Below are 71,915 nucleotides of genomic sequence, written 5' to 3' on the forward strand. Positions count from 1 at the left end.
TAGAACCCAGATGCAGATGGAGAGGACAAGACCATGTGGCAGAAACACATACAGACAGCTTACCTGAACAAGGAGGAGCTAATGGCCACTAGACTGATAGCTGGGAAGCCAGCATGGGTCTGACTCAGGCCCCCCTGAATATGGGTCTCAGCCAGAAGGACTGAGCAGTCTAAGGGACCTCAGACAGTGGAGCCAAGATGTATCCCTAGTGCACAAAAGGACCTTGTGAACACATCCCCCATGGAGTGATAACTGCCTTAACCTAGAGACAGGAGAGAAGCCCTAGTCCCTACTTCACATGACCTGTCAGAACTACATGACCCCAACTGGATGGAATTCCCCTACATATGGAATTGGGGTGGGGGGATGGGAGGGGAGGGTGGTTAGGGTGCATGTTAGAGGACAGAGAGGGTAAAAGGGAGGGAGGGAGGAAGAGGGAACTGGAATCGACATGTAAAATAATAAATTTAAAAAAAATGCTTTGACTCCAAAATTTAAGTTGAAGGACAAGTTACTGGGGAAAAGGATTTCTATTTTTGTTTCCACAGAAAATGAAAAGATGTGGATTCCTTCCAGACTAATGTGGTTTGATCAAGCCAGACTGCCTAAAACAGAGTACCAGGTGATCCTACATTCAAAACAACTGGACAAAGCAGCCTTGCAGACTACAGTCAGGATTTCTGCATCTTCTTAGATTCCCCCATGACAGCGTCCCTTACCAGCAGGAAGTAGTTTGGAAAGAACGATGCCCAAATTCCCAAATATTGTCTATAAATGTTTGTTTTCATTTAAATGGACTTGGTTATATAAAATAAATAAAAAAATAAAAATAAAGAATTGCCATGATCATGGTGTCTCTTCACAGCAATAGATACCTTAATTAAGGCACTGTCATATAATACCTTCTTAAAGCCTGATGCATAGAAATAATAGGACTAAGAGGTAAGCTGTGAGATGGAAGGTAGAATCCAAGGCGTATCCAAAACAGAATCACTGGTGGTGATGTTATGTCAGATAATTCCAAACCAAGTCTTGGAACATATTTCACCTGTGTTTGCAACATCACAAGACTTAATTTACTGCTTTGCATATTGGGGTCTGAAGGAAGAGAAATTATCATGCTCATGTTTGTATTCAGGATTGCATGGTCTATTGCAATCTGTGTGTCTTTCAGCTAAAGTAACCCTCTGTCTTAGTCACTATTCTATTGCAGTGAAGAGGCACCATGATCTAGGCACCTCTTATTGGGGTTTCAGAGGTTAGTCCATTATCAATCATCATGGCAGGGATCATGGCGGCAGGCACACAGACATGGTGCTGGAGAAGTGATTGAGGGTTATACATCCTGATCCATAGGCAGAGAGAAAGATGCTAAGCCTGGTATGGATTTTTGATGTCACTCCCAGTGTCATACTTCCTCCAACAAGGCCACACCTCCTAATCTTTGTAACTTTAAAACAGTTCTACTCCCTGGTAACAAAGCATTTGAACATGAGTCTATAGAGGCCATTATTATTCAAAGCACCACACCCTCACACAACATACAACTGATTTAAAACTATCCCACAAGCACTTCTAAAATTCCAGAAAACACAAGAAAAATATCAGAACTGACTCTACGATTTCCCATCACTTTTAAGACAGTACAATTAGTTTAAAATTCAAATTGATGTGAATGACTCTTTGAAATTTGGATTCATTTTTTATTCACTTTGGTTAACAATTACCATAATAAACGTGTATTCTGTGTGTCAAATTATTAAGTGATAATTTCTGAATCTATAGTGATCATCAAGACACATAAAATGTTCTTTTATATTGCCTCACTCTGGAAACCTACCTTTTAGGTATTTATCATATTTATAATAAACATACATAAAGATAAGAAGGAAGAATCTTGCATTGACTCTTTGGAATTCACTTCTCTGCACCATGGGCTGCTGTGAGAACAGGGAGGGAGAGTTGCATGTGAGAAGACTGTGACTTGACTGTACTTGGTAGCTGAACAGATGGTGGGACAAGATCAAGAAAGGATAAAAGTGATTCTTGAGCTCCACACTGGAATGATGTTGAGATGAGTGACACTTCAGAAATGGATGTCTGGAGAGGTGTTGACATGGTGGTGGTCTTTTAAGATGCCTTGCTTGCTGTGTTTTCAAGTAAAAGATTCTCCAAAACTTTGATTCTTTGTCCTGGACTCAGGACATGCTGGATTTTAATTCTCAGGCTCTAGGTAGAAGTTGGTGTTATTAGCTTCACCCCTCTGCTGTGTGAGAATGATTGTCTGTCTTGCTATGGAAGAGGTGGCTATGAACCAGCCAGGATAGGAGACTGACTGAAAGGCAGATGTGGAGCCCTCTTTGCTGTGGTAGAAGAGAAAGGCTTTCTGTACTTTGTTCTCATTGTACATATTCATGATGTCCACATTCTAGGATAAGAAACAGGCTTGTCAATGAGGATGACCAGGGAGAGGGGGCTACAGTAACTGCACACACTGAGTGCATGTCATGGGACTAACTGCTAAGCCCAATAGGAGGGACATGGCTTAGGGTTACAGGCAAATGAAAAGATAGAAAGCTATCAAAACAGGCACCCACTAGTTTCCAAATAGCCTGGCTTTTTCCCAGAGTCCCATGATACAAGGGGTCCTGATTTTTTAAGACATTGTATTCCCTGAAAGGGAATAGGGTAGGGATGGAAGGCTTCTGGTACGCAATCATGTACAATTTTGGGCCAGCCACCCTGAATATCCAACTATACATAACAATTTCCATCATTGGCAAGGGATGAAACTTTTAACTATATTTCTTTTAGCACACAGATATGAAATATATACTATGAAAACTCCAGGTTAGCAATCCTTTGCTTAAGTGTTGCATATTAGCATCTCTGGGGGTGTCTACAAGGGAGTTACTCAGGACTAAGGATGGAGAAGCCACTGTTCCTTCACTTTTCAGAAACAATTTCATGATTTGTTTGATGTTCTGCTTTTCACTTAAATCCTGTTCTTTGGGTATTAAAAAAAAAAATGCTGTATCTACTTAGTAGCATTGTAACTTATTTGGGGACCAGCTAGGTGAGGGTTCCTTCCTTACTCTGAAGAGAGAAAACTAGCAGGGATATTGTGGATATCATTTTTATTCTGTAACCTGGTAAGCTATCTTAAATAAAGGTCTATCTAATATACCTCCCTCACCTGCTGCATTTACTCACCTTAAGCTGCAAAGTAGGTGTTCCCTGGATTTCAGCACAGAAGAGGCAGAGACTTTTACTCTCGATCCCGAGAAGAACTAGATTACCTTTTGCAGGGTCTTGGAATTCTGTGTCTCTACATGCTATCAAGCTAAGAATGACTGGAAACACAAGAACAATGGGGACGATGTCAGGCTCCAAAAGCTATTTAGTCTTTTGACCAACCCTGTGAATCCTCCAAATCATCGTCATCATATCCCCATCAAAGTTCCCCTCATTAGCTATGTGATTATTGGCTGTTTCCTGAGACCAATTTCCTTTTATTCTTGATACCAGAACCTCAGTTGTCACCTGGACACATTGCTTCCCAAAAATTAAAAAAAAAAAAAAAAAAAAAAAAAAAAAAGATATTTTATTACCTACTACTGTTACCGCTAAATATAGTCATGATATATGAATAGTAATATTTGTAGCATTTCTAAAATTGTTCCTTAATAGACTAGACTCACCTGGGAATACTTCATTTGTCACATCTTCTCACCTACATCAAATAATTAACTGATAACTAAACTTGAAGTTGGTGAAGCAGAAAGCCAATATCCTTGGCCTCTGGTGGCATCATGGAACCCAGCCTGTCCTGGCCCACTGGTTTTACATATGAAAGAAATAAACCGCTATCTATTTAAATTTTCATTGTATGAGTTTTCTATCAGTCTTTATTAAATTTAATTATCTGTTATGAATAATTTTTTCCTGCCGACCTGGGCCCAGAGCCGCGCCAGCCCCAAATAACACACGGAGACTCTATATTTGATATAATGTTGTTGGCCAGGTACTAATTTATATCGGCTAGCTCTGTCTTAATGATTAACCAATTTCTATTAATCTAAGTATTTCCATGTGGTCTCATCTTACCGGAGAGAGGGACTGGCATTCTGCTTTCTCCAGTCTCTCCATGTTGACTCCTCCCTACTACTTCCTCGAATCCTCCTTGTCTCTTAGTCCTGCCTATCTTGCTTTCCTATTGGCCAATAGTGTTTTATTCATTAACCAGTATGAGAAACATATTTACAGAATGACATCTCCCATCAATTATCCAATAATTTAGAAAGAGATTCCCAAGAGTTTGGGCGTCCTGTATCTATTTCTTAGCAGAGGACAGGAAACAAAACTATTCAACAGCTATTTATTAACTACCCACCTAAGACAAAGCTCTATGTATACACTGGAGATTTGACTTAGGGCAAGATATAAAATACTCCCTTCTAAGTCTCATATATTGAAGCTTGCACATTTCCTGTTGACACTATTGAGACATAATCAGAGTATGAGGGTCCTACCTTTATCAATGGATTAATCCATTAATGAGTTTACAATTGAATGAGTTATTAGATGCAGGACCTAATTGGTCACTGGTGATGTTCCTTTAAAGCAAGAAGGTTGGAACCTCCTCGCCCCAACTTCCTGTCTACCATAAGGAGAACAGCCCTTTTCCCACTATACCATTTGTCTGTCTTGACACAGACCTAAAAAAGCAATGGAACCAACAGAAGGCTCTGAAAACCCTGAACATATTATACCAAATCAGCCTCTAAGTATTATTTCTGGTGGTGGTGAGGGTAGGCTATCATAATAATGAAAAGCTGACCAACACAAAGGGCAAAGGAATAGAATCTGGGAATGAAGAGGAAGTTTTATTATTGAGACTAGGGATATGATGTGAGAGGTCTCTCTGTGGTGGACAAGGTTAAGAGGAGAATTATATAAAACATGGAAGTTTTAAAAGAAGTGAGACAGGCTGAGTGGATTTCCTTTTGATGAGAAGAAGAAACATTTCACCACTATTAGAAAAGAAGATGTCAAGAGAGAAGAGTGAGTAAGTTTGATAGTGGCAAGATGGGAGAGTTTGAATCTATAGATATGAGTAGATGCTAGTTGGAATTTAAAGGAACACCATTCTAAAAAGAAACTTAGTGACAGTGGGACACAAGTCTTTCCTATTTGAAGACACTTTAGTGAGGGAAGATGTTGGCTCTTGCACTGTCATTTTTATGTATATATTTTCCTTTGTAGCAGGGGGACAATCTTTTTCTCTTTTCCTTTCCTCTGAAGATCAGATTGGTGACCAGGTAAGGAATGGCAAAGACTTATGCAGGCTCATGTCCATTCACCGAGAACCTGATGGCTCTTCAAGAGTAACAGTACCCTCTCATGTCACTTACCAGGCTTGACATTGTTGCTAGCAGGTACTGCTGTTAAAGAATTCCCTGTTAGGACCCACACCATCTGCTGGGAGTCATAGATCCTGTAGGTACTGGGATATATCTGTCCTGACAGATGACAGAAAAGCACAAGACACAGGTGTGGGTATAATTAGCTTTAAGGTTTGGGCTCCATTTCATTCTAATAATGATGAAATGTAAATTTCTGTGATAGATATTGTTTTGAGAAAAAAAACATGAAAACAAGGGAAGGGAAATAGGGTAAGACTGGTTTATTATAAATCAAGACACAGAAAAGAACAAAATACATTCCTGGTTGCAAGAGTGTTCAGCATTTGCCAGTTTTTCTGGAGTTATCTTTTCCTAATTTATAAAGTCTCTGCACAACAACAACAACCAAAACTACTTAAACCAGTCATCAGTATGTGCATAATTTCTTTCTTTATCATCTTAATCAAAATGAGCAAGAAATTCTTTTTAACATAATCCTTTATTGATTCTTTGAAATTTCACATCACGCACCCCAATCCCACTCTCCTCCCATGCCTCCACATTCACCACTTACCCCTGCAGCATTTCTCCCCCCAAAGTTAATTCAAATCAAAACAAGCTAAAAACTCAGCTCTATCTTCTGTCCAACACCTTCTTCATTCATCCTAGTGGCATTGGTAGCTACAATGTGTCACACTTTTGTCTAATCAGCCCCACCCAGAAAATGTTCATTACAATGAATCATTGGTCTGTTTTAAGACTTCAGGCCTCTGGCACACCATCATCACAGGGCCCTTATTGAAACTCCTTTCAGATACCTGTTTTCCTGAGTCATGGAGATCTTGTGGTTATGGTTCCACCAGACTAGTCCTACATGGATGTCCAGGGTCTAGGCCACATCTTATGGCCATGTTGGCTCTGAGAGCCATGCCTCAACTAGTGTCAGGCATATCTGAGTGATCTGCACAGCCACATGGGCTATGGTGTCATCTGGGTCCATGGTCAAACAGCAGCCAGGGTCTGGGCTGATGATCCATGGCTCACGTTACCACAGGGGGTCATAGGAACTATGTATGTTGAAACCCGAGGGCTGTGCAAAGCCAGCCCTGCCCCCTCATTGGCCCTGGGATAGCTGACCCTGCCTCTTGTTGGACACTGCATCAGGAGAGCTGATATCTCCCCATCACCACAGACAAGGGAGAGTTTGCCCCAATGGCATGGACCATCACCTGAGGGGGCATGAACCATGGCCAGGCACAACCAGCTCAGCTACCACCCAGAACCACAACCAGCCTTTGGTTGGCCCACCCTAACATCTGCCCCATCTATGACTTGCTGGAATGAGCAAAGGAACAAGCAATTCTAAATTCAACTATTAAGACAAGAACTAAGAGCCTTGAGATTTCAATATGTAAGTTTCTGAGTATTTCAGCCAGAGTAAATAGATTTTTGGTTAAGAAAGTGAGACAGGCCCCTTCAACTCTGTTGTGACACATTGTTTATGATTTAATAAAGCTTGCCTGGGGATCAGAATGCAAAGCTAGCCATACTAGCTAGCCACAGAAGTCAAGCAGTGGTGGTACACACTTTTAACCCCAGGACTCAGAAGACAGAGACAGTTGGATCTCTGTGAGTTCAAGACCACCCAGGGTAACAGAGCTCACGCCTTTAATCCTAGCACTAGAGAGTTACATAAGGAAGAAGCAAAGGGTCTCTTGTGACATTTAATGTCCAGTCACAGAGAAGACAAGATCTCCATTTCAGACTTGGTAGAAGTAAGAGCTACTGGCTGGCCGCTTTACTTTTCTTATCTATAGCTTGAAACTCAATATCTGTCTCTGGGTTTTTATTATTCATACTAACAAATTGGTACCCAACGTAAAGGCACAAATTCATGAAAAAGCTGCTTGCCTATGGCTTTGAAGCCACCAGGCCCAGGCCAGAGCTGCAGAGTGTGTGTGTGTGGGGGGGGGGAGGCTGGAAGGAAGAAATAATCCCACTGCAGGCCCTGCCTGGCCAACTAGGTTTTCTTTTGTTTTCTCCTCAAGTCTTTGATTTCTTTTCTCTCAGTGCATTGTGGGCTTTCCCTGGACCTCCTGGACTCTCTGGATCCCCTTCGCAGGATGATGTCAAACTAGGTAGCTGCTCTGAAACCTAAGCAGGCTTCTGCTATTCTATGCAACAGCAGACATCTTCATACTTCACCATCATCTGAATCGCCATCAATGGCATATTGGGTGAGACAATTATAAATTCTTAAAGGAAGGAATTATTTAAAAGAGTTTATTTTTCTCACGTTAAAAAATTGGAAACACTATTACAATGGAGAGAATCAGGTCTCTGTATGATTACACAATGGATGGTTTAAAAATGGTACAAGTAAATGAAGGGCTAATCAACTTAACCAGGATTGACATGCTGTTAATTATCATTTTGATAATCTTTGTTGTCAGTTTGATAATTCTAAAAAACTTGGTTGATATGAGTGCCAAGCTGTAGGCCTTAGAAAAACTTATTAAAACACATCATGGAGATATTCAAATCCAGACAGAGGAATTCACTGGAGAACCAATTTCAACATTGCATTATAAGATTAAAGAGGAACAGTTTAAGGTCTTAAGAAAATCAACCTTAATATATCCAGTAACCTTACAGGAAGTGCCAAATGATAGAGGTTCTGTAAGAGTTAATTGGATGCCTATGACAATGTTAGATTAAGAGAAATTTCAAAGAAGCTGTAGTCTCTTATGACATGCATTCATCATTTGTGAAGCAGATGTTAAATATGTGGTCAGTTTGTAATAGCATTATCCAGACTGGATAGATTTGGTTAAAGCTATTGTAGAGCCTGACCCACAATTACAATGTATTACCTGGTTCAGAGAAGAAGCTAAGACTATGGAATAATGGGCTAAAGCTGGAGATAAGGATATCGCCCAAGAACAACTTCTTGGAAAAGGAGATTATGCTACTTTAGAAAGCAATGTCTACATAGTGACCACCTCTTGACTTTATGTCATGCAGCAGCTTTGAATGCCTGGGACATAATAGGTGAAGTAGAAAAAAAAAGTAAATCATTTACTAAAGTTATACAGGGCCCAAAGGAAACCTTCATGGATTTCTTACAAAGATTGACATCAGCAATATATAGATTGCTACCAGATTCAGAAGATAAACAAATAACAATTGAATCTCTGACTTTTGAAAATGCTAATTTTTAATGAAATGGGGTAACTAGGCTTTTAAAAAGCAAGGTCATCACCTTTGGAATGAGTCCAAGATGCAATTAATGTTGAAACTCATGACCATGATGATGCATGGGTAGGAGAGTGATTTAAAAAGGTTTGAAGTAAAATCAAGTGCTTTAATTGTGATAAACAATGTCACCTTAAAAGATATTGTAAATGGCATTCCTAAAAAAAAAATGCTTTTTCTAAGTATAATACAAAAAGAACACCCCTCCCTTCTGGATTATGTAGAAGGTATGGCAAGGCAGGCACTAGACTAATGAACGTAGATCAACAAGAGATTAGTAGATCAACAAAAGATATTCAAGGCAATAAGGCAATCCTTTGCCACTGGGAAACTATGTCAAATATGGTTCAGTCATTTCCTGTCACCATGGAAACTCCTTCCCAGAGTAACTAAAGAACCTAATGCCTATTGGGGAAAAAAACATATTTCTCTGGATGGTAGAAGAGCTTAGAAGCTAAACCAAAAACTTCAGGAGAAATCATAAATCAAAACTGATAAAGATTAGAAAACTCCCCAAAGTTAGGGTTGGGGAAGAGTTTTGTTTTTGCCTTTTCAGAAAAATAAACAAACATCTCAAAGAATATAAAGACCTTTGGACAAATAAGCATCCAAAGATGAAGGAAGAACAACCCAGAAAAAAATTACTAAGAAAAAAATAATAATCTGACCTAATGTGATCTCTGAAGTCTCCAAAAAGATGGAACCCCACAATGATGATTCCATCAGGATTGTAACAATGCCACTAAGCTGAAAAACACCACCTAAAGATCAGCTTTGGACTACAACCTGCTCAGGACAATTTCAAGGTGGCCAGCTGATGATCCAGCCCCACAGACACTGCTCAGAACAATTTCAAAGAGGCTAGCTAAGAGGATCCAGCCACTTATACTGCTCTAGCCAGGACTTCAGACAAGCCCTGCACTTTCCCAATATGCAGAGTCTGAACAATAAATTATATAGCTACCTCTCCCAAGATTTGACAATTAATCCAAAATTTTCTTTTCAGGATCCCCTAAAGATGATGTGGACCCCAGGCAGCAGGTAGTAACTTTAAAAACATGATCTCCATCTCCAAGAGGTGGGGTATGTGGTTTTCAGTCATTCAATAAGTTATGGATATTTGTCATTGTTAGGGAGATTGGTTACACGTTGTTATTGGTAATAGTCAGAAAAAACAGCTAAACAAAGGAGATTAGATTCAAGGTTTTTGGTTTGAAAAGAAAAAGGGGGATGTAGATATGGTAGAATAAAAGGGTAGATTATTGAATCTACTCTGAAAAGAAAAAAGGATACATATATATATATATATATATATATATATATATGATAAAAAGGTAGATTAGTAGCAACTACTATTTTTAAATATTTTACATTGGATTGCACTTTTGCATATTGCATACAAATTTTGGATATTGATACAAATTTGAGATTAATTTTGTTAAAACATACTGTACATATGTTTCTAATCTTGTTCAAGGTATTGTACCTATACAGCCCATTTAACAATGTATTGCAAATTTCTAGTTCTTGAAAGTTATTATTACAAACTATATAGAATAATAAGGAAATGCAGGTTAGTAATTAGCCACCTATTACAATCGAACTTGTAGTCATATTAGCATGTTATCAATGTCAAACAGACACATTTTAGACAGTCTTCAAAAACTTCACAATCTACAGAATATGGCATCTAAGATGTTTTAATAACATATGTACTTTTTTATGACAATGAGACATGTCTGCTCCTGGCAGCACCAATCTGATTCAAAAAGGATAATGGGCATCAAAGAAATTCTACATGAAGTTAACTTTCTTTGATAAAAGTACATCATTGGGTAAGAAGTGTCCTTGTCTCAACTGCTGACACTGTGCTGTCCAAATTGGACAAACAGGACACAAAAGAGAGTGACTGCCAAACCTGGCCAAGACAAAGCGGGACAGTTCTTCAAAAATCCTGCTTCACAAAAAAAAATTCTGTCAAATATGCTAGGTATATAGGTCAAAGATGGATGAACCCACATTGCAGAAGAAACTTGGCAGCCAGCTGTTTCTGTCATTTCTCACACATTTTGGAAGCTATTTGCTCATACTTCCTGCTTCCTCAGTTAATATTATTTCTTTCTCGGGTGTCTGAAGGAGTTGAAGACTAGATAGTTATAGTTTTCTTTGTTTTCCAGACTCAGAAAACAAACTCACTGTAAAAGGTATAAACTGTAAAAGTTTGAGAGACATTACAAGATAATGCAATTTGATAATGCAAACTAGAATAGAAAGTTAAATTAGGTACAAAACTTTGGATTCGTCCAGATAAAATACATAATGGAGTATTTTCTTTTAATTTTTCAAATGCAAATGGACTAGACACTGTTGATGTACTTATTGCCTGTATATATTATATATAGTTATTATACTTACTGTATATAGTTTTCTTATGTAGTCTTCCTCTTTGTATTGACAAAAAAGGGGAATTATAGTGGTATATTGTTTATGATTTAATAAAGGTTGCCTAAAGATTAGAATGCAAAGCTAGCCATAGAGACCAGGCGGTGGTAGTATACCCTTTAATCCCAGGACTCAGGGGACAGAGACAGATGGATCTCTGTGAGTCCAAGACCATCCATGGCTACATGAGAATGAATCAATCTAAAAGAGAAACAGAGCAGTAGAAAGGTATATAAGGGAGAAGCAAAGGGTCTCGTGTGACAAACATTCAGTCTCCAGACCCAGAAAAGACAGGATCTCCATTTCAGCCTTGGTAAGAGCTACTGGCTGGCCACTTTTCTTTTTTGTGATCTTCAGCTTGAACCCCAATATCTATCTCTGAGTTTTTTATTATTTGTAGTACACAGCCCTATTGCCCTTGGTGAGAGTAAATGGAGATGGTCCAAACTTGTTTGTGATTCACACTTACTTTCTTTGCTGTATTCAGAACTGTCTTGAGGAGGAAAAAAATCACTAGATTGTGGAGAAGTCATCATTGCCTGGCCCTGAAAAAAAAAAGGGGGGGGGAAATATACATATTCTTCTCTTATATGCTTCTAGGGTTTTATGAAAATTACTTAGTAAGAGCTTCCTAAGCCCTCACCACATATACATTAAAATGTCTTAATGACTTATCTATTGTATTTATGTAATGAGTATTTTGCTTGTCTGTATGTATGTGCATCAAGTGTGTGCCTGGTGCCTATGGAAGTCAGAAGAGAAAGTTTGATCATCTAGAACTGGAATTATAGACAGTTGTGAGCTGCCCAGGTGGATGAACCCTGGTCCCCTGCAAGAGCACTAAATGCTCTTAAGCACGGAGTCTTTTTTTTTTTTTTTTTTTTTTTTTTTTTTAGCATCCAGATTAATGTTTTAAAGTGTCCCTGTACAGAACATATTTCAAGGCCAGCAAGCCCTGAGTGGAAGCTCCCAGGCCTTTAGTGACTGGTGTGCTCCTAGGTCTCCAGGAGATGATGGTTTTGAAATGCCATCCACCACCACATATGGACAGTGAGGAAGTTCCATCACCCGAGGTGACTTCTTGCGCATTGCTAGGCTTAGAGAAAATCAGGGTGTGCTCTCCACCTCTGTTCTAGCTCTCCTCACAGCTAGTGAATCACTATACTTCATGCTTTTAAGCTGAGAATTCCCAAGCATCTGTCAACAGACCTAGCCTTCTGACTTACTGAGCATCTATCAGCAGAACCGCCCCTCTGAATTCTCAATTCCTTTACTCTTCATTCAGGGAAGCACCTCCCTGCCCAGGACCATCAGTGCCTCACTTGAAAATTGTCTTTAAGCAGAGAATAAACAAATTGCAAGCAGCATTTTTATTATAAGCAATTTTAATTTCTCCAATACCTTTTACCTTGGGTCAAGGCCTCCAGAAGCACTCAGGGCTAGACAGAAAGACTTTAGAAGGCTCTAGATAGCAGAAATTACCTTTGTTCAAGGATGTTCTTGTCTCTGGAATCAAAGTTTTCGATGCAGCTGTATCTGCAGGCACTGAGAGCCAGTCTGGGATTCCTGGGCTTTTAATTAGCCAGGCAACAGCCCTATCTCCTGACCCTGGGTGTGTCCACTTTAGCAAGAAGCCTGCACTGGCAAGGAGGGCCTGTGAGACCTTGGAGGGGAGGCAGCAAGGCAATACAGGTGTAACAGGTCTGGGCTCCTGGAGAAAGAAAAGCAATAATGAAAACAATAATGAGGAAATGCACAGGCTGAAAGCTGGGTCACGTGGAGAGCATGGGTTCTGGGCTGCCTTGAAGCACAGGTGTGGCTGTCTTGACTTAGTGAACAGCAGAACACCAAAGTGCTATTTGCATGGCAAATGTAAAAGGAAATATGTAAATATTAACATGGCAAATTTCAGTCCTGTTCTCAGGAGTTTTACATATTTAATATGGCACAACCACCACCACCCCACCCCCACCCCCGTGAGAGCTTCTTCTGTTTCTGATGAAGTTGTAAGGGTCCTTTCCTGAGTAATCTTTTAATCCTCACAATAGTCCTTTACAGGACATTGAACTTAATCACAGAAGAAAACCAGCCTGGAGAAATGACAAATAAGCCACATAACCAGTCACACTGCCAGTTAAGTGTGAAGGCTTCTTTTGGGTGAAGTGTGATGTGTTCTTCATACAGTATTAGAAACACCAAAAGGCCTTGAGCTTCACTCCATGTTCAGTGGAGCAGAAAAAGATACTATGAAAGACTTCCAGGAGGATTCTAAGAGATTCATACAAGGTTCCTCACAGAAGGGGAAAGGGACAAGATCTCCTGAGCATATTGGGAGTAGGGGAGGGACAGTGAGTGGAGAGGGAACTAGGAGAAAGAGAAGGGGAAGAGAGGAAAGCGCATGGAACTAGGAAGATTGAGTCAGGGGAGGAATAGATGAGGAGAGAGAGAGAGAGACTATAAAAGAGGGAGCTATTATAGGTTTGAAGAGAAAACTGAACATAGAGAAATGTCTAGAGACCTACAAGACAGACCCCAACTAACAATTTGAGCAACACTGGAAAGGCTACCATAAATGCCATTCCCTGATAACTTATCCACCATCATGGCTCATCTAGTAGCTGATGGAGACAGAAGCAAACACCCACAACTGAACACTGAGCCGAACTGGAATCCAGATGCAGAGAGGGAAGGCAAGACCAAGCTACAGAAACTCACTAAAGCAGCTGACCTGAACAAGGAGGAGCTAATGGGCCCCCAGACTGATAGCTGGGAAGTCAGCATGGGACTGACTCAGACCCTCTGAACATGGGTCTCAGCTAGAAGGCCTGGGCAGTCTAAGGGACCTCTGACAGTGGAACCAGGATGTATCCCTGGTGCACAAATGGACTTTGGAAGCACATTCCCCATGGAGGGACACTCCCTTAACTTAGAGACAGTAGAGAAGGCCAAATGGTGGATTTTGGGATTTTGGGATTTTGGGAAATCCACCATTAAGTCTTCCCCTTGGAACCTTTCAGTAGCCCCTAATTACTGCCCCTGCCAGGCCCTATGTGTATCCATTTAACCAAGAACCTGGACTAATACAAAAGACCTGTGAAGATTTGAAGGGGAGGCAGATAAGTAATACAGGTGTGGCTGCTCTGGGCTTCTGGAGAAACAAAAGTAGAGAAAACACCAGGATACTGCTTTTCCCTGGAATAAATGTCCACCCAGCCATGACGAGGATAAGATAAAAATATGGTCACATTGCTTCCCTGCTCAAAACTCTCCAACATGTCACTTCATGGTAAAATGCTCAGAGCTCTTAAGTGTCATGTCATCATAGAATTCTCAGAGCTGTTACCATGATCACCCCAATCCACAGGACCCACCCTGATTTCTTTCCTTGCAGCTTTTGCTGCTACCTTAATGGCTTTAGTTCATACTGGACTGATGCTAATTCTCCCAGATTGTTACTTTTTTAGATATTGGCATTTAGGCCTTGTTTTCTTTGAAAACAACCTCACCTTTACAGGGCTTTTAAAATAACAGGTCATTGTTTTCTCTCTATGGAGGCTAGTCTGTTTATTTCTTGCCAGAGTTTTAAATTCAACTATTTTCCAGAGGTACTGGATATTTTTATATCACTATGATTATTTGGGGGTAATGATTTGTTCTGACCTACAACTAAGGCATCCTTATGAGTTTGCTGTTAAGATTTGATAGGTGAAATGATGACTTATGTTGGAGAGGATGTGGAGAAAGGGGAACACTCCTCCACTGCTGGTGGGAGTACAAACTCATACAGTCATTTTGGAGATCAGTATGGTGGTTCCTCAGGGAAATGGGAATTAGTTTACCACAGGATCCAGCAATCCCCCTCTTAGGCATATACCCAAAGGATTCACATCCATGCAATAATGACATTTGTTCAACTATGTTCATAGCAGCACTATTTGTAATAGCAAGAACCTGGAAGCAATCTAGATACCCCTCAATTGAAGAATGATTAATGAAGAAGATGTGGCACATCTACACAATGGAATACTACTCTGCAGAAAAAAATAATGGTATCTTAAAATTCGCAGGCAAGTGGATGGCACTTGAAGAAACCATCCTGAATGAGGTAACCCAGTCACAAAAAGAGGAACACAGTATGTACTCACTCACATATGGATTTTAGACCTAGATCAAAGGATCACCAGCCTATAATTCACACCACCAGAGGAACTAGGATACAAGATGTATTCTAAAAGATTCATATAAAGTCCCTCACAGAACTGGGAAGGGACAAGTCCCCCAGAGCTCAGGGGAAGTTGGGGGGGCAGCGAATGGAGAGAGAAGTAGGAGAAAACGTGGGGGAGGAAAGGAAAACATGTGTGACCAGGAAGATTTAGCCTGGTTAGGAATAGAAGACAGGAAAGAGAGAGAGAGAGAGAGAGAGAGAGAGAGAGAGAGAGAGAGAGAGAGAGAGAGAACATAAAAGAGGGAGCCAATATTGGTTTGAAGATAAAATTGAACACAAAGAAAGGTCTAGAGAACTACAAGACTGCCGCCAACTAACAATTTGAGCTTCCGTGGAAAGGCTATCATAAATGCCCTTCCCGGAGAGTGAGATCAACAACTAACTTATCCATGGAGCCCTCAACTAATGCCTGTTGGAAAGAGGATCAAACACCCATACATAAACACTGAGTCGAACTAGAACCCAGATGCAGATGGAGAGGACAAGACCATGTGGCAGAAATACATACAGACAGCTTACCTGAACAAGGAGGAGCTAATGGCCACTAGACTGATAGCTGGGAAGCCAGCATGGGTCTGACTCAGGCCCCGCTGAATATGGGTCTCAGCCAGAAGGACTGAGCAATCTAAGGGACCTCAGACAGTGGAGCCAGGATGTATCCCTGGTGCACAAAAGGTCCTTGCGAACACATCCCCCATGGAGGGATAACTGCCTTAATCTAGGGACAGGAGAGAAGCCCTAGTCTCTACTTCACATGACCTGTCAGATCTACATGACCTCAACTGGATAGCATTCCCCTACATATGGAATTGGGGTGGAGGGATGGGAGGGGAGGGTGTTTAGAGTACATGTGAGAGGGCAGAGAGGGTAAAAGGGAGGGAAGGAGGGAGGGAGGGAGGGAGGGAGGGAGGGAGGGAGGGAGGGAGGGAGGGAGGGAGGGAGGGAGGAAGAGGGAACTGGAATCGACATGTAAAATAATAAATTAATGCTTTGACTCCAAAATTTAAGTTCAAGGACAAGTTACTGGGGGAAAGGATTTCTATTTTTGTTTCCACAGAAAATGAAAAGATGTGGATTCCTTCCAGACTAATGTGGTTTGATCAAGCCAGACCGCCTAAAACAGAGTACCAGGTGATCCTACATTCAAAACAGCTAGACAAAGCAGCCTTACAGACTACAGCCAGGATTTCTGAATCTTCTTCGAATCCCCCATGACAGCACCCCTGACCAGCAGGAAGTAGTTTGGAAAGAACAACGCCCAAATTCCCAAATATTGTCTATAAATGTTTGTTTTCATTTAAATGGACTTTGTTATATAAAATAAATTAAAAAATAAATAAATAAAATAAAATAAAAAAGAATGCACAACTAAGAGGCTACTTGGTACTGGAGGACAGTCAAGCTACAGTTTTGTGTTTTGGAGATGGCAAATAAATAAAGACTGAATTAATGGCTCTGAAAAAAAAAAAGATTTGATAGGTGATCTGCAAGCATTTGGTTTAGGCCTACTTGTTTTATTTCTTAAGTAGGTCCATCTGAATAATGTACCCTGTATTTTCTGAATTATGTGTTTTCCAGGCATTGTACTTTCTAATCTTTTAGAATATTTTTATCTCTAACCTTAGAGATAGGAGAAATTAGATCAAACCATTATACAAAAATCCTTAAAATACATTTTTAGATTATAAGAAATAATTTAAACTTAGGCTAATTAATTAAGAATACACGAGGCCAAGGGTAACCAATAAATAATGTAAAGACATAAATAACAATTGAATTGGTAAATTGAGAAGTTCCAGCCCAGCCCTCGTCCTCTTCTGCCGGCTATTGGCCAGAGGTAAGTCTGGGCCCAATCGGGGCTGCCTGTCCCCTTCAACCTCTTTTCCCCCCTCCCCCGCCTGAACTCCCTGGATTGGCCCCTGATCCTGCTGCTCCTGTCTCCTGTCCCCTTTGAGAGCACCCTTGGAGCTCTGATACACCCCCACCCATCCCAACCTCCAGCCTACCCCCCCACACCCTGTGCCCTACCCCACCTACGGTCCTGCCGCTCTGGTTGAGCACTGGGACAGAGGGTGGAGCCAACAGTCCACCCTACTTCGGAGACCTCTCGGAGCAACTCCGAACAAAGGAGACCTGACTATCCACGTGGGACCACCTGTAATTTCCACCGGCTTGGTCCCTGACCCCGCCTCCAGTCCTCTGCTGGAGTCCCAGGGCCCCTCCCAGAGATCCGCCTATCTCTGCAGGTCCACTTGGAGTTCCTGCAGGCAAGATCCTTGACCCACAAATCCGGGCCCCTGCCAAAGAACGAGGTCTCAGCTGGAGAGCACCAGTTTCCAGTGAGATCCCACTACCCTGCAAAACCTTCTCAAGTTCCAGTCCAGCCCTCGTCCTCTTCTGCCGGCTATTGGCCAGAGAGAAGCCTCCTAGAGAGCTTGGACCACACAGAGATACAGACATTGAATCTTTGATCCACATAAGCCCATCTGGGAAGGACCATAGAGAGAGGGAAGAGACACCACCAACACCTACAGGAAGAAACTATGGGAAGAAGGCAATACAAGAGAACACCTAACAACAGAAAGACAAACATGACACCACCAGAATCTAGGGAATCTACACCAACTAGAATGGAACACAACAACAAAGCAGAGGAAGCAGAAGGGTACGACTTAAAAATCACCATCATAAAAATGATAGAGGCCCTCAAAGAAGATTTGAGAAAATCCCTTAAAGAAATAGAGGAAAAAACAAACAAAAAAGTGGAAGAAATGAACAAATTCCTTAAGGAAAGTACAGAAAGCCAAGAAAAAACAATTAACCCGGTGAAGGAAACGGTTCAAGATTTGAAAACCGAAATTGAGAAAATAAAGGCAACACAAATGGAAGGAAAGCTGGAAATTGAAAAGCTGGGCAAAAAATCGGAAACCACGGACACAAGCATAACCAATAGAATTCAAGAGATGGAAGAGAGAATCTCAGGCGCAGAAGATAAACTAGAAGAAATAGATTCATCGACCAAAGAAAACCATAAATCCAACAAATCCTTAACACACAATATCCAGGAAATGTGGGACACCATGAAAAGGCCAAACCTAAGAATAATAGGCATAGAGGAAGATGAGGAAGCCCAGCTCAAAGGTGCTGAAAACATATTCAACAAAATCATCGAGGAAAACTTTCCAAATCTGAAGAAGGACATGCCCATGAAAGTACAAGAAGCATACCGAACCCCAAATAGGCTGGACCAAAGAAAAAAAGACCCCTCGACATATAATAATCAAAACACCTAGCATACAGAATAAAGAAAAAATATTAAGAGCAGTGAAGGAAAAAGGACAGGTAACATATAAAGGCAGACCTATCAAAATTACACCTGACTTCTCCATGGAAACCCTCAAGGCCAGAAGGTCCTGGATAGATGTTCTAAAAGTATTAAGAGAACACGGATGCCAGCCTAGGCTACTATATCCAGCAAAACTCTGAGTCAATATAGATGGAGAGAACAAGATATTCAATGACAAAACCAGATTTTCCCAATATGTATCTACAAATCCAGCCCTACAGAAAGTATTGGAAGGAAAATTCCAACCCAAGGAAGGTAACTACGCCCACAAAAATGTAGGCAACAGATAATCCAACTACACCAGAAACCTAGGGTGAAGCAGAACAAATATATTCACAATACCACTGCCAACAACAAACCTAAATCAAACAACCATCAACAATCAATGGTCCTTACTCACCCTCAACATTAATGGTCTTAACTCACCTATAAAAAGACACAGGCTAACAGAATGGATACGAAGACAGAATCCATCCTTCTGCTGCATACAAGAAACACATCTTAGCTCCAAAGATAGACATTACCTCAGGGTAAAGGGTTGGGAAAAGATTTTCCAATCAAATGGAAATAAGAAGCAAGCAGGCGTAGCTATCCTAATATCTAACAAGCTAGACTTCAAACCAAAACTAGTCAAAAGAGATGAAGACGGTCATTTCATATTCATCTCAGGAGAAATCCATCAACACAAAGTCTCAATTCTGAACATCTATGCCCCTAATACAAAGCACCCACATTCGTAAAAGAAACACTACTAAAACTCAAAGCTCATATAAAACCTCACACACTTATAGTGGGAGACTTCAATACACCACTCTCAACACTAGACAGGACCACAAATCAGAAACTCAACAAAGAAACAAAAGAATTAACAGAAGTTATGTCTCAACTGGGGCTAACAGACATCTATAGAACATTCCATCCAAAGACAAAAGAATATACCTTCTTCTCTGCTCCACATGGAACCTTCTCTAAAATCGACCACATACTAGGAGACATAACAAACCTCAACAGATACAAGAGAATAGAAATAGTCCCCTGTATCTTATCGGACCACCATGCTTTAAAATTGGAATTCAACAATAATACAAATAGCAGAAAACCTGCAAACTCATGGAAACTGAACAATGTGCAATTGCACCACTCCTGGGTCAAAGAAGAAATAAAGAAAGAAATTAAAGACTTTCTAATATTCAACGAGAATGAGGATACAACATACCCGAACTTATGGGACACCTTGAAAGCAGTGCTACGAGGGAAGTTCATTGCACTAAGTGCCCATATGAAGAAAACAGAGGATAGTCACATAAATGAATTAACAGCGCAACTGAAAACCTTAGAACAGAGAGAAGCGAATTCACCCCGCAGGAGCAGACGCCAGGAAATAATCAACTTGAGGGCTGAAATCAACAAAATAGAAACCAGGAAAACAATACAAAAAATCAATGCAACAAAGAGTTGGTTTTTTGAGAAAATCAACAAGATTGATAAACCTTTATCCAAATTAACGAAAAAGCAGAGACAGAACATGCAAATTAACAAAATCAGAAACGAAATGGGGAACATAACAACAGACACAGAGGAAATCAGACAATTTTCAGGTCATACTTCGAAAATCTGTATTCCACAAAAATTGAAAATTCAAAGGAAATGGACAAGTTTCTGGATAACTATCATTTACCAAAATTAAATCAAGAACAGACAAACAACTTAAATAGACCTATAACCCGAAATGAAATAGAAGCAGTCATCGAAAGCCTTCCAACGAAAAAAAGTCCAGGGCCAGATGGATTCAGTGCAGAATTCTACCAGACATTCAAGGAAGAACTAATACCACTACTCCTCAAACTGTTCCACAAGATAGAAACAGAAGGTTTATTGCCAATCTCTTTTTATGAGGCCACAATAACTTTGGTACCCAAACCTCACAAAGACACAACTAAGAAAGAAAACTACAGACCAATATCCCTGATGAACATCGATGCAAAAATACTCAATAAAATAATGGCAAACCGAATTCAAAAATACATCAGAGAAATCATCCACCATGATCAAGTAGGCTTCATACCTGGATTGCAGGGATGGTTTAACATACGAAAATCTATCAACGTGATCCACCATATAAACAAACTGAAAAAGAAAAACCATATGATTATCTCCCTAGATGCAGAAAAAGCCTTCGATAAAATTCAACACCCTTTCATGATAAAGGTATTAGAGAGGTCAGGGATAACAGGAACATACCTAAACATAATAAGAGCAATATACAGCAAACCAACTGCCAACATCAAACTGAATGGAGAGAAACTTAAGCCAATTCCTCTAAAATCAGGAACAAGACAAGGCTGTCCTCTCTCTCCATATCTCTTCAATATCGTACTAGAAGTTCTAGCTAATGCTATAAGACAACAAAAGGAGATCAAGGGCATCCAAATTGGAAAGGAAGAAGTCAAACTGTCTCTATTTGCAGATGATATGATAGTTTACATAAGCGACCCAATAAACTCTACCAGGGAACTCCTACAGCTGATAAACACCTTCAGCAAACTAGCAGGATACAAGATAAACTCAAAAAAATCAGTAGCCCTATTTTTTTCAGACGACAAAGAGGCAGAGAAAGAAATCAGAGAAACATCACCCTTTACAATAGCCACAAGCAACATAAAGTATCTTGGTGTAACGCTTACCAAACAAGTAAAAGATCTATATAATAAGAACTTTGTGACTCTAAAGAAAGAAATTAAAGAAGATACCAGAAAATGGAAAGACCTCCCATGCTCTTGGATAGGTAGGATAAACATAGTAAAAATGGCAATCTTACCAAAAGCAATCTACAGATTCAATGCAATCCCCATTAAAATCCCACCACAATTCTTCACCGACCTTGAAAGGATAATAATTAACTTTATATGGAAAAACAAAAGACCCAGGATAGCCAAAACAACCCTATACAATAAAAGAACATCAGGAGGCATCACCATTCCTGACTTTAAGCTCTACTACAGAGCTATAGTTCTGAAAACAGCCTGGTATTGGCATAAAAATAGACAGGTAGACCAATGGAATCGAATTGAAAATCCTGATATTAATCCATGCACCTATGAACACTTGATTTTCGACAAAACAGCTAAAATGATACAATGGGGCAAAAACAGCATCTTCAACAAATGGTGCTGGCACAATTGGATGAGGGTGTGTAGAAGACTGCAGATAGACCCATGTCTGTCGCCATGCACAAAACTCAAGTCCAAATGGATCAAAGACCTCAACATCAATCCAGCCACATTGAACCTCTTAGAAGAGAAAGTAGGAGGTACCCTTGAACAAATTGGTATAGGAGACCGCTTCTTGAACATAACTCCAGGGGCACAGACACTGAAAGAAACAATTAATAAATGGGACCTCTTCAAACTTAGAAGCTTCTGTAAGGCAAAGGACACAGTTGACAAGACCAAACGGCAGCCCACTGACTGGGAAAAGATTTTCACTAATCCTATATCCGACAAAGGGCTGATCTCCAAAATATACAAAGAACTCAAGAAACTAGTCAACAAAACACCAAATAACCCTATTAAAAAATGGGGTACAGAACTGAAGAAAGAATTCTCAATGGAGGAAATCAAAAAGGCTGAAAGACACTTAAGAAAATGCTCCACATCCTTAGCTATCAGGGAAATGCAAATCAAAACAACTTTGAGATACCATCTTACCCCTGCCAGAATGGCTAAAATTAGAAACACCAGTGATGACTTATGTTGGAGAGGATGTGGAGAAAGTGGAACACTCCTCCACTGCTGGTGGGAGTGCAAACTCATACAGCCACTTTGGAGATCAGTATGGCGGTTCCTCAGGAAAATGGGAATTAGTTTACCACAGGACCCGGCAATCCCCCTCTTAGGCATATACCCAAAGGATTCACATCAATGCAACAAAGACATCTGTTCAACTATGTTCATAGCAGCACTATTTGTAATAGCAAGAACCTGGAAGCAACCTAGATGCCCTTCAATTGAAGAATGGTTAATGAAGATGTGGCACATCTACACAATGGAATACTACTCTGCAGAAAAAAATAATGGTATCTTGAAATTCGCAGGCAAGTGGATGGCACTTGAAGAAATCATCCTGAATGAGGTAACCCAGTCACAAAAAGAGGAACACAGTATGTACTCACTCATATATGGATTTTAGACCTAGATCAAATGATCACCAGCCTATAATTCACATCACCAGAGGAACTAGGATACAAGTTGTATTCTAAGAGATTCATATAAAGTCCCTCACAGAACTGGGAAGGGACAAGTCCCCCAGACCTCAGGTATAGTGGGGGAGGACAGCTAATGGAGAGAGAAGTAGGAGAAAATGAGAGGGAGGAGAGGAAGGCATGTGCGACTAGGAGGATTGAGCCTGGTTAGGAATGGAAAATAGGAAAGAGAGAGAGAGACAGAGACAGAGAGAGAGAACATAAAAGAGGGATCCAATATTGGTTTGAAGATAAAGTTGAACACAAAGAAAGGTCGAAGGAACTACAAGACTGCTCCCAACTAACAATCTCAGCTTCCGTGGAAAGGCTATCATAAATGCCCTTCCCCGGAGAGTGAGATCAACAACTAACTTCTCCATGGAGTCCTCAACTAATGCCTGTTGAAAACAGGAGCAAACACCCATACATAAACACTGAGTCAAACTAGAACCCAGAAGCAGATGGAGAGGACAAGACCATGCGGTAGAAGTACATAGAGACAGCTTACCTGAACAAGGAGGAGCTAAGGGCCACTAGACTGATAGCTGGGAAGCCAACAGGGGTCTGACTCGGACTCCCCTGAATATGGGTCTCAGCCAGAAGGTCTGAGCAGTCTAAGAGACCTCAGACAGTGGAGCCAGGATGTATCCCTGGTGCACAAAAGGACTTTGCAAACATATCCCCCATGGAGGGATAACTGCCTTATTCTAGAGATAGGAGAGAAGCCCTAGTCCCTACTTCACAGGACCTGTCAGATCTACATGACCCCAACTGGATGGCATTCCCCTACATATTGTATTGTGGTGGGGGGTTGGGAGGGGAGGGTGTTTAGAGTGCATGGGAGAGGGTAGAGAGGGTAAAAGGGAGGGAAGGAGGGAGGGAGGGCTTGGGGGGAGGGAGGGAGGGAGGGAGAGGGAACTGGGATCGACATGTAAAATAATAATAAAAAAAAAAAAAAAAAAAAAAAACGCTTTGACTCCAAAATTTAAGTTGAAGAACAAGTTACTGGGGAAAAGTATTTCTATTTTTGTTTCCACAGAAAATGAAAAGATGTGGATTCCTTCCAGACTAATGTGGTTTGATCACACCAGACCGCCTGAAACAGAGTACAAGCTGATCCTACATTCCAAACAGCTGGACAAAACAGCCCTACAGACTACAGCTAGGATATCTGAATCTTCTTCGAATCCCCCAAGACAGCGCCCCTTACCAGCAGGAAGTAGTTTGGAAAGAACGACGCCCAAATTCCCAAATATTGTGTATAAATGTTTGTTTTCATTTAATTGGACTTTGTTATATAAAATTAAATAAAAAATACTCTATAAAAAAAAAAAAAAAAAAGAACTCAAGAAACTAGTCAACAAAACACCAAATAACCCTATTAAAAAATGGGGTACAGAACTGAAGAAAGAATTCTCAATGGAGGAAATCAAAAAGGCTGAAAGACACTTAAGAAAATGCTCCACATCCTTAGCTATCAGGGAAATGCAAATCAAAACAACTTTGAGATACCATCTTACCCCTGCCAGAATGGCTAAAATTAGAAACACCAGTGATGACTTATGTTGGAGAGGATGTGGAGAAAGTGGAACACTCCTCCACTGCTGGTGGGAGTGCAAACTCATACAGCCACTTTGGAGGTCAGTATGGCGGTTCCTCAGGAAAATGGGAATTAGTTTACCACAGGACCCGGCAATCCCCCTCTTAGGCATATACCCAAAGGATTCACATCAATGCAACAAAGACATCTGTTCAACTATGTTCATAGCAGCACTATTTGTAATAGCAAGAACCTGGAAGCAACCTAGATGCCCTTCAATTGAAGAATGGTTAATGAAGATGTGGCACATCTACACAATGGAATACTACTCTGCAGAAAAAAATAATGGTATCTTGAAATTCGCAGGCAAGTGGATGGCACTTGAAGAAACCATCCTGAATGAGGTAACCCAGTCACAAAAAGAGGAACACAGTATGTACTCACTCATATATGGATTTTAGACCTAGATCAAATGATCACCAGCCTATAATTCACATCACCAGAGGAACTAGGATACAAGTTGTATTCTAAGAGATTCATATAAAGTCCCTCACAGAACTGGGAAGGGACAAGTCCCCCAGACCTCAGGTATAGTGGGGGAGGACAGCTAATGGAGAGAGAAGTAGGAGAAAATGAGAGGGAGGAGAGGAAGGCATGTGCGACTAGGAGGATTGAGCCTGGTTAGGAATGGAAAATAGGAAAGAGAGAGAGAGACAGAGACAGAGAGAGAGAACATAAAAGAGGGATCCAATATTGGTTTGAAGATAAAGTTGAACACAAAGAAAGGTCGAGGGAACTACAAGACTGCTCCCAACTAACAATCTCAGCTTCCGTGGAAAGGCTATCATAAATGCCCTTCCCGGAGAGTGAGATCAACAACTAACTTCTCCATGGAGTCCTCAACTAATGCCTGTTGAAAACAGGAGCAAACACCCATACATAAACACTGAGTCAAACTAGAACCCAGAAGCAGATGGAGAGGACAAGACCATGCGGTAGAAGTACATAGAGACAGCTTACCTGAACAAGGAGGAGCTAAGGGCCACTAGACTGATAGCTGGGAAGCCAACAGGGGTCTGACTCGGACCCCCCCTGAATATGGGTCTCAGCCAGAAGGTCTGAGCAGTCTAAGAGACCTCAGACAGTGGAGCCAGGATGTATCCCTGGTGCACAAAAGGACTTTGCAAACATATCCCCCATGGAGGGATAACTGCCTTATTCTAGAGATAGGAGAGAAGCCCTAGTCCCTACTTCACAGGACCTGTCAGATCTACATGACCCCAACTGGATGGCATTCCCCTACATATGGAATTGGGGTGGGGGGTTGGGAGGGGAGGGTGTTTAGAGTGCATGGGAGAGGGCAGAGAGGGCAAAAGGGAGGGAAGGAGGGAGGGAGGGCTGGAGGAGAGGGAGGGAGGGAGGGAGGGAGAGGGAACTGGGATCGACATGTAAAATAATAAATTAAAAAAAAAAAAAAAAAAAAAAAAAACGCTTTGACTCCAAAATTTAAGTTGAAGAACAAGTTACTGGGGAAAAGTATTTCTATTTTTGTTTCCACAGAAAATGAAAAGATGTGGATTCCTTCCAGACTAATGTGGTTTGATCACACCAGACCGCCTGAAACAGAGTACAAGCTGATCCTACATTCCAAACAGCTGGACAAAACAGCCCTACAGACTACAGCTAGGATATCTGAATCTTCTTCGAATCCCCCAAGACAGCGCCCCTTACCAGCAGGAAGTAGTTTGGAAAGAACAACGCCCAAATTCCCAAATATTGTGTATAAATGTTTGTTTTCATTTAATTGGACTTTGTTATATAAAATTAAATAAAAAATACTCTATATGCAAAAAAAAAAGAATTGGTAAATTGAATCATAAAACAATGTTTACACAAGAAGATGGTAAAGATGGAATAAACAAAAAATAGCAAGATAATAGATATTAATCTAGCCACATAAATATGCAAATTAAATGCAGATGCAGTAAACACACCATGTCAAAGACTGAGTTTTTCAGATGGCAAGGACTAGTCTGGCAGTGATGGTATAAGCCTTTAATACCAGCACATAGGAGACAGAGGCAGGCAGATCTCTGAGTTCAAGGCCAGCCTGGTCTACAGAACAAGTTCCAGGACAGCCAGGACTACACAGAGAAACCCTGTTTCAAACAAACAAACAACCACATCCCCCAAAAAAAACCTAAACTATAAAGACATAGATGAAAGTGAAATGATTGTGATACTACATAAATGCCAAAAGAAAATTGTACTGGTTATATCAATGGTAGGAAAAACAGATTAGCAAGGAATGAAGAGAAACAGTCCACAGTGCTAAATGTGGCAAACCTCCCAAACACAGAACAATTTGGAATGTGTGTTTGCCTAATAACACTAATAACACAGCTTCAAATAATGTGATTCAAAAACTAGTGGAGCTAAAAGAACAAATAGACTTCCCTCCTATTTCTCCAGTGAACTGAACATTCCTTTCTCCATAGCTAATAGAACAAGGAAATAGGTAGTAAGGAATGTTGATGAGATAAGACACAGACCTGAGCTATGCATTTTTCTGACTGGACCAATGTATTATTTATACAGCATTTCACCTGACAACAATAAGAAGCATCCCAGACCTGGGGACAGGGAGTGAGAGCAACAGAAGGAGAGGGGATGAAGAGAGCTAAATAATACTGAGCATATTTGAAAAAATTCCATAGGGGGTCCTATTGCTTTATGTTTATACAAATTACCTATCATATGTAGGCTCTGTGTGTGTGTGTATATATATAATTTAATTGAGGTTGTATTATTCAGATGACTGTATTTCCTCCCAAACCGTAGACTATCTAACAACACCCCCAATGCCAGGCATGGGAAGCCTTCTTTCAAGTCGTTGGTCAGAAGAATCTAATAGACTCCCAAAACATAGGCTATTGCCATTGCTTGTTGCCTTCCACAGAAAGAAAAGACCCTATTGCCAAAAATACTTCACATTTCAGTAATAGGTCCTGAAGGGATCTTCCCTGGAAGCCTCCTCCCTTAAAGTTGGCTCTCAACATGGGAAGGGTAGAAGCTACTAAGGAAGAAAAACAGCCAGTAGTCTTAGTTGGCTAGAATGCCCATGAATCACAATGGCCATCATGGCAAGATATTCCAAAGGTACAATAGCAGTGCTTATATCCTAGCAGTAACCAACAACCACCAAATTGGACCTCTCAGTCCATGCCTGATATTGTAAATTTAGCCAACTACCTGTGCTTGGTTGATGCCATGTACCCTATAACTCTAAATGTATTCTAAATATCTATCTTTGTATCCACAGACAAGTGCCTCATCCCTCACTAAGGAAGCCTCTTTTTGCACCAGATAGAGACCATCACAGAAAGCCATAACTTGTTAGAAGTCAAGAATAACTGACTGTGGAGTACCAGTTCTCAGTTAACATATTTACAACATAACTGATACACTTAGTACTCAGGAGACATCACAGAGGTAAAGATTGTAAGAGCTAGAGGGCCAGGACATCTGCTACAAGCAGTCTTTTTGTTTGTTTGTTTGTTTGTTTGTTTGTTTGTTTTAATGGACATGAAGTGAGGGGCTGAGGAGGAATGGGGGGTGAGCATTGAATATGAGCAAGACATGTTGTATTAAATTCACAAAGAATTAATCAACATATTTTATTAAAATGAAATGGTTAAGCTGGGTGGTGGTGGCACATGGATTTAATCCCAGAACTTGGAAGGCAGAGAAAGTTAAATTTCTGAGTTGGAGGCCAACCTGGTCTACATAGCTAATCCCAGGACAGCCAAGACTACACAAAGAATCCCTGTCTCAATAAATAAAAAATATTTAAACATTTTAATTTAAATTTAAAAATTACCATAGCATCTAGTAATTCCATTTCTGGGTATATATTAGGAAGAATAAAGAGCAGACACTTGAAAAGCCAAATCTTCATGTTTGTAGCAAGATTATTTACAACAGCCACTAACTGATAGAAGAAAAAGGACGCAAACAAGTTGTATACATTGTGATACATTAAGACTTATAAAGGGATGACAATGTGATATCTGTTCCAGTGTGGAAGAGCCTTGAGAACATGACATTAAGGAGACAAGCCAATTACAAAAGGACAAAACGAGAGTCCACTAGCCTGAGGTACCTAGGTGAGCTGTTCAGACCTTTGCAGAAAGAAAAGATTCAATCTTGTGGCTGTTGGGATGTGAGCGAAAACAGCCTATCTGGTTTATCCTGGATGACAGCGCCCTCTCCTGTTCGGTGTGAGACTGGCAGGTCAACATGCTTTCAGGTCCAGCCCACAGAGCCAGATCCACACTTTTCCTGACCCAACAGCATTTGTCTTTCATCTATGGTTTATTTCAATTTAATATTAGGTTCCTCCCAGCAATGGACAAACCTTACAATCCACGGGAGGGTCCACGAGGTCTGGAGACTGCTAGATATTTATTACAAGGGAAGTGCCAGGACCTGCTTTTTAGGGTCTGACCAGGATCTCGGGTGGGAACCTTAGGGTGGCCCTTTCCCTTGGTGACTCAATCAGGAGAAACTGCCTGTGGGTGTTACAGACATGGGAGCCTCACCCACCCTGTGGGTTGTCCGCCCACCAATCCTGGCTAGTAGAACTGGCTGTTCCCCTCACCACCACTTCCCTCTATCCACCTCCACCTACATCCCCTACTTGGCCACAATGAAACCAGCTGAAGCACTGTGACACCACCCACCAGCTTCCCTCCATTTCATGGTCACCCTGTCTTTCTCAAGTCTTCCCTCCAAAGTTGTTACTCACCCCCATCCCCATTGCCCCACAGGATGATTTTGTGGTCTAGCTCAGTGGAAGAAGGAGTTGGGGATGGTAAGACATCCACTTCTGCTGCCCTCTGCATGCTCCCTGCCTCAGCAACATCTCATCCATGCCTTCATTCCTCAGAGCCGCTCCAATGAGGAGCCGCCCTACTCACGAGGTAACATGCTGTTCTGCTGCAGAGCCTTCTTCCTCTAAATTAGCTGTGTTGTTTTACTGTTGTTCCTGAAACCCCGCTGTTTCCAAATAGCCCCTTGGTCCTTCGGACAGTCAGACTCCTGCCAGCAATGTGCCTTGGCGCCTAATTCTGCCCTTTATCCATCTCCACTCTTTAAATCTATAATCCACAAAGTTTTTCTACATTAAGGAATATAGCCTAGATGGCATGGACTTGAACTCCACGGGACCAGGTGGGTCTACATCCTACTACCCACCTACTACCAGGATGGTCTTAGGTGAAACTAAATGGGAATTAAAAACAGCTTTTGCCTTCAATGACTGATGTGACTAGGAGATAAGACAAGAGCTGTCTGTCCTTTAAAACAGCACCTAGCACGGTAAATACTTAGCAAAAGTTAACCCTTCTTCTCAGAGCTTTGAAAGCCCAATAGCAAACCCTGTTATTTCATTTAACAGGGTGAGTTGGATGGAGAAATTGCCCAAGCACACGCAAGGTGGCATTTGGTCTTGAAACCTGCCTCAGATTTAGGTCAAAGTAAAGTAGGCCTCTGCTATGTTCTCTTTAATACTTTGGATGAGTGAAGGGGAACTGGGGGAAGCCTAGCACACAGGAAACTTGTGGCCAGGATCTGTACTACCTGCTGATCCAGTTCTCCACAGGCTCTGCCTCATTCAGACCCTTCATGATCTCAGTGAAAAGGAAAACACCAACCTCTGTACACAAAGAACCAAACGTTAGGCAGGATGACATGTGGAATCAGAGAAAGGAAACAAATCTCCCAGGACTCTGGTGGGAATAGTGAAGACTGCACTGGCGGTGATGACAAGGCTGGTGGAGAGCAGGATGTGGTGATGCTGCTGCTGGTGGTAAAGACAAGGCTGCTGGGGATGCTATTGCTCTTGGCAATAATGGTATTGTTGTCATTCAAGTTCTTGTTATGTGCCAGGCACTAAACACATGTATTAATTCACTCAGTAGTAATATTAGTATCAATTTAATGTACTTCTCACTTCGTACATGAAAATTCTAAAATATATAGATTAGGTAACTTGGCCACAGTTCTAGGAAGTGCCAGATTTAGACCTGATCTGAGGTAGCCTATACATGGCCATGCAGTAAATATTTTTTGAGGCTCACACAGTGTCACTCACAAATATTTGCATCTGCCTTCATAGTGTAAATGCAGCCACAGGCAAAATTGGAGCAAGTAAACTTCGCTGTATCATAGTAAAACTTTATTTATGAAACAAGTAGTGGGGCTTACCTTGGCCCCAAAACCAAAGTTTTCTAATCCGTGCTCTTCTAAGTTTGGTGGTGGGGTTAGTGTATGGTGGAGTAAACCTTCAATCCCAGCACTTAGCAGGCAGATGCAAGGCCGATCTCTATGTGTCTGAGGCCAGCCTGGTCCAAGTAAACTTCAGGCAAGCCAGAGCTCACAGCAAAACTCTGTCTCAAACATACAAAAAGGGTGGTGTTTTGTTTGCTTGTTTGTTTTCAATTTGTGTTCCTGAATGTAGTGAGTGCATCATGTGAGAACAGTGCCCATGGATTGATTACAGGAGTCAGCACTGGCTCCATGGAACTGAAATTACAGATGGTTATGAGTTGCCTCATGTAGGTACTAGAAACTGAATCCTGGTCCTCTGTAAGAACAGCAAGTGCTCTTAATCACAATATCTCCAGTGCCCCAGCTCAAGTTCTTAACTACCACATCAAGAAAATGAATCCCTATCATCACCAAATCTCCCCAGAAAGTAAAATAACGATAAAATATTAGACAACTCCTTAGCCATTGTAACATGAGAAACTATACAGTTCATCCTGGTATAGTATCTATTTAAACACATTCTATATTAGGACCATCCAAAGGTCTTAGGCTGCATCCATCCATGAAATTGACAGAAAACCTCCCTTTGATGTGAGTTTAGCATCCAGCAGTTTTAGGAAAGGGAATCCCATACTCAGCATTGCATTTGATGGATTATACAATATGCTAAATGGTAGTGAGTACCAGGGGAAAATGGAAGAATGGTAAGAGGAATGAGTGTAGGAGCACAAAATAGATGCACACGATGGTGAGAGATGGAAAAACAAGCATTGTCTCAGAGGCCTAGAAGAGGCAATGGAGGAACCATACTAAGGCATTGGCACAGAGCTATCTGGACAGGGAGGTAAGTGAGAGCAAAGGTGGAGCATCCCTGGCTTAGGTCCTTGCTGATGGCTCTTACTGTTCTTGGTGAGGAAAGGAGGGGCTAATGGTTTATAGGAGCCTCACTTTATAGGGTCGTATAATCATAGTGAGGATCAGAAAAACAATAAGGGTTGATTCTGGTAGTAAAAGGATTACTCTGATACTGCTTGATGTCAACAGCTTTAGGTTCAGGTTTCTTGGTTTCCATTTTTGCTTTATTACATATCAGTAAATGGAATGAACCTTTCCGCGTCTGATTCCATCTTCCTAAAACAGATGGAAGTAGTAGCCACACAAGCCGAGAATATGAACTGAAAAATGTCAGCAAACCATTAGCCTAACTCCAGGGGCCCCTGGGCTGTGCTCACATGCTCAGAAAGTGAATACACTGTTACTACTGAATGTCTATCCACCCAAAGGTAGTGCCATTCTCACAAAGGTAGTGATGAGTCACCTGGGAGACATTGCCCCTTTTCCAAATCTGACACAATCTAGAACATATGACGACCATAAATAATTGAGGTGTCTGCTGAGAAGGGGAGAAACCCACTGACTATTGTGGAGAATGAAAAGGCAACAGTCACAAACTTCCAGTCATCATGACAAGGTGTATTAGTTATCAATTATACTTAACAAATGAGCCCCAGAACTAAAGCAAGAAACATGTGAATATAGAATCAGATGGTTCCTTCACCAGGCTCTCATGAGGTTGCAGACCAGGTATCAGCTGTGCTGATTTCAGATTCACCAACATCCATACCCAGGCCAGGACAAGGCCTTGCCATTCCCATGTGTGCAAGGTTTTGGGTCCTTGACAAGGCTATATTTATGTCAACAATATACCTTCACTCAGGACATCATCTCTCCAGAGTGCAGACCTCTCTGTGAGGTCGCTTGAGAGTGTATTTGTCATGTGGTAACTGACTTTCCCCCAGGTGAATAATCCAAGAAGAAGCCAGGAGGAAGCTGCAGTGCCTCTTATGCCCTGGTTTCAGAAGTTGCACACTGTCATTTCCTGCTACAGAACATATTTACTGGAATCAGGCCACCAGGTTTAACCTACTCTCAAGTGAAGGCAAATGAAGTATCATCTCATGTAGGATTGTTTTCTTTGTTCATTTTAGTTGGCATACAAAATAATATCTTTCCATGTGGCATTTTCAGGCTTGTATGTCATTCTACTTTTCTCATGCCCACTTTCTTATATTGCCCCTCAACCTATGACATTCCCGAGAATCCATGGACAATGTTTAAATCTACCCAATCCACTTTTTTGTTGCCTTAATTTCTATGGAAAAGAGGGCTATTTAACTCAACTACGAACCCTAGAAAGTCAAGCCCTGCATTTGCATCTGGTGAAACCCCCCCTTGCTCATGAAGAGCCTTCAGGAACCCAAGAAGGTAGGTGAGGGCACTGCCAAGTGAAGGAGGCATACACAAGAAAGAGGGCCAAGCTGGCTTGTATACAGATCCACCCTAGATAATCCGACAATTCATGAACCTGTAATCCTTAAGTAGAATAACTCATTCCCTGCCCTCAAGACTTAATAACTTCTCAAAGGTCCCAACTATTCCCACTTCTTGATACTCACAATGAGGACTAAATTTCTTCATGTGCATTCATTAGTTATGTAAAGTAATATGTTTCATCATGGCATTTCCATACATGATATAATATGCTTTGGTCATAATCATTCTTTGTATAACCCTTTATGATCTCTTCTCCCTCTTTTCTGATTCCAAATCTCTAATAACCCCTCTTTTGCCTTCTTGTTCTTTTCTTCTAGCTAGATTCCACAAATGAGCAAAATCATGCATAACTTGTCTTTATACAATTGGCTGTTCCATTTGGCATGATGATCCCCAGTTCCATTTTTTTTTCCTGAAGTAACACAATTTTATTATTGTTTATGGTAGAAAAAGACTCCATATTATATCCAAACTATATTTTCTTTACCTATTCATTCAATGATGAGTACCTAGGCTGATTCTTTAGCTTGGATATTGTGAGTGGTGTAGAGATGAACACCAACCGCCATATGTCTCAATGGAGATACTGAACCATAGGCATACATTGGAACCTAATCCATAGTAATCAACAACTCAAACCAAGAGATATGTTCTAGAGAGAATTAATGGTTAGTGAAGTTTGTTTCATGTTGTGCCAGAAGATGCTCCAAACCCCATACTGACATCATTTCTTTTCACATGTGGAGACTTGGTTAACAATGGCTGTGCCTCCTTCCATTCTTTCATCCTAGTGTGGATCCTTACATCAGCAGTTTCACAGCAACATCCCTGGCAGAAACATCCCTGCTTATACACCCTGCAAGCTTGCCATATCCCTACAGGTCACACATAGGCATTATTCTGTCTCAGGGCCTCATGATACTGTTCACTGGACACTTGGACTCAATTCACTCGAGCAAGGAGTCAGGATAGATAGTATTCTGGGTTTTTTTTTTCATTTTTAGCTTTTTGTTTTTGAGAATTTCATACATGGGTATTATATTTACATCATATCTATCTACTCCTCCTGCTCCTCCCTGTAACTGGTCCCATATACCTTCTAGTCTCTTTCAAATTCAAGATTGTTTCTTCTATAATTATTATTGTTTTACACACACACACACACACACACACACAAAACACATACACAAGATACTTAGTCTGTTTAGTGTTGTTTGTAGGTACATGCATTTAGAGCTGATCGTTTGGGACCGAATAACCTATTAGGGAGCTAATCCATTAAAAAAAAAAAAACTAAATTCTCCATCTCTCAACAGGCATGAAGGCATAACTGCCTATATACTTCATCCACAATTACATGTCTTATAGTCATTATGCAGGTTTTGTTTAGGCAACTACATTCATAAAGATTTCTTGGGTGCAGTATCCCTGTCATGTCTAGAGGACACTATCTTGAAACAGATGTCCTGGTTATCTGGCTTTTTTAGGTGAAACAATATTGTCTTCTCTGACAGATAAGAACAAATCTTGCTTATAACTCTACTTGGCTATAAGCTGTTGCTTCCTAGAATTCTTTTTTGTTTTTAGATAATATAGTATAATTCAACTTAGTCAACTAATAATTCATCTGATGACTTTGCATAAGACAGCTTCTACATAAAATTTACTTTTCTGAGAGATGCTTGTCACAATGACAATTAATAGTTATCAGCAGTATTCAAAACTTCTAACTTATTTTGATCTTTAGCTCTAATTCTGTCACAATTCATAGAGGTATTAAAACATTAATTATTGTATAAATACCATTATTTTACTAACCAAATATTTAAGATAAAGTATAGAATCATAGAAATTTATCATTACATAGTGTTCAATAACAAAGTCAAGCAAGTAAATTAACCCAGTTATAGAAGGACCATGGATAAGTAAATGAGTGAATGATGATTCAGCTATACATAAAATACTATATAGCTATTCAGATTTATAATGGCATTACCATATTTGGTGTAGAAAGTTATTCTACTATGTTCCTACTTGAAAATGGAGGATGAAAAAGTATAGTTTCTATGGCATTGTCATATGGAAAGCTACCTGTGGTTAAATGTGTACAAAGGAAAAGGTGTTGACATTTGTTTCTCGTTAATGTATCCAAAGAGGAGTAATCATGCATCTTTTTTTCTTTTTTGCTTGTCTGGACTTTCTGGTTTTTCTACAACTGTTGCCTAAACATTCCTAAGCAGATCTCCGCCTCCTCTGACAGCTCCATAGGTCTGGCAAAGGCAGGAAGGAGGGACTGGAGGAAGGAAGGGAGAAAGGGAGAGAAGAAAGGAGGTAGCCCTGGCTTCCTGGATCTACTACCTGAAGCCGCTGTTCGTGAAGAGCTGGGAAGCCCAGAGGAAATCCTTTGGAATCCTAGAAAGAAGACTGTCTCATTGAGGGAGAAGGTACAGTAGCAGGTGCCTTGGGAGTTTGAGATGGTGTGAAATCATTCTGGGAAACCCTGCTCCTCCCTACTGAGTTTCAGGGCTCCTCCCTGGATCATTAGTGCACTTCGTGTACTTAAAGGACCAGGGCATGTTGGAGGAGCAAACCACAGACTCCTGGCTGGAGGAAGGAGAGATCTGAGGGGTCCTGTTTGGGCTCTTTCTTGACTTCCACATTGGGAATCTTCTGCTGTGTACAGGTTGCTCACATCTGACAAGCTTTGCAGCCTGTACTCTACTCAGGCCTCTGCCTTCCCAGCCTGATCTTTACCTAAAATTTCTGGCTGTTTCTTTCAAAATAGGGTCTACATACTGTGGTGTTCATGATGGTCCTGAGTGGGGCACTGTGCTTCCGGTGAGTATTTGGTCATCTGACTTGGTGGAGGTCTCCGAAAAGTGAGTTCCGGGTAGAAAACAAGGATCCTTCTCCCAGATGGGCTCTCACCCGTAGCTGGGAAAGATGGCACTAATACTGCCCTTGAAGCTCTTCTGGCCTTCTTAAGCCTAGGGAAGGAATGAGCAGGGTTCTCACAGGGCCCTAATTCTGAGTGTGTAGGATGGGGGATGGGACTAGTAACTAAGCAGTCTAGAGCTGCAGCCTGTCATCGCTGGTAGGAGAGTCCAGTGTCCCTTATAGAGATCCACTATTGCCTCCCATGACCATGAATTGCCATCAGCCCTGCCACTGTATTAATTCCTCCATGATCCTTTCAGCTTGCCCATCTGTGGCTCCCTGGTAGGCACTCAGTCAGGCACCCTATTACATACAAATTTTACAGAGGCAGATGAGAATGATCTTACTCTCACTGAACCTCATTTTATGACTTGTCAGCCCTCTATCTGTGGTTTCTCAAAGTATGTTCTCTGAGGCTTAGGCCCAGGAGATAGTTCATGCAATAGTGTTCTCTGACCGAGTGGAAATGTAGAATGCTGCTTCCTCTTCATGTTCGGGGCTGGGGAGATGGCTCAGTGAATAAAGTTCATGTTGGGAAAATGTAACTTCCAGAATTCATGTCCCCAGAATCTGCATAAAAGCCTGATAGCTATCTGAAGGCAGCTCCTAATCTCAGCATCTGGGATGGAAAGACAGGATATCCTTGGGGCAAGCTGGCTAGACTAGTCAAATTGGCAAGCTCCAGGTTCAGCAAGAGACCCTGCCTCAGTAACAAAGTGGTACAAGATTAAGAAAGGCACCCAAGATGGAGTTGTGACCCCTGTGTACATGCTCAAACTTGTGGACATGCACACACCACACACACATACTCATGCAAAGAAAGAAATGTTTGGCCAGACATCAGAACAATTTTTACACTGCAAAGTTTTCCCCATATAACATCAGCAGAGGTCTACTTAAGTCTACTTAAGGTCTACTTAAGCATATTTCACCTTGCAGAATGTCAAAAAAATAGGTTAAAAGTAATTTTGAAAAGTAAAATAGGACTTTAAAGAAAGTTCTAAGGATAGAATATATGACTCAGTGGGAACAAATGAGCTTTGAAATATTCAGCAAGAGTGGAAGGAGCTGAAGGTAGAGTCAGGCAGAACTATGAGATCGAGGCCAGCCTGGTCTACATAGTGAGTTCCAGACCAGTCAGGGCTACACAGTGAGGTCCTGCCTTAAACAGCAAAACAAAACAGGAAGCAGCAGTGTTTAATTAGAAAGAGTTCTGGATATTATTTAACCCAATGTCATGATTTAGCAATGAAGAAAGTCATACTCTTCTTCAAACCTTCCCATGCAGAGTTAGCTCAGGTACAACCCTCTTCTGCTCACAGAGATCTCACGGGGCTAAAAGTTTCCAAACAACTTGAGGTTCATCAATACAGGTTTCATAAAAGAAGAGTATGTGTCAAGGACATCAGAGAAGGTTGGAGAAGTGGTCTCCTGGCTTTGAATAACTCAGGACTCCAACTCATAGATTCTCCCAACTGAACAGAGAAGGAATTTTCTGAGATAGATAAAGTTTAATCTAGGGGGAGAACAGACCTCAGACACAGATGGGTGGCAGAAGGGTCATAGAAGTGAAAGTTGGTAGCTGTGTCTGGCTCAGTGGAACTAGTAAAGAACAAAATACCCGAGTTTTGGGGGATCTTATGGGCCACGGCAAGATAGGGTGTGCATTCCTACCCTTACAGAGTCTTATCCCTTCCTGGTGTTTCAGAATGAAAGATTCAGCCTTGAAGGTACTTTATCTGCACAATAACCAGCTGCTGGCTGGAGGGCTGCATGCTGGGAAGGTCATTAAAGGTTGGTATCTATGAGTTCTGGGCCTCTGTATTCTCTGGAGGTATGTGTTTAGAAACCTTTAAATGGCTCTATAAACCAGTGGCAGACCTGCAGACCCAAGAACCATGTCAGATAGGGCACTATAAAACAGGTTTCAAGCAAGGAGGGAGCCCAGGGAAACCTCTGTGTACAGGTGGAATATTTTCCATGGCAAATGACTTATGTTTCCATCAAAGACTATTTTGTGTATTCTATCTCCTCAGGAGACAGTACTGTGCAAAAGGCTAAAATAGATCTTCATTCCCAAGCGGGTGGGCTCTGCTCCTCCATCCTGCTCTCTAGAGATCCTTGGTTATCCTCAATGCTGAGATCTGGATAGTGGGAGCCCCTCTGGCCTCTTGCTTACTCATTGTGCCCTCATGCTTTGACAGGTCTTTCCACATTGGTGCATACATGTTTACTCAGGCACCCTTATGGGGTACTAGATCCATAAAGACCCTTTTGCTGCATTGTGTGTACATGTGTGCATATGAGAACACAACATGAGGGTATAGCTATATGTGAATGCATAAGCTCAAATTGTGTGTGTGTGTGTGTGTGTGTGTGTGTGTGTATATAGTTTAAGTATGTATGTGTATACCATATGTACATAAGCATTTTCTCTATGTATGCCTATGGATATATATATGTTTTGATTATGTATAATATGTATGGGGTACATACATATGGTGATTACATCTATGTACATATGCATGTGTTGATTTAACGTGTGTGCGTATATACACATGGGGTGATGGGTGATGTACAGAGAAGAGTGAAATCCTCTTCTGCCGAAATCCCACAGGGGCTAAAGGCAGGACACAACTCTTAACAGGATAAGACAAGGTCCAGAAAAGAAGCCAGGAGTCGAGGGAGTGGTAGGAGGGATGATCTCTTGGAATTTAGAGAATCTCTCAGTTTGGCCCTGATCAAGAGGGATGGAATAGGAAGTTGTACTGGTATTCCTGTGCCTTTGGTTTGTGGTCTGGGCCAGGTGACAGGAGACTATCCTTATCCATGTGTTGGAGAGCAAGATGCCTCACACTGGTCCTAATCCCTTTAAGGCCTTTTTGGTTGAGAGTGGACAAAAGGACAAACAAGTTCCTGCATCTTGTCTTTTTCCTCTAGGTGAGGAGATCAGCGTTGTCCCAAATCGAACATTGGATGCCAGTCTGTCTCCTGTCATCCTGGGTGTTCAGGGAGGAAACCAGTGCCTGTCCTGTGGGACAGAGAAGGAGCCAGTTCTGAAACTTGAGGTGAGTCTTACTGCAGCCTCTTTGCCTCCTGGACCTGAACCAGGAATGGCGAGCATACTCTGACACTACTGCTAGGTAGCCTTTGGACGCTGGCAAAGGCACTATTGAACAAGTGCTGTGTCCTCTCTGAGGACCTTTCCCTTGCCTAGCTTTGCCAACTCACTTGCCCACTCCTGTGTCTCATCCATCATGCCCTTTCTACAGCCAGTGAACATTATGGAGCTCTACCTCGGGACCAAGGAATCTAAGAGCTTCACCTTCTACCGGCGAGATATGGGCCTCACCTCCAGCTTCGAGTCAGCTGCCTACCCAGGCTGGTTCCTCTGCACTGTGCCTGAAGCAGACCAGCCTGTCAGGCTCACCCAGATCCCTGAGGATGCTGCCTGGGATGCTCCCATCACGGACTTCTACTTTCAGCAGTGTGACTAGGGAGGACTGCATGGTCCCCCAAATTCCCTAAGCAGAGGCAGAGTAGGCAATGTGGGTGGGGGTTGTAGTGATGGAGGGTGACTTACTCCTCTCCCTCTCATCAGGACTCTCACTACTTATTTAGGAGTCACACAGCCATTCTCTTCTCCGGGTTCCCAGTAAATTCTTCGGCTATCCAGAGCTCAGTGTGTAGACTCCTTTCTTCCACACTGGATGGTACTACCTCTGGTGTGGAACCTAGTACAAACCACATAGGACAAACAAAGAACAATACAAAAGATTCTTGTGTGAGAGAGTGGTGAGATTTTTATCAGAACCCTTGTGATTCCCTACCAGGCAGGAGAAGGAGGTGTCATCAAGATCTTTGCCTGGCTAAGTCCCTTCCCTCAATCCTGCTGCTGTGTCTTTCATCCCTGCCATCATTCTCTGGCCCTGAACTGAGAGGCTGATGTTAGGATAGAGGACAGAAGATGGCCGGTCACACTGTCCTGGTTTGAAAGCAGAGATACAAGAAAAATCCCTGATTCTGGTCCCTACTCACACAGAAAGACTCTCAAGAACTTTGGGTGGGAAGAGCTTGCTACAAAGTAACATATCTTGTATTTTCATCTTAATTAAAATATTCTTATATATTACATATTTAAAAAGGTGTCTGAAAGTGTTTACATCAATTGTAGCAATATCCAGGTGGGAACAGTATAAGTGACTTTTTATGTGTGCTTATTAACTTTTCCATTATGGAGATGTATTATTGGCATAATAATAGGAAAAGGAATCTATATGGAGGGAACTGGAGCATACATAACTTCTGATTTTCTTCCCCCCGCTGCTACCCTGAAGTGAAATCCAACTGAACTCAGCTGCTCTGAGTGGGAGGAGCAGAGAGCAAGAGGCAAATCCCAAAAAAGCTAGGAAGAATGTGAAGAGTTTATGCTGGGAAAGAAAAGGAGTGGAGGGGGAAGGAAGGGAGGGAAGGGAAGGGAAGGAGAAGGAGAAGGGAGGGGAGAGGAAGGCAAAGGAAGGGAAGGCAAGGGAAGGGAAGGCAAGGGAAGGGAAGGGAAGGCAAGGGAAGGCAAGGGAAGGCAAGGGAAGGGAAGGGAAGGCAAGGGAAGGCAAAGGAAGGCAAGGCAAGGGAAGGGAAGGCAAGGGAAGGCAAGGCAAGGGAAGGGAAGGCAAGGCAAGGGAAGGGAAGGCAAGGGAAGGGAAGGGAAGGCAAGGGGGAAAGCTATCCTGGGCTTGACCTTGGGTGGTTGCAACCCCGGGATTCTGAGTGACAACCAGCTTCTGAGGAGGCCACTGTGCTGGTTAGAAAGTTCCCTCCTTAAATTTATGTTTTTCCCAAATCTACAATGATCTCACAATGGCAGGGTCTTTGCAGTTAAAGTGCTGGACCAAATCTCATTTGATTGGGATCTTTCAAACATGAGGACTTGACACAGGAGAGGCACAGGGGACAGGCCCATGTGACACAAAGGCAAAAGTTGAAATTATGTTGCTGCCGCCAACCAAAGAAGGACTGGACTGTGTGGACCACAAGAAGCAAGGAAGATGGGAGAAGGGTTCCCTTCCTACAGCCTCAGTGGGACTTGCTGATGCCTTAATTTCAGACTTCTGGCCCCCTGCATTGTCACAGAATACATTTGAGATGTTTTAAGTTACTAAGTGTGTGGTAATTGGCTCTAGCTGGAGGGAATGAATGGAGCTGCCAGTGATCCCTGCTTCCTCGTGTCCATTCCCTCTAACACTACCAAAGTTATCTCTGGACTCTGGAACACAGCAGAAGTGATAGCGGCTACTGCAGAGGGTGGATTATAAAAGACACCTTAGTGGCTTCTTTGGGGACTTGGTCTTTCTCTGTACCCTGACAGAGGCCTTATTCTGTGCTATAAGATGCCCTATAGAGAGGTCATGTGGGAAAAACTAGTCTCCCATGGACAAAAGCTGCACTCGTGAGCTCAAAAGCAGGGCTTGCCCAGAAACCATTGTGACCCAACTGCTGGCTTGATTACAGTCTCATGAGAAACTGAAGCATGGCTGCCCAACCAAGCTCCTCCAGATTCTTGTGTCATAGAAAGGCTGTGAGCTAACCAATGCTGTTTCTAGATTCTAGAGTAAGCTGATAAGCTGCAGTAATACTCAATGAAAGAGAAACACATGCATATACTTTACTGTGTTCAAAACTTCCTCCAGTATTTTCGTTTTCCTTCTCAAAATGAATGCCAGCCCTTTATTAACCCAAATAGCCTATTTAAAAGCTGATCATGTTTCACTTGTTAACTGTCAAGCTGTTGCCATAAGGTTTGATTCATTCTCTGGCCATTTCTGCACTTCCTGCCTACATGCCAGTCTCCGTCTCTAATATTCCTACCTAAAACACTGAGGACTAAGACTGAAAGCAAAAGAGGAGGTCCATATCTGAGCCCCAGATACTCGGCTGTAACTCGCTTGACAGGTTTAGAGTCGGCAGGTTAGTAGAAGGACCAGCAAAGAGGTAGCCAGGATAGAAGAGGCAACCTCCACTTGTCCTAGAATCTTCAGTCCAGATGTACCTAAGGTTTCCCAAGCAACAGGCAGCACCATTTCTACCACAGGCCTCTCAGGGATGCTGAGGACATGGACCTCAGGTACCAAGCTGTATTTCTGTATCCCCCATTTACAGTATCTGTGAGTCAGAGAAGTGTCACGGTGTGTTTTCCATATAGGGACATTGTACCCATCCTATTTGCCAACAGAAGTCACTCACTTTTTAATACCCTGCTAAGATATCACGTCCTGTAAGAAGATATGAAGAGATGAGCTTCCTGGTCATTTGCGGTGATGATACTCGGTGCTTATCTCCCCATAAAAAGTTGACTCATGGTCTGTGGAACATAGATGACATTAAGACTGGAGCTGCATTAATATTTTTTGAGCACTTTGATTAATATTTGGCAAACTTTTGGAACATAGTGAGTACAGAATGTGGAAACTCACAATTCTGAAACATCCTCTCACTTTCCTCTACCCATCTACACTATTATAGAAGAGTAGTTCAAATCCCATTCTCAAAGGTCATTCTCAAAGGTCAGAGTGGTTGCTTCATCAGGTGGAGAATTCAAAAAGATTTTAACACTTCCAAAGCCAGGGGAAAAGAAGGAATAGAAACACATTTGTTTTGTCATTGTTCTAATAGGAACAGTAAAAGAAGGTATGTATGGCCTGAGAAAGTCTGGCATCATGTGCTTTTAGATTGCTGTAATTTTGATAGAAGCCACAGGCCCCAGCCTATATTTTCAGAGAAGAAATGCCCATGGCAAGTGGGGCTTATGTCAATTGCAGATATTGAAGAGTTGAGATAGTTCAAGATCAGGGAATAGGGAGAAGTAAAGGAGCTGATGGCATTTATCCTGAAAAAGCAAAACCCAGCCTACCTCATGCTTAAAGCATCCAAAGGTCTATAGGCAGAAGGATACACTTGCTTTTTATAATTCCAGAAAGAAAAACAGGACCACTGAGTACAAATTATTGAAGGACATTTTTGCTTGAATGATTCCCCACCCCAGTCTTAACCTTAAAGATCATGAACACCTGTGTTTCTCCCAGGGGCTATATAGCCCCTGACCTTGGAGTAACTGAGGAAAAACCTGACCAACTATTTCTCAAGATGCCACATCATTTGGCCACTTGGAGGAAGATTCTGATGTCATGTCTAAAGGATTTTCTCTAATGCTATTGTCTCCCACATGCCCTTGGCTTACAGCTGAGTATGATTTTTGTGGCTTAGCTCCCCAGATAAACTGTAAAGTTTCTTAGTAACAGACACAGTACGTTATGTGTCTTTGACACAGCAGTGTAAGTACTGGGTATGCATTACTGATTGCCAGACATGACCCTTCATGCTTTCAACAGGGTGGTGCAAACTTATAAAGAACAATAAAGAATAAAAATTAGCAATAAAAGCAAAGAATGGGTAACCCAAACCAAGCTCTGAAATCATTTTCAGGGGGTGAGGACTCTTTAAAAATGTTAAGTTTATTTATTTATTTATTTTACATCCAGGCCATAGTTTTCCCTCTCTCCTACCTCCCATCCCTTTTGTTCCCAGCCCCCCCACAATCCATTCCTCTTCCATTTATGTTCAGGAAAGGGCAGGTCTCCCATGGATATCAATAATACATTTCATATCAAATTTCAATAAAACTAAGCAGCTCTCCATGTATTAAAGCTGAGCAAGATGACCTAGTATGAGGAATGGGGTCCCAAAAAGCCACAAAGGAGTCAGAAACAGCCCCTGTTCCCACTATTAGAAATCTCACAAGAGGACTATGCTACACAACTGTAGCACATAGGCAGTGTGCCTACACCAGTCCCATGTAGGCTCCCTGACTTGAGCAGTCACCAATCTATAAGTATAGAAGAATATTGTTAGGCATCATTACATTGACATTATAGTTTTCCTTCACTCATGTTTGGTTCTGTCCTAGGTCTCTGGGTCATTCAGCCTCTAGTTCGGGTGCTCCAGGCAGTGTCTGGGGTAGGCTTACTCTCCTGGCATGGATTTTAGGGTAGACCAGCCATTTGTTGGCCACTCCCTCAATTTCTAGGCCACCCTTATCCCAGCCATAGGCAGGACAGATTATACCTTGAAGGTTGTGTAGCTGGGCTGGTTTCCCATTCCTTCCACTTGAAGTCTTTCCTGGCCTCAGGAGATGGCCAGTTCAGGCTATGCATCTGCTACAGCTAGGAGTCTTATCTGGGGTCATTCTTGTAGATACCTGGGAGTGTTTCTTGTGCCAAGTTTTTACCTGACCCTGAAATGCCCCCTTTCTAGTAGTCTCTTTCAGTACTCTCCCCCTCTGCCCCCAAATCTGATGGTTCATGTTCCCATGCCCACCCATCTTCAGTTCACTTATGAATTCTCTTCTATTTCTTCTCATTTCCAGGGAGATCTGGGTGTTCCCCCTTGAACTTTTCTTGTTACCTAGTTGACTTTAGCATAGTTATCCTTTTATACAGATAATATACACTTATGAGTGAATACATACCATGTTTGTCTTTCTGGGTCTAGATTACCTCACTCAGGATGATTTTTTTTCTGATTCCAATCCATTTGCCTGAAAATTTCATGGCATTGCTTTAACAGCTAAGTAATACTCTGTTGTGTAAATGTGCCATACTTTCTTTATATATTCCTCTGTTGAGGGACATCTAGATTGTTTCCAGGTTCTGGCTATTACAAATAAAGCTGCTGTGAGCATGGTTGAGGAAGTGTTCTTATGGCATGATAGAACAAACTGAGAAAGAAATCAGAGAAACAGTACCCTTTACAATAGCCTCAAATAATATAAAATATCTTGGAGTAACTTTAGCAAAGCAAATGAAAGACATGCATGACAAGAACTTCGAGTCTTTGAAGAAAGAAATTGGAGAAGATATCAGAAAATGGAAAGATCTCCCATGCTCATGGATTGGTAGGATTAACAAAATAAAAATTACCATCTTACCAACAGCTGTCTACAGATTCAATGCAATCCCCATTAAAAACTTGACACAATTCTTTACCAACCTTGAAAGAACAACACTCAACTTCATATTGGGGGGGAACATGATTATTAAAACTGTCATGAACAATAAAAGAACTTCCAAAGATATCACCATCCCTGATCTCAAGCTGTACTAAAGAGCTATAGTAATAAAAGCTTCATGACATTGGCATAAAAACAGACAAGTAGACCAATGAAATCAAACTGAAGACCCAGATTTAAATCTATACACCTATGGACATCTGATTTTTGACAAAGAAGCAAAAACTATATAATAGAACAAATAAAGCATTTTCAATAAATGGTGTTGGTCTAACTGGATGTTGGTATGTGGAAGAATGCAAATAGATCTGTATCTGTCACCCTCCACAAAACTGAAGTCCGGATAGATAAAAGACCTCAACATAAATCCAGATACATTGATCATGACAGAAGAGAAAATGGGAAATAATCTTGAATGAATTGGCACAGGAGACAAATTCCTAAGCAGGGCACCAATAGCACAAACACCTAGCTCAACAATTAATAAATAAGACCTCATGAAACTGAAAAGTTTCCTTAAGGAAAAAGACATCATCCATGGGACAAAATGGCAGCCTACAGAATGAGAAAAGATCTTCATCAACCCCATATCTGACAGAGGGCTGATTTCCAAAATATATAAGAATGCAAAAAAAACTAGACATCAAAAAACAAATAAAAAAATTGGGTGCAGATCTAAGCAGAGAATTCTCAATAGAGGAATCTCAAATGGCTGAGAAACACTTGAAGTGTTCAATATCCTTAACCATTAGGGAAATACAAATCAAAATGACTCTAATATTACATCTTACACTTGTCAGAATCACTAAGATCAAAAACACAAGTGACAGCTCATGCTGGAGAGGAGGTGATGGAAGTGCAAACTTATACATACATTTGGAAATCAATAATATGGTTTCTCAGAAAACTAGGAATCTCTCTATCTCAAGACCCAGGTATACCACTCTTGAGCATACACCCAAAAGATGCTCAATCATATGCTAAACATTCTATCTCCACAGAACAGCACAGTACATAAAAATGAATAGTTGTGAGATGTAATTCAAGGAGAAAGTGAAAATTTTTAACAAGGAATAAGGATTCTGTTTCTCCAAACATGTTTAGGATTGTAGAAAACTTTAATTGGATTCTATAGAATAATGAAAACCTAGCAAAGTTCTACAGTGCCATCCATTACCTCATACAAAATATATGTCATTTAAAATGGCAACAATAGTAACAGTAACAAAAAAAGCAGAACTTGTATCTCATCCCCATACATCTTTTCTCATTTCTTATTCTGTGCTCATCTGGTCATCCTCATCAAGTCCTTTGTGGAAATTTGCAAATGACCCAAAAAAGGCAGCTAATCTCCAGAAAACATTCTGTCCAGTTCTTTACCCCTAGTAGAGGATGTATAATGGATGGACAAATGGATTGATGTACAGATGGGTGAAAGAATATATAGATGGTTGAATGGCTAGATAGTTAATTGGGCAGATGAGTGGATAGATGGTGGAATGGATGGACAGGTGGACAGAGTTACATAATCTCAACTGGAGAACTAATTCTATTGCCGTACACTGATCACACTCTCATACTTCCTGATAGTCCAGGGCACGTGGCTCCTATACAGTCTCCATAAAATCTAAGGCCAAATCTTCTACAGCTGTTTCCTTGGATTCACTGTCTCAGTAAGGTTGTATCAACTAATTAAATCTGAAAAGCAAAGGGTTCCTTCTCATTTTCCCAAACAGCCACCACACTCATGATGTAATCAGCCCCTGTTTCATTATGGCTCTCTGGATGCACCTGGTTTCCAGCAGCAGCAGTCTTTCTATTTTTGGTCCTTCAGACCTTTCCAAGTCTCAGATGAAACCCAATGGAACATCAAAGATGTTTGACCCCAGAATTGTTTATCTAGCTGCAAAACCACTAATAACACAGTCAATGACAGTAGCTACAGAGACAGAAGATCACTGTCTAGCCTCTGTCAAGGCTTTATGGGTGACTCTCTCCCCTTCCCACAAACACTCATTAATCTCCCCACCTCCTTATTATTGGTACTGTGTTGAAGATGTTATGAAATCTCTGGGCTTTTCTTCCCTGATCTGAAGCCAATTATAGATTGCTGTAGGCCTGACCCACCCTGACCAGACATTATAAACACAGTGTTGATTCCCTGAAGAAATCAGTTGGAGGTTCCAGTCATCAGAGTTCCAGACACCAGGATCTTCAGGTCAGTGGTGACAGGTCTGTCTCTCTCTCTCTCTCTCTCTCTCTCTCTCACACACACACACACACACACACACACACACTTTTATGTCAATGCCTAGGCTCTCTAGGGAGCAAGGAACAATTTTATAGAATGTTGTGTGATACTCTATAGGTCTAGGAACACTTGGTAGAATTTAAGGAAAAGTATAGATTGGGTCAAAACAAGGTTATTACATATTTAGAACCACAGAGTTTTGAAAATCATCTCACAAAAATTCAACTAGGCCAGTGGTATTCAAACAGTGTTTTGTCTGTGCCACACGGACATTCCTTGAACATATTCTGTGACTCATTTCCACAGACAGTAGGAACGCCACTAAGGTGCTAGTGTCTCCATCATCTCCTCTGAAGCAGTATCCATCATCCCTTTATCTATCATATATACAACTGTCTCCTTTTAAGAGAGAGGCAGAGACAGAGAGAGAGAGAGATCCTTGGGAAACTTAAAACAGTTTTGAAAAATAATAATCTTACTCAACATCTCATTCCTATGGGAACAGGTTGGAGGCTCAGGAACAAAAAGAATCAAGATGAAATGGAAACACAATTACTTCTGGGACTCAGCCTTGCAATCAAAGACTGATCCATGTGTTTCTGTGTTCTATCTTAAGTTCCTCTGTGTGTCAATCATGTGGTTGGAGAGAGCTTCCAACGAGCTATATCCATTACACTTCATGATCGCATGATCTAATCAGCTTTTATAAGGCAAACAATTATCTTAATGTACACTAACAAACAATATAGCAAAGTTTAATAGGATCTCAGAATAGTGTTACAATAATAAATGGGGTAATCATTAAATTTTGAGTCATGGAACCATAGTATGACCTAGAAAGAACCTTGACAACCACATAATCTGATGCCATGAACCTGAGGATTGGCCATAAGTGGACATGACCCTGTGTGTTTGAGCTCTCATTCTCAACTGTTATGTAATTGAACAGAAAAGATACTGAGCCCATGAGTACTGAAGCCATGCCCAGTGACCTTGATATGAATGATTTGAATGAAGTTGAGGGTGGCTTTTGAGCAGGGAAACTGATGGTGATGCTAAGTATGCCTGTGAAGAGGATGAGCAAGGAGTCCTGAAGAGAGAAATGAGGTACTATTGCACAAGCAAACTAGGGTAGGGCCAGATAGTGGCAGAATCTGTGGTCATTGTAGATTCTAGAACTGGGCAGCAATGTGGTCAAAGATGAACTTAAAAGATGAATTTGGTATGCTTTCCATGGGGTTAGGGTTAGGGTTAGGGTTAGGGTTAGGGTTAGGGTTAGGGTTAGGGTTAGGGTTAGGGTTGCCAAGATGGGTGAGTTCTAGAGCACCGGGATTCCAATTTGACTAGACCAACGCTGAATTTCTGTTGCCTGTTTGAGCTGACATTGACCAAGAGTTGAAGTCCTCAGCCTGGATGTGCATCTTCATGCATACACACTCACTTCAGTCCACCTTCCCGGATGCTCATACTTCCTCCACCACAACCGAAGGAGCCTCGGTGATCTGGCTCAGAGGGGACATGTCATCAAAAAGACTTGACTGCTATTAGTCTTCCTGAGCTACAGGAAGAATTCACTATTCTTTACTACTCTAAGTGTGGTCTAGGGACTAGCAGCATTATCAAGACCTGGTTAAATGTTTAGAATGCAATCTCAGACTTCACCCCAGACCTAGAGAGCAAGATTCACTATTTTAACAAGAATGCAAGACATATAAATATACATTAGAGAGTGAGAGCTAGGGAAATGACTTAGTGGGCAAAGCATTTACCATGCAAGCATGAGGCTCTGAGTTAAGATCCCCAGAACCCACACAAAGCCAGATGCAGTAGAGACATCTATAAACACAGTGGTCCTGTGCCAAAGTAGGAAGTGAATCAGGGGACTCTCTAGAAGCTATAGGCTAGCCAGCCTGGCATGCACAGCAGTAAACACAAGTATAAAAAGATAAACAGGATAAAAGACAAGGAACAATACCTGAGGTTGTCATATGACTTTCACATGTACCCCATGGCATGTGTATACCTGCACCCACACACACAAACACATTACGCACACACACACACACACACACACACACACACACACACACACACACACACAAAACCCACAGAGTGAGGACAACTGACCTGACGTATCAGTTCCTAAGCCTGGTTCATTACTTGAATCTCTTCAAGCGCTATTGAATAAGGACAGGGGAAAAAGACTGAGTGATTCAGATGTGCAGGTATGTTTTGTCACCTATAACTTTAACTAAACACTCATTATTTTTACAGAATAATGTTTACATTACAAAAGAAATCAAATCTACTATAGGAAAGCATTAGGGAATATTAACAATGACTGACAATCCTGTCGGTCACAAATGAGTGCTGTGCGAGAACCAGCAGTCCTTGTTCCCATGTGTGTATCTCTCTACAGCTATGAATTTAATTGGGATAATAATGTGCACATTATTTATAACCTACATTTTTCACTTCATATATTTGGAAACCTTATGTCATAAATATCATCACTAATGAGTATATACTTCTTATTCTCTAAATTTGCGGTTCCCTTTCAGCCAACTGCCTATTATTGGACATTGAGAGCACTTCCAACTCCCCAAACTTATAAAAATATTTAACTGAACTATTTATAACTAAACATTTGGGCTACCCATTACCTCTCCCTGGAACATGGCAACAACATGTGCAATCACAGAATACACAGAACGCTTGGAGTCTGGTCCATAACACCGGCATTTGTGCAGTCCCCCACCCTCATCAGCGTCCTGTTACCCTTCACTCTTAACAGGTCTTAAACTTTAGCCCAATTACTTTCCAAGGTGTCAGAATCATATAACCAGTAATAAAAGCCACTTGGGCTACAGCCCCATTTCTTATACTACCAGATCACGGATCTCAGTGACACCAAAGGGGTCTGCGATCCTGCCATCAAGCATCGGCCTTGTTCCCTTGCCTGCCTCCCTCAGTATCACTTTGTCCATCTCTAAGTCCCATTTCTTCCCACAACCTCCTGTTCTATCTCGTCTTCTACTTTCTCACATAGTTGCTTCTTTTTTTATCCCCCTTCCTGCTCAGCATGAAGCATGTGTGCTCTTCAGGCCCAGTCATCCCTGCATTTACTCTTGGGAGCCGCTCCCCTGCTTGGGTCTGTTCTGAGTTTCTTGTGTGCTGTTCTGGACTGGACTTTCTGGGTGACCATTTTAGGGAGGCACTCTAGGATGGGATACTCCTCCAGGAAGGAACACAGTCCTGGGGAGCTTCGTGGCTTGGGGTTTATACCAGTCACTCTCTTCATGTCAGGGTGTTCATGTTCAAAAGCATGAATCTCTGTATGTCAATCCGTTTCTGGTTTTCACCTGGAAAAAAGAGAGGCGTTTGGGCCGACTCTTCACACGTGTCAGCAGTTCCAGTTCCCAGGAATGATACTTCTTAACCTTCAACCCCTGCCTGTTCTCCCCAGCTATCATCTTCTGCCCTGTGCCAAGCCAGGGTGGGAAATGGGACTGGATCTTTCCTGAGGTTAGCCCCAGTCTGTGGAGCACCCACCTCTTGGCCTGAGAAGTGGGACAGTAGCTATTTAGGTGAACCTGCTCTCTAGATTCTGAGCACTAGCATCAGCAGACAGAGGAGTCCTGGGCTCACACCTCTGCAGGCTAAACCTGATCTAATGGCCATGAGTATGGTAGAGCTTCCTAGATCTAGGAGGGCTAGGGAAACTTGGGTGGTTTCTGTAATGCCTAGGGGTGGGAACAGCATGTGGCTCTGTAACTCTGAGCTCCAGCATGGTTGCCCCCATATACACACTGCTGTTCTCCTGACAGCCTTCTTCTTCTCCCCAGTAAAGACCAGACGCTCCTAACTGCAGGCATGTGCTCCCTTCCCATGGCAAGATACTACATGTAAGTAATTTTGCTGATTTCTCAATCAAAGGGTCTGGGGGTCACATGAGAAGGGAAAAGGTCAAGTCAAAAAAAAACCGTCAAGAATTTAATAATTACTCTTCATCTTTGTCAATAATGACAGCCTGTCTCCTGGCAGCAGACTAAGAAGAATGTCCATTTTACAGATATGAAAATTGAGGCTCCAAGAGGTTGTGTGATTTTCCTCATGCCGTATAACTACCCAAACGCAGGGAGTGGGGTTAGACACCATGTCCTCTGAACTGACGTATCTGGCTCTTAGAAAGTTAAAACAATCTTGAGTCCCAGTAGCGCATCTTTATGGTGACCTTAACTGATACCTGGATCTAAAAAAAAAAAAAAAAAAAAAAAAAAAAAAAAAATCACTATAGAGCCCTGACTAGCCTGGAACTTGCTATGCACATACATTTGGGTGGCCTCAAACTCACAGAGCTCTGCTCCCCTTTTCCTCCCAAGTGCTGGGATTAAAGTATTTACCACCATACTGCTTCCTTGACCATAACTTGGTGGTGTCGAAATAAAATGCTTCCAGCAGGTGAACTCTTAAGTCCCAGTTCCCCATAGCTGAGAAGAACACCATGTGGCAAGATTTTGACAGACCTTTGTTCTTAATGTATAAGTCAGCTTACTTTAAAAACAAGAGATGAGTTGTTTTTAAGCAGTCATTACTAGCTCTTGCAGAGTCAGGCTCCTGGAGGTGATGGCATTGGTCCAAAGGTTTTGGGAGCTCCCTGAGCTCTGAGAGAAATTGGCATCTCTGAAACCAGCTGGGCAACTAGGCTAATAGCAGGCATGGTTTTGATGCTTCATGTGCATGACAGTTTCTCCCCAGCTTCCCTGGTGCATACTTGCCCTCCCAGGCAGGTCATTAGCGTCAGTTCCTGATCTAGTTCCTATAGTTGGTTCACCCAGAGAGTACCTTGCCATGGCCAGAGTGAGTTCAGACTCTAGGGACACACTTGATTTTCAGATTTCTTTCTCTTTTTTTAAGGTTACAAAGCACATCACACTTATTACAGCCTCAATGTCTTCATTAATGCGTGGTTCCAGATCTGGGATAGGGCTCACTGTGTCCCCAGGATACCCGAGTCTTAAAGCAACTACTCAGACAGCCATGAGACCTCTTCATGAGAAAACGTTGGCTGCTGTGAGCCTATGACAATCCTGAGCCTAGTAAACCTGCTCTTGCTTTGGGATAGAACTTTTTCTGCCCTTTGGAGCAGTGTCCTTCTCGTCTCTGGAAATAAAGAAGTCACTAAAGGCTCAGTGTAGTGGTCCAGAGTACAGGGATTGAAAGACACAATGATCCCTGAAGGCAACAGGCCATTAACCTTGACCTCCTATTTCAGAATCAAAGATGCACATCAAAAGGTTTTGTACACAAGGAATGGCCAGCTCCTGGTGGGAGATCCTGATGCAGACAACTGCAGTGCAGGTGAGCCTCAGGGGGGCCCAGTCTCCATCTGTTACAGGCTCTTGATTCTTTTCTTCTCTCATGTCTTTAGACATGAGAATGTTGTCCCCATGATAACGAGAAGAGGTGAGGGGCAGCTTCAGCCTGTCTACATGAGTTGCACTCACCCTGCAGTCACCATGCAGAAACATGCCAGGTGTGCCCAGGCCTAGCTGCTCCTGGCTCAGCCATATCTTGCTAAAAAGTCTTCCATCTGGGGTCCTCTCACTCCTTGCATTGTGTTCTGTCTTACCTCCCAGAGAAGATCTGTATCCTTCCTAACCGAAGCCTGGACCGCTCCAAGGTACCCATCTTCCTGGGGATCCAGGGAGGAAGCTGCTGCCTGGCATGTGTTGAGACAAGAGAGGGTCCTTCCCTGAAGCTGGAGGTGAGAGACCCCCTCCTCATTCTGGAGAACAGAGTCAGTCTTGCCTGGGTTGTCAGGTTGCACTCAAGTGTCCCCTCTCTTGTCCCCCATCTCCCTTTGCCTCCTTGCCTTCTGGGATCTACAGAAGGCATCCCTGAGTGCCTCTTTCCTCTTGAGTCCTTTGGCCAAGCTTCTGAGGCATTAAGGACTGACATCCCAAATAGAACATTCATCTCATCTCACAGTAGCTCTCTTTGCCCCACAGGATGTGAGCATTGAAGACCTATATAAGGGCGGTGAACAAACAACCCGTTTCACCTTTTTCCAGAGAAGCCTGGGCTCTGCCTTCAGGCTTGAGGCTGCTGCTTGTCCTGGCTGGTTCCTCTGTGGCCCAGTTGAGCCCCAGCAGCCAGTGCAGCTTACCAAAGAGAGCGAACCCTCTACCCTTACTGAGTTCTACTTTGAACAGAGTCGGTAGGGAGGCATAAGATTGAAGTCCAACCTAGTGCCCCCAAACTGAGCCCATCTTGCTCAAAATGACAGTCCACCAAAGATGTCTAAGCCTTAATCCCTAGAATCTATGACAATGTTACATTAAATGGTAAAAGGGACTCTGCCTCCATGGTCCATTTGGGCCCAATGAAATCATATGAGGCTTCACAAGAAGGAAGAAGTTGGATACTGAAGTAAACTTTGCTACTAAATTCGAGGATGGAGATAGAGACTATAAGATGATGGATGCTAGTAATTTCTACAAAGGAAAAGGCAAGAGCTCTCCTGACACTGATTTTAGACTTTTCTGGCCTCCAGAATTGTAAAATAATACACTTCCATTGTTTTAAGCCACTGAGTTTGTAATAGTTTATTGAAGCAGGCTTAGTAAAACCCATATTTCACATGCAATTCAAGGGACATAGGTATCCTGGTGAATTTTTGGAAAGAGACTCACAGCTTTTCTTGGGTGTTGAGTCCAGGGGACATCACAACCGGAATATCAGGCTCTACTCTTCTGAGTTTGTAGTTGTACCCTTTGCCCAAGAGTCCCAGTAATTTGTCATTTCATAGAAAGTCTGTGTCCCTGCTCTAGCATGACACTATCCTGTCCCCTATATCTCTGCTCTAGCATGATACTATCTAACCTGAACTACCCTGGCTCTGTGAGGGGTGAGCTACTGACACTCTTTTGTCACACCAGTATCTAGAGCAGTGCTGGAGCACAAAAGGTACTGGGCACAAAGCCTTGACTGGGAAGGCAATCATGAGGCTCTGGTTAGATTCTCAGAATGTTATCCACTCGGACCCGCGGTGCAAGATGGACTGATGACAGGGCTGCATGAAGGGACATTTAACCCTGGACGTGAAGGAAAAAGCATTTTCCCATAGAAGAACATGGGGTCAAGCATGCTATGCAAAATCAACAATTCAGGAAGGTGTGATGGAGGAGAGCCCAAGGCATTTATGGGGTAGGGTGTGTCATCCATGTGGCTGGAATCCAAGGATTGTGGTTGAGGAGTTGCTGAAAATTAAAACAGGAAGATGGGTGGAGTCCAGTTGAAAATGACTAAGGCCTTATCTGGGAGAACCAGAGAAATTATCTGGATTTCCAAGCAGAGCCCCTGTGATCATCCCTGAATTGGCCTAGTTGCTACCAGAGCCTCCATTCAGCCCTGCCCCCTCACCTCACAGTCAGGTACCTACAGAAGTCAATTTCTGTGCTCTGATTCCCTGGGTAGCTGCCCCTGCCTCGTCTTCACATAATGGCATATCCCCTTCACTTATGAGCTAGAAGATAAACTTAAGCATGAGCTTAGGCATGTTAGAGTTTATCTGAGTGATTCATAAGTAAGGCAGCACCAATGACAGTTGTTTAGGGCTTTACCAAGGGGGGCTCATTGGAGAATGGGAGAATAGTTTTGAAGGCATTCAGGAAATAAGGGGAAGAAAATTTGATTGCTTAAAGTGGAAAGTCCCAGTTTAAAGGTTAGTCAGTAGTTTCTAATTCTTTGAGCTTCTAATTAGAGGTTAGTTGGCAGTTTCTGGTTAGTTAATCTGTTTCGTTTTCTTAGGCTATGACCATTCTCTGGGCTGCATGCCGATGTGATAAAGTAGGAACTCAAGACTTAGAACAGCCCCCCCCCCATTTAATTATTTTAACAATGGTCACTCCTTTTTGTTGGCCTCCTCTTGAGATCTATACCCATGGGCCACCCAGGCACAGCAGATAGCATTCTCTGCACAGACAAAAATATTTTCAGTAGCTGATATTTGCTAAGTTTACATTAGTACTAGGGAGCGAACACAAAGCCCCTGAAGGTGTGGCCTCTGCCCTCTGAGGACACATGGTGTAGTGGAAGGAGACCTGACATTATAGAAAGCATATCACCTTACCTGACATGTACAGGGCCAGGGAAAATCAACACTGGGGGTAGTGACACGAATTAAATGAAAAAGGCATTCATTTGCTCATGAGCCTGATGACCTGAATTTGATTCCTGGGCCCCACATGGAGGAAGGAGAGAGCCAGCTTCCAGAGTTGTCTTCCAACCTCAAATCAAAAATGGAAGAAGCTACTTCTGACAGCTGCAATTCAGGAACTCCAAGGATACTTTTCAGTCATAGCCCAAGACTCGTACTTAAATTCCTGCTTCTCCCTACCACACCAATGTCTCAACCAGGCCACAGAAGTTGTAATTATGCAAATGTGTGGGAGAGGCACACTGAAGATCTTATCCACTATTCTGTGTTTCAGGATGGTGGGTGTGGGGACAGGATGAGCGACTGGTACACAGTGTGAAGATCTCTTAGGCAGCACTCAGGAACTTGGTGCGTGGGCAAGGAAATGTGTGTGTTCATGTGTATATGGTGTGCGTTGTGTATGTGCACACACATGAGTGCCCTGGTATGCACACTGTGTATATCTGCCATAGAATTTAATGTGGGCAGCAGTTCATTTAGTAATTTTGTTCCAAGAGGTTCTAGAACAACTCTATCCTAGAGGGCAATTGTTCAAAGTCTCCTAAATCACTCAAACCAAGATTCAAATTTTACATTGCTATTTCTCTTTGGACCAGATTTCTATTTTGAGATACCAATTTGAGCATCACTGTAGACCCAATGAACAACTGCACAAAACACACATAAAACGTGTCAGTTCATGTGAAGGAAATCCAAGTTTAAAAAAAGAAAAAGTAAGTAAAGGAAAGTGAATAAAACTTTAAAGGACACGTTATCCTGAGTATCAGTCAGCAAAAATCAAAAAGTTGATGCATTGGTGTGTGGATTATTTGACCATATTTTGAGTTGTGTTTTATATTTACATAGCTAAATAGTATATTGTGATTCTATCTGAGCAAAGAGTCTACCTCCTAGAGAAATTCCAGTATCATCTCTACCTACCAAGCAAGGTGGGATCCTTGGAGCCTATGGGAAAATTGCAATGTACCATTTGGACTGCAGATGGCGACAAAGTTCGGCTTTGCTTTGTGAGGCTGTGAGCCCCGGTGAGCAATTTCACCAAATTTAATTTGAATGCTTCATAATGCCTATCTGGCCGTATCTGCGCCCCATCACAGCCTCGCTAGCTCATGGACTCCAGACTACAGCTTGAAAACCAGCATAGGACGGAACCAGACCCCCTGCACTTGGGAGACAATTAGGAGGCCTGAACAGTCTACGGAGCTACTGTTAATGGAACAGCATTTATACCTAGGGAACGAATGGACTTTGGGAGCCCATTCCACATAGAGGGATACTTTCTCAGCCTAGACACACAGGGGAGGGCCTAGGCCCTGCCCCAAATGATGTGACAGACATTGATGATCCCCCATAGAAGGCCTCACCCTTTCTATGGAGCAGAAGAAGGATGGGATAGAAGGATGGGATGGAAGCCAGTGGGGGGCATGGGAGAATGGGAGGGCGAGGGAACTGGGATTGATATATAAAATAAAATTGTTTCTAATTTAAATTTAAGAAATAAAAATAAAGAAGCTTTGCCTCACTGTTTCTGCCATTAAAGGTTTGAAAATGGAAGTGGCCTGGACCAGCTCTCAGACTCAGAAGCTCCTGGCCACAGCACCCTAATCTTGTATGTGTCATTTAATAGCACCCGGTTTTCCCACACCCAGAATTCAAATGGCTTTTTGAATACATTCAATTTTGTTCCATATAGTCCATTCTGGAGAGTTCAGGTTTTTGCTGTCAACTGGTTTCTCTGACACATTCATCTAGATGTCTCTCTATATCCTGCTCTTTTAGTCCAACCCCACCCATAAAGTAGTAGCTCAGAAATCTTTTGAGGACACTTGAATGATGAGAATCAGTCTTCTATAATTTTGTTCATGATAATGAGGAACACAGACTCCTCCCGAGAGCAACTGTTTAACACTCTCCAGTCTTTATCTATTGACTGGAGAGGAGGATTTGGATTACATGTAGTAGAAGTTGCATCATAAGGACCTAGTTTAAAACTATCATATCCTGGAAGACACAAATGTTGCAAGATTAATGGTACAAGGCCTAAGTAAGAGTAACATAGTTATGCCCATCTTTGTCCCCTGAAAGGACAAGGTCCAGAGAAGCCGCGGCCATGCTTGCTCCAGAAGAGCCATCTTTGGTTAGGTTATTCCTGGGAGCATAGTCCCTTTGATTATTGATAAAATTGAGAATGTGGAAGAATCCAAAACTACAGTTTTTAAAAGGAATCTAGTGGTAGAATAGATCAAAAGGAAGCTAGTGTGGGATTGTAGCAGAGCACAATGGCATCAAAAGATAAATATATAAATAAAGCAAAAACACAAAGTTTACAGTTACTTGCTTATTAAAAAAAAAGGTCATGTCTTTGCTTTTAAGAAGCTAAGATATCCTTTTTTGTTTGAGGAGAAACTTGAAGTCTTTTAGCCTTTTAACTGGATATGCAAAGTGACCTTGTCTTTAAGGTGTTCCTGAGGCTGTGGAGACACAAAATCATAAAGAATTCAGAGACTAATTATTGACTAAATCTGAGTAGAGTGGGTCTTTATCTACCCTGAGGAGGTGTTAGTAAACATCAGAAGACATTTATATTCTTGACAAGAGTCATCTATAATTTACAATTATCTTGGATATTCACGTGCTACAATTTGGTGAAGTAAGCTATAGGTTAAGAGTTTTGACACTCCCAGTGAGGTGAGTCCTCCCTCCCACTGCCATGCTTTCTTATGGTGCCATGTGTGGGGCAGTTCCTAGTCACTGAGAACAAAGCCCTGGTATTGGTAAAGAAATCATATTTGGGGTGGAGGAGATTTTATTAGGGAACCATGGGTGTCATTGATCTTTGAAGGAAGTCCAGCCTCCTTTCAAACAATAGGACATCTTCCTTTGCAGAAAGTGAGATGTTTCCCAGTTCCCTACTGAAGGCAGCTCCTTCCCAGCACCCTGCTTCCCCATAGCTGTGGCAAGTATTGTCCCTGTATAGTTTTTCTCCAGCCTAGGGCTTGCTTAAGGTAGTAAGTGCTTATCTGTCTATGGAAATATTTTATTACCTAGAGTAAAGCTATCAATTGAGCTGGTAACTTGCTTCCTCCGAGTCTTAACTGTCTTTATTTCTGTTGTTGGAAATCCAAATGTCAATTTTATTTATTTACCTATCTATCTATTTATTTATTTATTTCTGCTCTATTTTCTTTTTAATTTGTGTGTATGTCCCTATACATCTGTATATACATCTGTCTCTCTGTCTCTCTCTGGGCCTGAGTATCTCAGCTCAGCTGCCTGCAGAGGCCAGAAGAGGACTTCAGATCTCCAGGGTTTCTCTGCAAGAGCAGTAGGCATTTTTAGCCTCTTAGTCATCTCTCTAGCACCCCCAAAATCAAGTTTAAAAGTCAACTTGCATTATCTGGGTCTCATTATCTCTCCCACAATTTTCTCCCAAGCAACAGGGTCTTCTTCATACTTCTTGAGGACATAGGACTGAGGCAATGATCAACCACATAGCACCTTGACTAAGGCTGCTCAAATGCACATAATTTTGTCATCTGCTCTACAATTTTAGTTATGCTCTGATTTAAAAGGCTAAAAGAAATTCAGGCTAATTTGGAGAGAAAAGTATATAAACATTAGGTACACATTAAGATAGATTTTAAAAAATAAAGTTTTTGTGACTTTCACTTAGATCTTCCTTGGTTTTTAAGTTAAAATATTGATCTCGTTATTTTTTAAATAACATTAAATAATCTTTAATGCCGAGTCTGGATTTGAGAAGACATGGTTCTTAATATAAAGTAAAAGACTTTATATCTCAAGGACCTTGAGCCTAACCTGATCAGTAACACAATTCTAAGCAGGCTGAGCAGGTATCAAAAGTTTGCTGTTGTTTTTTAATGTTTTCATTACATTCCTTTATTTGGTATATGTGTATGTACATATATGTGGGGCAGTCTCTCTCTCTCTCTGTTCATTTGCATGTGTGTGTGTGCATACGTGCGTGTGTGCATGCATGTAGGTAGGTCAGAGGACAACTCACACCAGGTTGTTTTTCCTTTTAAAGAACTTTGAAAACCTATTTGTTTGCTTTTTGTTGTTAAAAGAAAACACAGGAAGATTGGTAATAGTTTTTATATCTCAATGTCACAACTGTACATTAAATTTTAATCTTAAAATATGAGCTACTAGTTATTATTGGTTTTTTTTTAAGATGTAGTAACTTTATTGGGTACAGAGTAAACTTACCTAGATTCTGAATTTCATTACTTGTTGGGATTATATCACCTGAATTTTGATTGTGAAAAGGAAATTTAACATAAAGGTCTTTCACAAGTATATACATATAACTGTCATTTTACATATATTATAGTCTTCATAAAAATTCTTACATTTATCACTTGCATATTAAGAATATTCCTGAAAAATAAATCATAGCAACTAGTCTAACAGGAAGATTTTAATGTACATCATTTGAAGATGTTTTGATTAACATAAAGTATTTTATGTGTTTTTATTTTTTCCTACCCTTGACTATTCACCTTAAATTTTTTTTTTCCAGAATCTAATTTGAAAGGAAATCCTTACCAAAATCTGTATCGGATGTTAAATTATATAGCTTAATAACTCCACTGAATGTTGGTTTATTACAAACAAGTAGCATTTTAAAGTATTGTGAAACATTTAAATCTGAAAATACCATTCAATAGAATTAAAGAAGAATGCCTACATTTATAAGGCAGCATGTATTTATAAGGACTTTTAAGGTAGCCCCCAAAACAAGGCATGCACGCACGCACACACACACACAGAGAGAGAGAGAGAGAGAGAGAGAGAGAGAGAGAGAGAGAGAGAGAGAGATTTTAAACATAATTCTTTATTGATTCTTTGGGAATTTCACATCATGCACCCTAATACAGCTCACCTCCCAGTCCATCCATATCTGCCCCTCCCCCCTGCAACATGCCCCCAAAATTAATTAAAAACAAAGCAAACAAACAAACCAAAACCCCCTTGATTCTCTGCCTTTCCAACACCTCTTCATTCATCCTAGTGGCATCAGGAGCTGCAGTGTGTCACCAAGTATGCCCTTGTGTCAATCAGCCAATTGTATACCCAATCAACCCCACCTGAAAAATATTCATTGCAATGTGTCATTGGTCTGGTTCAAGGCTTCTGGCCTCTGGCACACCATCATCACTGGACCCTCACCAAAACTCCTCTAGGATATCCTGATGTTGTCCTGAGTCATGGAGTTATCTTTCCACAGGACCAGTCCCTTCATGCACTCCAGCAGGTCATGTTTTTAAGTCTGCAATAAAAACCATGTGTTTTGTTTCTCCATTATTTCAGGGAATTCTAAGAGCAGACAGACCTCTGTCCCACATTGTTTTAACACAAAATGACATATAAACAATTATGTGAGTACATGGGACACAGTTACATTAACACATGAGGAGGTTGAGCTGGAAATTTGTAAGACTTCTGTCAGCTTTTGTGTCTATTTCTCTGGGCACAGTTCCCACCAGGAGCTGGTCATTTCCTTTTCAAGGGCAGGACCAGTCCTCTGGATCCTGATGTAATGGCTATGGTCGTGGGGTTAGGGCACAGTAATGTGTCTGGTGGCCTGGATTTTCACATTTGAAGCAGTCCTGCTCTCTGTCCTTTGAGACTTTTCGGGGGGTGGGAGGAGTGTCACTTGATAGATGGGCCTGGCAAATGGCACCTGCAGAAGCGAGCACAATCACTGGACTCCTTTCTCCGTTCCTTTGCCTTTCTTCAATATCAGTTTTGAACACAGAAAAGTTGATGTTCATCTAACACCTGTGTCTGTGTAGTCAGGGGTCATTTCTGTGATTTCTGGAGCTTTCTATGCTGTCAGGAGCTAACTGGCTAATAATGTGGTAGCTCAAAAGAACTTTTTCTCTGGGGCATGGGGGAGCCAGACTGGTGGCAGAGATTTGAGTTTACTTAGTTTATATACCACTAGCATATACACGTGTTTATGACATGTGGCAGCGACATTTTTGAAGGAATAAACACATGGGCAATTTGGGAGAACACTTGGATAGTCAGGGCACCAGTCCCATAATAACCAAGTAGGAGAACCAAAAAAGAGTCCAACTAGGGGTTCTACCCCCCCCCCAGAGAATTGAACTATGATGCCTGTTCCAATCATCAGAAAGGACTATGTCAGCAGGCGTGAGTAGTGAAAAGAGAGTCTAGTCTCCAGAAAGATGGGTACAGAGAGTGATCCTGTTGTCCAGCTGTGCCTGAAAATTTGATATGAACACAACTCAATTATCTTTTGCTGTGTAATGAAACAACCCAGAATTTAGCAAGTTAGCACAGGAGTTTATCACTTGGTCCTGCCTGTGGGCTATATAGGACACTCAAAGAAAGTTGGAGGATTTGCGTTAGCTTTCAAGGCAGTTTCAACCACACAGTTCGTGTGACTGCTATTTGTTGGCCTTGGATCTCCCTTGGGTAGCCTCATGTCCTTCAAGAGCCTGAAGTGACTTCCTTGTGTGACCATCTGAGTGCTCCTTTCTAGACAAAAGTGGTTGTTATGGCTCCCCTTGAGGTCTGAGCTCCAGAGCTTACATGCCTGTCACATCCTGTTCAAACAAGTCAGAGCCAGGCTCAAGGGGAGTGGGTGGGGAAATGAGTCGGACCTCCTGAAAAGAAGAGCTGCAAGGAATTTGTTCTTCAAGTCACTGTGAGCAAATGGAAGAGGAGAGGGCTAAGACCAGACAGACCATTCCTAAAACTAGCCAAGCATCTTGTTATATAATGCCTTTACAAAAAGCTCAGCCATGGGTTGTGTGGCAGGAAACACTTTGTCCTTTTCATGAGAGAAGGCATGAGTCAGCCCCCACGGAAGTCAAATCCCAATCAGAATATATGACACAGTGTGTGCATGTTTCCATGACTGAAAGGGAATAATTAAGTAGGAAGTTGAGAATCAAAACATAACTGCCCTCTGTAGAACCATGTGCCACAATTGTGACCCAACATAGCGTGTTCTGCTCAGCTCATTAGTCACAGAAGATCATGGAAAATCATCTTCATTTGGAGAAGCTGCACATTGGTCATGACTTCCCCACATACTTCCTCAAGAGAGACAAACAGGCGACCCGATAGAGAAATTCAAGGAAATGCAATTCCTCCCCAACATGACAGGCAGGGAAAGCAAAGATTTGGGGTTCACTTGGAGAAGGAGATGTTTTTCCCAGGCTGGCTAGTATGGGGGCAGGAATGCAGGTTTTTGGTGACAGTTCAAGGTTATACTGCTTCCTTCCCTGTTTTGGAGGCCAGGGCCTTCTCTTACTGTATTTCCTTGTCACAGTCCTGTAGTCCCTTATAGAGAGCCCTCTCTGGGCCTAGCCAATCATATCCCCAAGAGCACAGATCTTCTTGCTCTGAAGAGATCCTGACAATCAAACATGGCTGCATTGATTCTTATCCACATGCAGTACAGCAGGGTTCTCCTTTATCAACATGTTTGCTATGTAGAACTGGAGTGTGAGTTCCAAAGGCAGGAGCTCTGACATCTTTTATTTAGATTCACTTATAAATCAAAATGAAGCTCTTGAGACCTTCCCAGGGGTGCCCAAAGTTCACTGTATAACTCATAGAGTCACCACTTACATTCTGAAATCATAGACTCAAATGCTTATTATGACAATTGGCTATAAATTGATGTATGCTAAAGTGACAAGACTTTCTAATGCTTTTCTAGTTGATGGGAACAAAAGTAAGAAGGAATTTGCTCATCACTCTAAAAAAAAAAAAACTCACATGGGCAGAGCAGAATGTTACCAGATAATGAAATTCATGAAGGCTCCCTGAAAGCCTGGTCTTTATCAAGGAAATGTGATATCCCCACAGATGACTTTAAGTAGAGGACCAACACAGTGATAACTGCATCCTAAATAATTATTCTACCTAGAATCCTCAAGAATAGGCCATTGGCAGTTCTTCGAGAAACCCCACAGAATGGCTTCCTGTCCTGGAGTTTATCACCTCCAGTCAGACTGAGGGATGGTTAGTGTCTAGCAATTGCTGAGAGAAGTTATTTGGTTTAAGACATATTTAGGATGAAGAACTGACAATTTTGGCAAATTATTGAATGTAGTTGGAGTTTCTAGTTTTGCTGTTTATTATACCACCTCTTCCAATGGCTGCTGATTTTATCTCCTAGCATACAGTATGATGGAGGAGAAAGGATAAATCTGTATTTCTAAAGAGCTTAGGTTTAAGAAATATGTAACCCTGCAGGAGGAGGTGTTCAGTGGACAGTGACATATACATATTTGGAGAGAAAATTGGAGTAACTATAAATAATTTGGAGTTTCCATGTGAAAACTGAGCTGGAAGGGTGAATGGAGTTTGGAGAGAGATTAGTTAGAGAAAAGAAACAGGGAAAAAAGGAGCCGAAGTTGATAAGCCTGGAAGAACAGTCAGAAAAATACTGTGTTCCAGGAGGTAGAAGAAAATGGAGTCAGGAGACAGGCATTACAGAAGTCTGAACTGCAGTGGGTTTTTCAGAACAAGACCCATCAGTAAAGAACACTGGCATAGACCAAATCCAGTCAAGTGTACTGGACCTTGTAGCTGACACTGGAGGAATTCCAGGGGTAAAGATGGAGGTCAAGCATCTTTGAAGGGAGTGGCTGGGGACATGGGCATCATGGCCATGAGTCTTTTATAAATTTGGCTGTGAAAAGGAAGAAAGAGAAAGGGTGGAGTTGGAGGCAGATCCAGAGCTAGAGCTAAGGCAAGATGTTTTCAAAGTGCAACGGTTTAAAGCATGAGCTTCTGAAGGAACAACCAGGGAAAACAGGTGACACTGAGGTCCGGGTGTGTGAGCTTAAGCCCAGGTCTGAATTAACAATCCTACTCTATACTTCTTGCTGAGTGTAAGTCATATGAAGGTAATTTTGAAAATGATCGGTATTACAGAATCAAATGTTTTTCAGTGTTCTCTGATGTATCTGAGGGAAAAAAATGCTACTGACCTTCTTCAGAATTAATAAGAAATCTGTGCAATATTCATATCTCTTAAAATTTTTAAAGTATCTTTTCACTACTATTTCCAAGACAACCATTTAATTTTTTCAATTACTAAAAGAACAAACCGCCCAAATCCTAGAGGCTCAAAACAAAAAGAAAACAAGATTAATTTTGTTTATGAATATGAAAGCAGCCAGAGCTTGTGGCTTTGCTCTATCAAGCATATGCTGAATAGCTCAAAGAGTGGGCCCAGGAGTCACCTGAGTTTCCTCCTCATGGGTCTGGAAGTTGATGATAGCTGTCTGCAGGGTCCAAAGTGACAGCCAAAATACCTTTAGGTAGCCTTTTCACACTGCTTCATCTTCCCCACAATATGGTGACTGGCTTCCGGAAGCAAATTTCTGGAAAAAGAGCAGACAACTTCTGTGTATCATTTCATGACCTCACTTCAGAAGTCATTCAGTATAACTTCCCCCTCATCTTATTTGCTAATACCAGTTGACATTCAAGGGGAGGGAAGTTAGACCCCACCTCTTGTTAAGAAAGGTCTCAAGATTCATGTGTCTGTTTTAAAACCTCAAAAACACATTTTTAATTAAAACAACAGATTAAAATGACATGTTTCCTTTTGGGGGAAGGTGGTAATTTCTGTGGGATAAAGTGTCAATTTCTTTAGCCTCTATTTATAATGAGCCCCCCTTTTTTTCGGGACATATTTCTTTTAACCAAGCTCAAAACTGATGGTGGTAGTGTGCATTCATTACACTCTTTATAATGTGCAGAGAGAAAGTGCTAGCTTGTGGCTGTTCTCAGTTCAGTGGCTCTCAAATGGAGTCTTTGAACAAGTTTATGTTGCAGAACCTCATCTCTCTTACTGAAGCCGTGAGGGAGAAGAGCTATTCCCTTGGCTGTTGAAACTTTTTCTTTCCTTGTTAATTTTGAATGCTACCACTATAAGCAGTTTTATTTGTATGGCAAATAAACAAGCTAACCTTTGGACTTTGAAATAAGGACTAAATAGGATCCTACTTAGTAATAGTGGGAAAATAGCATAGAACAGTTTTCTTCTACCTCGCATAAATTTGAACAAGTGGGAACGAAAAACATTATAGGCTTTAGGAAGAGGCTGAGTACTCTTGAATATGCCAAGCACCCCCAAGGTGCTTACTGAATGATTGATGATGTTGAGTACTTTAGAGAGGTTATATAGGACACAAGTCCAAAGAGTAGACTTGCCTTGGAGAATAGTAGCTCTCTGGTCCTGTTGGATGAGACAAAGGAAAGGGGGAAGGGGTAAATCCACCAGATTTAATAGAGACAGGTGGAAACTAAGACTGTCTTAAGTCTTTTTCTATTTTATATAATTTTTCCTCTAACTGAAGGAAGGTTTGATGCAGCAGAGACATTGAAGAGGAGATGATTTTAAGTGTTTTCTAAAGAGATGGAAGAGGCAATCAGTTAAAGAACTATGGAAAGGTTGCTAAAGCAACCACAAAGGCCAGGAACTTTGAGTATCACCAGTGTACATGATGCTTGCTGATCTGCCGTGTTTTCCTGATGCCCAGAGACTTCATAACAAAGTCCAAGAGGGTAGTCTCTGGGCATTAAACCTTTGCCTGATGTACAGTGAGAAGGCAGAGGAGTCAAGTTGTGGGGAATATGGACAGAAGAATGACACAAGTAAGTGGCAGGAAGGAAGTGAAGACTTCCAAAAAGGAGGTGGATAGGTCAAACAATAATAGGTCTGTAGGTGGTTGAAATTCATGGGTAGTGGTGCTAATGGGGGTAAAGGAAATGTAGGGGGAGCATGCCATATAACTCTTAGAGTTTATTTAGTCATGGGTCAGTGTGCTTACATTTGCCTGCTATAGAGGTGAAAGAGTCAAGAATCATGGTGAGCCAGTGGCATACGCCTTTAGCCCCAGCACTCAGGCGGCAGAAACAGGTGGATCTCTATGAGTTCAAGGTCAGCTTGGTCTGTAAAGTGAGTTCCAGGACAGCTAGGACTACACAAAGAAATCTTGTCTTGAAAATAAATTAAAAAAAAAAAAAAAAGAATGATGATGAACCACAAGCACGATCATGAGCAGTGCACAATGTCCTGGGAGTGAATGTCAGGAAAGGAATGAAGGTGGAAATCCCCAAAGGTGAGAAAGTCGAGTGGCCTGGAAGACTCTGTGTTGGCCATTCATATGGACAACTAGGACCTGTGGGGTTTAGAACAAAGAAGAAGCATTGATTCAATGTGCCAACTGCCTGATAAATAAAGGAGAAAACCAGGAAGCCAGTAGCTAAATGATATAACAACAGGTCAGGAGAGCGTCAGCGTCACAGCATGGGGGCTTTGTTTGCTTGGGTTTGCCATACATTTTGTAAACATCAGACAAGCCATAATCCGCTAATGATGGCAGAGACAACAACATGCTTTCTCATCTTCCTAAGCTTGAAATATCTAGAGTTCAGCAACACCAGGTCTTTCTCCTCTTTCTTGAGAAAGCTACAAGAGACAAACAGTCCTGGACAAAAGGTAGATTTCATCTAAGGCAAGAACTGGAGGAACATTTGGAAGAGAAAATGGAGAGCGAGATTCACTCATTTAAAATTACTATGGTGTGCAAGCTCTAACTATGATAGGTTTCAGACACTAAGACACCTGTGTGAATATGATTCAATAAAGGAAATTATATTCCACTGCTCAGAACAAGCAAAAAAAAATCTGAGCAAATAAATACATAATCAATATAATTTCAGAGAGTGGTATGTCGTATGAAGAAACAAATAAGGCTACTAAATGGAGGCTGAAGAAAGTGTTCAGGAAGTGAAACTTTTTTGTCACAAATTGTGTTCTCCAAAGGGAAGGGAGGGTGTCCTGGGAATTGTGTAAATAGTAAGCCCAGATAGATCGTATTGGATTAATGCTGGCTAGAGTAAATAGCTTTGCAGAGTAGCAGATGGAGGAAAACACATTAAAGTTTACTAATCATTGCTGTGGGACCAATGATTTTTGCAGAGTCATTAGCAGGATTCTCAGAACTCTTCCTTCATTGTGGCCCCCTGAGAGAAGCTGTGGTCAGCTGTGTCTGCCCTACTTGCTGAGCCTGAAGACAAATGTCAGATGGTTTCAATACCTGCCCTCAGGCCCATAGGTCACAGAAACACTGGGGACCAGGAGCAGACATCCACTGTGCGGGGGTGGGAGGCTGCATGCAAGGCAGTTTACACACTGTGCAGGAAGTAATGGTGCTCTTGGGAGTTGAGCAAAGGGAAGTGGCTAGTACTTCAGACATGACACCCAGTGAAGCTTGGAAGAGACCTTTTTAGGGCAAAAGAAAAGGAAGTTTTGCTTCACCAGGCACTAAGCGACATAAGAAACTTTCTTAATAGGTCTCTAAACAAAAGCAAAGGAAGATCTGAAACATGCCTGGCATGTAGGGCCAGCCCTGACTGGTGCTGAGAAGTAGGGATGTTTGAAATGTTACTACTCTAGGTGGCTCCCAAATTGTGGCTCCAAACCCTGTAATCCTTGGTGCTCTGATTGGCCAGAAGGTTGGAAATGCCATCCATGCTTCCATGCTTGCTCCCTTGCCTGATTGGCTGAAGTCTGTCTTTCCTAAGGGTCTCTGATTCCCTTGAGATCATAAAGAAGAGCGACCTCTCCAGCTTACAGCCCTCCCTTTAAAATAAATAACCAAATAAATCCATTATTGATTCATTCATTCTGCCTACTGAGCACTTATATTCAAGATACTATTGTAAAAAATACATATATAAGGACTTTAATAACTTTAAGCTGCCAGGAAGTACAGATACTTTGAGTGACACTGTCAAATCTTGTGAATGTTAGTGTGCCCTTCATTCCATGTTCTCTCTTCTGCTCAAGGCTTCAAATATGATGTGCAGGTCTTTGTCATTGGGGGACTGTCTTCTAGCATCAAGGTCTATGTATAAGCTGATAACTGAACATCTCCATTTGGTGTCTCTCACTTGCATCTCAAATACTACACAACTGAAAATGAGTTCACCTTCCTCCCACTTCCTTCAGGAATACCCTGTACCTCTCCAAAGAAACTTCTTTCTCAGAGATGCTTACTGTTTTCTAGATACCCCAGGTATCTAGGCTGCAAAATGAGAATACCCTTGGTCTCTACTCTTCCCCCCACAATCAAAAGTACCTTTTGCCTCAGTTACTGAGTCCTATCAAATCTGCCACCATGATATTTCTAACAGATTCTCTATCCTAGTAGCCACTGTCATTGTGTAGATTTTTTCTCCTAATCTGTGGGTCACTGAAGCAAGTTCCAGACTTCAAAGTGTGGCCCCCTTCCAAACCTTAGTCTACAGTTGCCTCCCACCTGAACAGATCAATGCCTTCTCTTCAGTGGCATATACTTTTAGTGCTGATATATCTCTCAAGCTATCTCTCAGTTGCCCTCACCTCTTCCTGCACTCACACTGTATTTAAGAACAGCCATCATAAAACACTGGCAGGTCCCCCAGGACCCCATGCTCTCTTACAAGTTCCATTCCAAACTTGTTGCCCTTTTGTTGCAGGAAATCATTTCTCTTCGATGTGTAAGCTAATCATACTCATATTTCTGAACTCAGTCAAGAAGTCAAACCCATTGGAACACCCTGTACAGCTCTACAGCCACCCTATAGTGCCCAATTTTTATATAGCTGTAGACCGTGGCTCACTAACAGCATAAAATTTGCCAAACTCCACTGGTTTTGAACCCCTTCCAGTAATCTGTCATCAACTTAAGGGTAAAAAATGAGCCCTGTGTATTATTGAAGCCCCTGTGGGTTAGTTTTCAGTGGATATTTAATATAAGTGCCATAAAAGAATAACTGAAATAGAAGGGAGAAGGAAGGAAGAGAGGCAGGCAGAGTGAAGGGATGGAGGGATATAGGGAAAGAGGGAGGGAGACAGGGAGGAAGAGAGGGAGACAGGGAGGGAGGGAGACAGGGAGGGGGGAAGGAGACAGGGAGGGAGGGAGACAGGGAGGGGGGAGGGAGAGAGGGAGGAAAAAAGGTATATAAGCATCATCCTATGTATGGTGAAGAAGAAAACCAACAATGGGGAGGAGGGTAAACATGTCAAGGAAGATGTGATAAAGTTTGAGTCAAATGTTTTGGAAATGGAGAGATTATCCAGGTAGTTAGAGCAAGAGTTTTTAAACAGAGGCAAGAACACCCACTGAATCATAGGCATAAGGAAAATGATGAAATGCTGATTTATTTGTCAGGATTTCATCACAGGTAATAAAGAGTACACTAGGTGTCTGAAAAGGAGATGTTTACGTGTGAGTAGTTCAGTACTCAGAGAGTCTGTTGGAGAGAATAGCCATCAAGAATGGTTCTCAGAGGAGTCCTCCAGAGCTGGATTGCTATCATCTATCACTTCAGCATCACAAAGATGCCATTGCATGTCAGGCTACAACTGTCTGACATTGGAGCCTGGTTGACTCTAGAAAGACACAGCTTTAGTTTCCTTGGAAATCAAAATGCTATCTCTAGAAGCATGCCAATAGGAACTAAAATCTACATTAAGAGGATGAGTGCTCCCTTCAGCAGCACTTATACTAAAATTGGAATGATACAGAGATTACATGGACCCTGCACAAGGATGACACAAAAATTGGTGAAGCTTCATATTTAAAACAAACAAACAAAAAAGTGGGTCATGCAGTGGTGGCACATGCCTTTAATCCCAGCATGGGAGGCAGAAGCAGGCGGATCTCTGTGAGTTCAAGGCCAGCCTGATCTACAGAGTGAGCTCCAGGACTGGGTCCAAAGCTACAGAGAAACACTGGAGAGAGAGAGAGAGAGAGAGAGAGAGAGAGAGAGAGAGAGAGAGAGAGAGAGAGAGAGAGAGAGAGAGGAGAGGAGAGGAGAGGAGAGGAGAGGAGAACAACTCTCCACACATCCACATTCTAAAGACACATTGGGTGTCTTATAAATGTTCCTTCTTTAGAACTGAAATTACAGTTGGAACTCTAGCTGCAAAGGACTCTTAGAGAAATGTGTGTTCTGGATGTGGTGTAGCTCCCAAAGGTTTGCATGCTGAAACTCTGGGCCACAGAGAGAAGGTATTGAGGCAATGGAACCTGAAGAGGTAGCTTGTGGTACCTCCCACTCAAGAATGGATTAAATGCTGTCTGGCTAGAATCGGTTTATCTCTTGGTATCTCTTGGGGTTGGATTCACTGGCATGAGAATGGGTTGCCGAGTAACCATAAGTGAACTAACACCACCCTAGACACCAGGCTGCTTCCCACACATGCTCTCACGATGCTGACTCCGTCTACTGTGAATCCCTCACTGGAGTGAAGCAGAAGCCAGTGCCACACTCCTGCCCCTCCAGAGCTATGAGCAATATCAATTTACGTTCTTTACAAGGTATCTGGTCTTAAATATTTTCATGGCAAAGAAAACAAAAACAAAACATGCAATGATAATGGTTGATTTTCAGGCACTATGGGGACTAACTAAAAAGCTGCTAAAAGATATTGGGAAGCATCAAGCTACCATTTTTTAAAACATGTTTTCCCACATTTGCTGTGGTATAAGAGAAGAAATAAGCTGTAAATAAAAGTAGAGAGCCCAGAGTGGTATGTAGAGTCATTTCTCCCCTTGCCCAATTGTGCAAGGTTTGCTAGACATAGTGATGATGCTCACAGTAGAAAATTAATCCAGTGCTGTTTGCATCCCTCTCCAAGGAAACCTGTGTGCTTTTTTCTTGGTTTTTACTTAGCAGCTAAGCATCCAGCTTAGTATCAAGTATTTGGATATAGTGTTCATATGACTTCTGGTTCACAAAAACAGACTGATAGTCACTGTGTGGGGTAGCAGAAAATTTGTCCCTCCATGAGTCATTTTCCCTTGCAATTGTATGATTCCCATCATGGTAATTTGAATAAGAATGGCCCCCATAGGCTCATATATTTAAATGCTTAGTAGTCAGGGAATGTCACTGTTTGAGAAGGATTAGAAGGACTAGGAGGCATAGTCTTGTTGAAGGAAGTATATCACTGAGAGTGGGTTTTGAGGTTTCAAAAGCCTATGCTAGGCACAGTCTCTCTCTCTCTCTCTCTCTCTCTCTCTCTCTCTCTCTCTCTCTCTCTCTGCCTACAGATTAGGATGTAGAACTCTCAGCTACTTCTCCAGCACCATGCCTGATTGCATGCCAACAGACTGCCTGCCATAATAATGGACTAATCCTCTACAACTGTTAAGCAAGCCCACAATTAAATGCTTTCTTTTATAACAGTTGCCTTAATTATGGTGTCTTTTTACAGCAATATATTAAGTTTCAAACCAGGGACTAATAGC

The 71,915-nt window shown here is 41.7% G+C and overlaps 3 protein-coding genes and 1 pseudogene across 4 annotated transcripts; 3 read left to right on the top strand and 1 right to left on the bottom strand.

Annotated features, from left to right (window-relative positions):
* Window positions 1-2,206: 2,206 nt before the first annotated feature.
* On the bottom strand, window positions 2,207-12,813 carry Il36b (interleukin 36 beta). The gene is made up of 5 exons (XM_051184003.1): window positions 12,585-12,813; window positions 11,572-11,647; window positions 5,415-5,522; window positions 3,214-3,353; window positions 2,207-2,428 (listed from the first exon to the last, which is right to left on the bottom strand). Exons 2-5 carry the CDS (start codon window positions 11,636-11,638, stop codon window positions 2,216-2,218), a joined length of 528 nt encoding a protein of 175 aa, XP_051039960.1. The 5' UTR covers window positions 11,639-11,647; window positions 12,585-12,813; the 3' UTR covers window positions 2,207-2,215.
* Window positions 12,814-35,440: 22,627 nt separating this feature from the next.
* Il36rn (interleukin 36 receptor antagonist) lies at window positions 35,441-39,570 on the top strand. Of its 2 annotated transcripts, none has more exons than XM_051184005.1 (5): window positions 35,441-35,561; window positions 35,903-35,955; window positions 37,763-37,848; window positions 38,995-39,122; window positions 39,327-39,570. In XM_051184005.1, the coding sequence occupies exons 2-5, from the start codon at window positions 35,924-35,926 to the stop codon at window positions 39,549-39,551; spliced, it is 471 nt and encodes a 156-aa protein (XP_051039962.1). In that variant the 5' UTR covers window positions 35,441-35,561; window positions 35,903-35,923; the 3' UTR covers window positions 39,552-39,570. The 2 variants fall into 2 exon arrangements, with proteins under 2 accessions (XP_051039962.1, XP_051039961.1); XM_051184004.1 differs by having other exon boundaries at window positions 35,503-35,573.
* Window positions 39,571-47,255: 7,685 nt separating this feature from the next.
* On the top strand, window positions 47,256-53,821 carry Il1f10 (interleukin 1 family member 10). Its single transcript, XM_051184006.1, has 5 exons — window positions 47,256-47,333; window positions 51,212-51,271; window positions 52,642-52,727; window positions 53,006-53,133; window positions 53,378-53,821. The coding sequence occupies exons 2-5, from the start codon at window positions 51,240-51,242 to the stop codon at window positions 53,588-53,590; spliced, it is 459 nt and encodes a 152-aa protein (XP_051039963.1). The 5' UTR covers window positions 47,256-47,333; window positions 51,212-51,239; the 3' UTR covers window positions 53,591-53,821.
* A 16,321-nt stretch (window positions 53,822-70,142) lies between these two features.
* On the top strand, window positions 70,143-70,243 carry LOC127222894 (uncharacterized; annotated as a pseudogene).
* The last annotated feature ends 1,672 nt before the right edge of the window (window positions 70,244-71,915 follow it).

The sequence above is a fragment of the Phodopus roborovskii genome, unplaced genomic scaffold, assembly GCF_943737965.1.
Source record: "Phodopus roborovskii unplaced genomic scaffold, PHOROB, whole genome shotgun sequence".
Lineage (NCBI taxonomy): Eukaryota > Metazoa > Chordata > Mammalia > Rodentia > Cricetidae > Phodopus > Phodopus roborovskii.

What these genes read in the sequence shown, in the direction of transcription:
- Il36b (XM_051184003.1), bottom strand. Translation starts at nt 11,638, where the DNA reads ATGATGACTTCTCCACAATCTAGTGATTTTTTTCCTCCTCAAGACAGT. An exon ending in TTCTGAATACAGCAAAGAAA is followed by an intron (nt 5,523 to 11,571) that starts GTAAGTGTGAAT and finishes GTCATCTGTCAG; the next exon opens with GACAGATATATCCCAGTACC. An exon ending in CACCTACTTTGCAGCTTAAG is followed by an intron (nt 2,429 to 3,213) that starts GTGAGTAAATGC and finishes TTCTTATCCTAG; the next exon opens with AATGTGGACATCATGAATAT.
- Il36rn (XM_051184005.1), top strand. Translation starts at nt 35,924, where the DNA reads ATGATGGTCCTGAGTGGGGCACTGTGCTTCCG. An exon ending in TGCTGGGAAGGTCATTAAAG is followed by an intron (nt 37,849 to 38,994) that starts GTTGGTATCTAT and finishes TTTTTCCTCTAG; the next exon opens with GTGAGGAGATCAGCGTTGTC. An exon ending in AGCCAGTTCTGAAACTTGAG is followed by an intron (nt 39,123 to 39,326) that starts GTGAGTCTTACT and finishes CCCTTTCTACAG; the next exon opens with CCAGTGAACATTATGGAGCT.
- Il1f10 (XM_051184006.1), top strand. Translation starts at nt 51,240, where the DNA reads ATGTGCTCCCTTCCCATGGCAAGATACTACAT. An exon ending in TGCAGACAACTGCAGTGCAG is followed by an intron (nt 52,728 to 53,005) that starts GTGAGCCTCAGG and finishes CTTACCTCCCAG; the next exon opens with AGAAGATCTGTATCCTTCCT. An exon ending in GTCCTTCCCTGAAGCTGGAG is followed by an intron (nt 53,134 to 53,377) that starts GTGAGAGACCCC and finishes TTTGCCCCACAG; the next exon opens with GATGTGAGCATTGAAGACCT.